The 72,089-nt window shown below is 42.1% G+C and overlaps 1 protein-coding gene across 5 annotated transcripts; it reads left to right on the forward strand.

Annotated features, from left to right (window-relative positions):
• Positions 1 to 370: 370 nt before the first annotated feature.
• Positions 371 to 36,811, forward strand: LOC143171988 (very long chain fatty acid elongase 7-like). Of its 5 annotated transcripts, none has more exons than XM_076361184.1 (8): positions 371 to 760; positions 21,938 to 22,031; positions 24,382 to 24,572; positions 26,986 to 27,066; positions 27,477 to 27,533; positions 29,298 to 29,403; positions 32,265 to 32,401; positions 33,687 to 36,811. In XM_076361184.1, exons 2-8 carry the CDS (start codon positions 21,968 to 21,970, stop codon positions 33,888 to 33,890), a joined length of 840 nt encoding a protein of 279 aa, XP_076217299.1. In that variant the 5' UTR covers positions 371 to 760; positions 21,938 to 21,967; the 3' UTR covers positions 33,891 to 36,811. The 5 variants fall into 5 exon arrangements, with proteins under 5 accessions (XP_076217299.1, XP_076217301.1, XP_076217297.1 ...); XM_076361186.1 differs by having other exon boundaries at positions 21,942 to 22,031; XM_076361182.1 differs by lacking the exon at positions 371 to 760 and adding an exon at positions 2,825 to 2,847.
• Positions 36,812 to 72,089: the final 35,278 nt, after the last annotated feature.

Consider the following 72,089-nt stretch of genomic DNA (forward strand, 5'->3'; position numbering starts at 1 on the left):
GTGTTCAGTTTTGGGCCCCTCACTACAAGAAGGCCGTCGAGGTGCTGGAGCGTATCCAGAGAAGGGCAACGAAGCTGGTGAAGGGTCTAGAGAGAACAAGTCTTATGAGGAGCGGCTGAGGGAACTGGGGTTGTTTAGCCTGGAGAAAAGGAGGCTGAGGGGAGACCTCATTGCGCTCTACAACTACCTGAAAGGAGGTTGTAGCGAGGTGGGTGTCGGTCTCTTCTCCCAAGTAACTAGCGATAGGACGAGAGGAAACGGCCTCAAGTTGCGCCAGGGGAGGTTTAGATTGGATATTAGGAACAATTTCTTCACCGAAAGGGTTGTCAAGCATTGGAACAGGCTGCCCAGGGAAGTGGTTGAGTCACCATCCCTGGAGGTATTTAAAAGAGGTGTAGATGTGGCGCTTAGGGACATGGCTTAGCTGGCTCCAAGACTGAACTGCTGCTGGCCAAAGCTGAGCCAATCAACAACGGTGGTAGCACCTCTGTGATAACATATTTATAAGGGGAAAAAAACCTGCTGTGCAACGGCAGCTGGGAGAGAGAGAAGAGTGAGAATATGTGAGAGAAACAACTCTGCAGACACCAAGGTCAGTGAAGAAGGAGGGGGAGGAGGTGCTCCAGGCGCTGGAGCAGAGATTCCCCTGCCGGCCATGGTGAAGACCATGGTGAAGCAGGCTGTCCCCCTGCAGCCTATGGAGGTCCACCGTGGAGCAGATATCCACCTGCAGCCCGTGGAGGACCCCACACCGGAGCAGGTAGATGTGACCTGAAGGAGGCTGTGACCCCATGGAGAGCCTGGTTGCTGCTAGCTCCCTCTTTCAAAATTTAAATGTCTCTGACTTCCTGTGTGTCTCTGCTTTCTTCGTGTTTGCAGGTCACAGCTGTCTCCTTCATGCTGCCTTTCCCCTGCTGCATATAACTGTATGTTAATCATTTACCTGCCGTGAGCAGGTCAACCATTATTTCTGTCCTCTCCCAACCCTCACAGACTTGCCTGATGATTTGAATTACCTTTGCTCCTGAAGCGCACAGAAGGCAAGGCCACTTACTCTCTTTATGAGGTTCCAAAGAGAGAAGTAGCAGCTGTTGTTGCTAACTAACACTGTTGGCATCGAATGTGTTAGAGCTGTTAGCTTGCATCTGGTAATTGTTGTTATTTCTTTCCATTAATGACAACAGCCTTGCATTTTGAAGTCTACAGGTGACCTACTTAGTTTTTATTGTTGTGCACCACAGTGTCCCATTTTGTCTCAGCCAAGGCAGCCCTATCAGGCATGGGAAAATAGATATTACAACACATGAGGAATATTAATTGCTTGCTGAGCCATATAGCCGCATTCCTCTGGACAAGTCAAGACTTATTAGTCTTAAGGCTCCCAAGGGCTCTGTCTGAGCAGGGATGTGCTGGTTCCTAAGGTCTGTTTGTAGTTTTTCTTGGCTGATGTCTTAAAAAAAATGGTTTTGAACCAAGAAATCAAAAGTTTCCTTTTGGCCAATCTCAGTGATCTTATTAAGATGCCCTCTCAAAAGCCCTGGGATTTCCTCACCTGTCATAATCCTAACAGTTCCAACAGGAACATGAAGCAAACCCAAAAGCTCAAGGTCCTCCTCCTAATCTCCAGCCTAATCAATTGCTCAGTGATGTGGAGTTTCTGCAGGATTTCTGTTACAAGCTATGTTTCTCCATCCCCATCCTGCCACCTGTTTTTCAAGTTCTCATAATATTTCCACACTCATAACAAGCTTTTGATGCTGGTTCTGCCTCTTGTGGTCTCAAACTTCTGGTTCTGAGCTGTCCTCCAACTCAGAGGCCCCTTCTGCACTTACACATTGACTGTGTATTAATTTCACAGTATCAGCCCACAGTCCCTTCATCTTGTGCTTTTCTGCACATCATAAAATGAGTTTGCCTCTTTTCTTCAATTTTGCCTTCATACCCTCTCCCTGCTACTTGTTTTTGCCTCTTCTTTTGACTCAAGCTATTATCTCTATGCTAATGATCTCAAAAGCTGTAATTTATAGCTTTCTGTGGACTAAAGTGACAAACTAAAAAGGAGCACCTATTTACACGCTAGGAATCCCCCATCACCTTTCATTGTGCCCCTTTGCTTCTCTAGATGGGAGTCATTGGGGAGCATTATCTTCATCCTAAATAGCTTCTAAGAGAGGAACATACATATGTACTGCAATCTTTTTGGGGTGAAAGTGTGCCCTGAAGTACTGAGCTAAAGCTCACCAGTTTTGCTTTATTTTTTTAAACAAGGAATTATTCCGTCTTCCTAGTGCTGCCTTGAGTGACCCTTAGTTGCCACCGATCCCTCAGCATCAAGAAGCCGCGCTGCAATTCGGACTTCTCCGTGCTCGCAGAAAGCGCTAGTGAGAGATCCAGGGGCGTCTGGAGAAACCCTGAACACTGCAGCAGTGGATATCGCAACAGGGAGAAAATCAGTTGTCTTTTTCCTATTCTTAGCCTCGACCCCCCGCCCGATCCCCCAGGGAGCCCGGCCGCGGGGGAAGGGCAGCCCCCGGGACCGCGGAGGGCGGCACGGCTTCCCGCCGCGGGCTGCTCGCCCGCCCCTGGGCGCAAATGTCAAACAGTGCCCGAAACCCCCCTCCGCCTCTCGGGAGGGGGCGGGAAAGGCAGCGACGGAGCTGGTGACTCAGTGCCGCCGGCGCGGCCCTGGGCGCGAGTGTGGGTGTGAGCGCGGCGGAGGGCGGTGCCGCGGCGGCGGGGGCCGGGCCGGGCCGCGCCACCCCCGTCTGCGCGCCGTCCCGCCGGCCGCCCCTCCGCGCAGTTGCTGCCCGGCGGCTGCGGGGACGGGTGGGGCTGTGCTGCTGCCGCGTGAGTGGTCCCGGCAAGAGCGAGAAACTTCGGGGTGCGGGAGGGCACCGGGTGCCCGCCGCCTTCCTCCCTGCCGCCCGCTAGCCTCTGCGGCCGCGTGGCGTGGCGTGGCGGCCGCGGGGTCCGGGGTGGTGTTGGGGAGGGGTGAGGCGGGTGCGTGTCCCTCCGGCCTCCGCCGTCTCTGCGCGGGGTCCCTCCCGCGCTTGTGCGCGCAGGGCTGGGCGGGCTGGGGATGGGGCTGGGCCCCGGGGTGCCTCCTGCCCACCTACCCCCCAAACTCCCTGGTTGTGCCCGCACCCCCCATGTTTCTCCCGCAAATTCCCGGCTGTGCCTCTTCTTTCCATCCTCAGGCTGCACCCGCATCCCTGGTCCCTGTCCCCGGCTGCACCCCGCTGTGCCTTCCCCCCAAATCCTCTGGCTGAGCCTTGCAGTTCCTGTCTCCCCAAACCCCTGGCTGCACCCACATCTGTCTCCCAAACCCCCGTCTGTGCCCCACTGTGCCATTTCCCCAAACTTTCTGGCTGCACCCTGTGGTCCCTGTCTCCCCAAAACCCCATCAGTGACTTGCTGTGCCTTCACCCCCAAACCCTCTGTCTGTGCCCCACAGTGCCTATTCCCCCAGACCCCCTGGCTGCATCTCACACCCTGCAGTGCCTGGCCCCCAAGTTCTCTGGCTGTGCTCCACACCCTGTGGTATCTATCCCCTTAAACCCTCTGGCTGTTCCCCACACCGCCTGTCCCTCTAAGCCCTCTGGCTATGCCCCACATGCACTGAGCTCATCTTCCTGTCTTGAAGAACCAGTCACACCAAGGGTGAGGCATGGGGATGGCCTCTGCCTTGCACAGGAGGCTGCATCAGGGATTTTATTCTTGAAAAATGCCTTTTTCCCTCATCCACACCCCAGAGAGAAGAGTGGTCCCAGATGTCAAGAGATGGAGGCCTCTTTCTCTGCAGGGGCGAAGGTTGGAGGCAGTCAGGGGAGAGGTGTGGCCCATGTGGTTAAGATGATGATATTAAAATGTAGGGCTGGAGGGATGATGTCTAGTCAGGGGTTGTCTAGCAAGTTGAAAGTGGGGCAGTTGTCTGGCTTGCTGCCTTCCTCCTCCTCCTTGGAGACAGGTCTCCTCTGCTGCTGCGCATGGTGGGTCCGTCCCCAAGGACTGGCAGCAGCGAGGCTGTGAGCTGAGGAAGCAGGTGTGTGCCAGCACATGTGGCTGATGAGGCTGCATTGGGCCAGTCTCTTGGACTTGCCCTTTGCAACCATGGATGTCGTGTGCATTGTTTGAGCGTTGTAAGTACATTGATACTTAATTTGTAAATATGTTGTAAGTATGTTGATACTTTGGTTGGGTTTTGGGCCTCGCTGCTGCTAGGATAGAATTGGATGATGCTTGAAAAGGTGTAGTGAGGCTGCAGACCAACTCTTACTGATTTCTTTGCTTGCTTGTGTAGGAAATCAAGATAAGTTAACTAAAGCTGTTCAGACAAACCAGAAACCTTATAGCTGTGTATGGATACCCTCTTCCTTACTCCATTGTAACTCAGTCCTTCCCAGACCCGCATGTAGGTCTGTACTGAACGTTGCTATGTGGGAGAAGTTTGAACAAGTTTTTCTGGTTGTTGGGAGCAGCCTGGGGACTGCACGCTGCCTGACTTACTCTGCTGCTCATCATCTGGGGTGCTGCCTGGGAAGCATTCGAGCTGCCTTGGGTAGAGGTAGCATCGTTGTGTATCGACATGGCATTAGGCAATGTGGATGTACCCTGAAAATGCTTCACTGAAGAATGGGTGCACTTGTACTTACATGTTTGCTTGAAGAAAAAGTACAAAGACCTAGGATATGAAAACCTAGCCAAATGTAGGCTTAAAGTCTTCCTAGGCAGCACCTTTGTTGCAAGTGCAGGGAATAATGCAGCTTTATGGTATTTCATTATAATGTGTCAATCAACTTTCTATTAAATAGTATTTATTTACTGGTAGAGTGAGGCAGGTTATGGTACAGGAAACAATATTCATGGAATGTGTTGGGAAAGATGCCATGGCATTAGTTAAGTAATACATGCCAAATAGGATTTGGCTAGTTATGAAAGTTTCTAGTGAAAGTTTCTAGCCCTACATTTTAATATCATCATCTTAACCACATGGGCCACACCTCTCCCCTGACTGCCTCCAACCTTTGCCCCTGCAGAGAAAGAGGCCTCCATCTCTTGACATCTGGGACCACTCTTCTCTCTGGGGTGTGGATGAGGGAAAAAGGCATTTTTCAAGAATAAAATCCCTGATGCAGCCTCCTGTGCAAGGCGGAGGCCATCCCCATGCCTCACCCTTGGTGTGACTGGTTCTTCAAGACAGTTATGAAAGTTTCTAGATTTGGCTAGTTATGAAACAAAGCCCTTCCTGGCTTTGTTTCGCTCTGCTGCAATAAACCGGGAAACCTTTTTTTTTTTTTCTTCCCCTACCTTGTACTTCTGCTCTTCCTCATGGATCTACTTCTACCCCGTACTTCTGGTTTAATGCTTATCTTATCTCTTCCTCGGGCCTGCCCAGTTGCTTAACATACAGATTTCTGGAGGTGTGGGCAGATGCGGAGCAAGGCAGAGGGGTGAGGAGAGACAGGCACGGGAGGCGTGTGTGTGGTGAGGGAAGGGGGAGGATGTTGCCTCTGTGCCGTGTTCAGGTGCAGGAAGTGGAAGGGAGCCAGGATCCCTTCCTGGATCTTTGTTAGCTGTTTGTTGAAATCATGTTTGTTTGTCATATTCTGGATCTAGTTTTGCAGACTTCAGGTGGCATCTCTCTCTCCCTGACGCCTCTCTGCACTGGCATTGCTGTCAGAGGCCACTGCCCCATAATTCTCCTGGTGAAGGCTGGTGCAAGCTCCCTGGTCTGCCCCAGCTGAAACGAGATAGTTTAGCTCCCAACTGTGGGTTAAACTAATCTGACTTGCTTTGTCTGAAGTGGATTAAGGACAATTTGTAAACTATGGATAGTAGAGCTATGGCACATAGGCAAGGATGAATAGATGGGGTGGTGTCCTCTTTAGTGGCACAGCATGATTTTTATAAAAATCATTTTATAGCCCAACTTTAATACTGATTTCAGACTAGTGGATGTCTGAAGCTTTAAGCTACTTCCCAAATCCTGGGTAGCTGAAAAGGAAGAAATACTCCATTACTCTGTCCCTCACAGCAGCTTTTCACTGTTCTGGTTTTCTTTCCTGAAGTCACAGCAGGTGACACACACACGCAGGTGCAGTTTTTCATTGGTTTCCCTGTTGCCCAAGTACATATTAAGTTTGAAAACTGACAGATTTGATTACATTTTTATCTATTGCAATTTATAGATGCTTCAAACAGCAGTTCTGGTAGGCCTTTCTGAGTATTTAGGAGGAAGCTGTTCTGTGCTTAGAAGCCACCCCTGAGGCAGAAAGGGATGGGAGCTAAGTACTGGGAAATTCAAACAGAGGCTATTCAAACATTAAGAATAATTGTTGCCATAAAAAAGACTTAAAGCATGTCACAAAAGCTTCACGGTTGTTTTAGGTTTAATTTTAGGAGCTTTCTGCTCACTTAAAATTACTTTAAATGTTATTTAAAAGTGGGGTAGTTATTCTGCATTGTTGTACAGTGCTAGCAAGCAGGTCCCGTGTGCTTGCCCAAGGGCCTTCCTCCAGTACCCAAGCTCAGTGCTGCATCTACGGAGGGCAAATGCAGCCTAAATGGTAAAAAGTAAACCTTTTACTACTTGAAAATATCAGATTATTAGAACAAAAACATAGCATTAACAAAATAAATAATTCATTTTGTAAGCCTGATTGTACTTTTTTTAACGTTGTTGTTTTTTTTAAGGCAAGAAAATGAAAGCCAGAGGGTCATGCAGTACTGTTTTATTTTCTGTAGCCTGTTGTCACATGTTCAATTTACAAGAAGTTTTGAAAAGTTGCAAGTGATGTAGCAGTTAAGAATTTTTCTATCCTTCTGATACTTAGTTGAAATCAAAAAAGTAATAGAAATTATTTCAGCTGAAATTAAATATGTAAGTTTACCCTGATGAGAGACAGCAGAGCAACTCAGATGTCTCTTTTCTTTACCTGTCTTTGGTTTCAGTGTTTAATGCTGACCATTGAACTGGAAATGTTGAATAGTGTGCATGTGGTTTGTTTGTTTGGAGGATTTTTTGGTTTTTTTGTTTGTTTTTTTTTTTACTAAAATCATGTAGTAAAATGCTTTCCATGTGTCTGTTGATGTATGTCTTGATTTTTTTTTTAATTATTTTTTTCTGCATGTATTTTGCTATTTATGTTCTGTCTGCTTATCATGGTCACACAAAATGTTTTAGCACTGAAGATGTTGACTAGAGAAAAGACCTATAAGTAGTTCATAAATTGAGTAATGTGAGAAGAATACACAGTTTAGAGCAGCACAGGTGTAAAAGTGTCTTGGTTGTTATCTTGGTACCAGATGAGAATCTGAGGAACTGAATTTCAGTAGCATTTTTAACTTTGAATCCTGAGCTACCACACAAATGTCTTAAAAACTACTTGTAAAGCCTATCCATCCCAAAGCAAACTCTGGGTTCCACCTGCAGAGTAGCACAGGTGTCACAAGGAGGACAAATTTAGGTGTCAACAAATAAACTCTATGAATCATCTTATTTGCCAGGAGCAATTGTATTCAGATTGCCCCTCTTAACTGTGTCAGGGCTGTGTTTCTCATCACAATAAAAGCAGTGAATGCTGACTCTTATCTCCACTCCCCCCGTGATATGGTTTAACCTCAGTCGGCAACTGAGCACCACAGAGCTGCTTGCTCACTTCCCCCCCCTGCCCGGGTGGGATGGGGGAGAGAATTGGAAGAGTAGAAGTGAGAAAACTCGTGGGTTGAGATTGATACCGAGTACAAAGGAATATTGAAGAGACATCTGGTTCTCTTCACTGGACATAATGTAGCCAAGCTTGACATATTCTCTGAATAGATAAGCCAAACATTCAGTAGGGGTTTACTCTGTGCAGTAGGGGTATACTCTCTGGATAGATAAGCTAAACATTCAGTAGGACAGAAGACCTTGAAACTTTGTAGATAAGAAAGTGATGCTGAAGACAGCTAGTTTGTGAAGGTAAAAGTGTGCAAACCGAGCCAAAGAACGAACTGTGCATGCGCAAGAACTGAGTTCAACTAGCAGTCATGGTGAGGAAGACTATCGACGACCACCAGAGGACCCTGAAAGACCACCAATGGACATAAGAGCGCATGTGTAAAGACTTTTACATATGTTAATGAACTAACATTAATATGTTAATCATGCCTCGGAAAACTAATGAATATGTATATTTTGACTGTACTTAACTCCTATAGTTAAGCAGCTCGGCGCGCACATTAGGTGGAGTGATCCCCTGTGCGTCCGGCGCCGCAATAAAGAATGCCTGCTTTCTAAAACTCCAAATTGAGTCTTAGAGAGTTTTTCATCTGCCGACTTACGGTAACAGTTTTGGCGACCCAGATGGGACACAGCTCTTGAGCCTCGACGGATCCTGGGATCGCGGAACCTCAGCCGGCACCGAGGGATTCTCGGAGAGGACTTCTCCCGATCCCCGGACCGAAGAGCCCCTGAGCGAAGACTACTGCTTTGTGAGTAATAAGGCATTCTTTCGGAAATTTGGTTACCTGCCCGTCAGACGCAGCGAAAGCTCCGCAGGGTTGGGTTTAGGACCCGGGTAGGGGCTAGTCCCCATTTGGTAGGGGTTAAATGTCCCCGTTTGGTAGGGGTTAAATGTCCCCGTTTGGTTTGGAAGGGGTTAAAGTCCCCGTTTGATTTAAAAGGGATTAGAATTCCTGCTAGCAACCGCGGTAACAAATATTGTAAGAACTTGTCTATTATTGCAAGTATTGTCTGTTTGTTATAGTTCATCTGTTTGTTATAGTGATTGGTTATTTGTGTTGTTGTATGAAAGACTTGTCTGTGTGTGTGATTCCCTGTGTATAAAATGGGTGCCGGACCATCCACGGGTGAGGGAATTTTAAAGAAATCACCTTTGGGTTGTATTTTAATACATTGGAAACAAATTGCAGGATCCCCTGGTGGGGTCACAAGAAGGGATGATCTAATTAAGTATTGTAATCAATGGTGGCCACTATATAAACTAGAAGATGGAGAAAAGTGGCCAAGGAATGGTACTTTGAATTATAATACCCTGTTACAACTAATGCTGTTTCTGAGGAGAGAAGGAAAATGGGATGAGATATTGTATGCTGATATGTTCTTTACATTGAGGCAGCATCCTGAGTGGCAAAAGAAGTGTGGAATTAATTTGGCCCCAACTGATCCTTTGGTATTGGCATTGGAAAAGGATGAACGAGAGAGAGAAAAAGGGAAAGTGTTAAAAAGGTGTTGTTCGGCATGTAGTATTGGACAGAGATGTTTGAAGTTGACTCAGAAAGAGCAGGAAGAGGATTTAGAGATGTTAGTGGCTCCGGGATTGAGGCAGAGATCCCAAAATCATGGATTTGAGCCCTTCAGGGTGGAGGGCGAATCGGACGATGAGTCTGAGAGAGGCGCTACAAGGGCCACGCCGGTGGCAAGGAGAACTCGTAACCGACAGGGAACCGTGTTGCAAGCTCCGTTAAGGCAAGCAGTAGGGAATGAGGGTCCGGTTGTAGTAAAAGTGCCTTTTTCGATCACAGATTTAAACAACTGGAAAATAGCTGCCGGCAATTATAGAGATGATTCCGATCGAGTGGCCAGTGCCTTTGAAATGATGATAAAAACTCAGGATCCAGATTGGAAAGATATTGAAGTTATCATGCAAGTATTGTTTGATAGTACAGAAAGGGAAATGATTCGTAAAACAGCTAGAACTCAGGTAGAAGCTCAAATAGCTGCGGGAACACTGCAGGGACAAATGGAGCATCATTTCCCTTCAGCTGATCCTGCATGGGATCCAAATGATAATGGAGAAAAATTATTACTGACTCAATATCAAAAATGGGTCCTATTTGGGATAAGGAATGCTATACCTAAAGCAATAAACTGGTCAAAATTATATGAAATTAAACAAGACAAGAAGGAGTCACCCACAGACTTCTTAAATAAGTTAAAAGAAGCAGCCCGAAAATATACAACACTAGATCCTGAATCAGAAGAGGGAAAGAGTCAATTGGCAACTTTATTTATTGGACAATCTGCAGACGACATTCGCAGGAAATTACAGAAACTACAAGGGGCAGATGCTAGAGATTTGGGAAAGCTTTTAGATCGGGCTTGGTTAATATATAGAAACAGAGACCAGCAAAAAGAAAAAGGGAATGCTAGGCTAATCGCAGCATTGGAAGGAGTTCGTGGTTCACAAGGAGGCCAAAGAAGAGACGGATTTGGGGGGGGTCGACATCGGGAAGGTCGCAGTAGGGGATACTCTAGACCCCCATTAGGAAAAACTCAATGTGCTTATTGTAGGAAGGAGGGACATTGGAAACAAGAATGTCCGTTGTTACAAAAAAATGGAAAGTCTGAAACCTCTATATTAAACATAGAAATGGAAGACTGAAGGAAACCGGAGGAATCTTCCCCAGCAGAGCCTCTGGTTAAAATTAAGCTGGGGGAAGATGAAACTGAAATAGAATGTTTAATCGATACAGGAGCTACTTATTCGGTTTTGAATACAAAGAAACATGAGTTAGGATATGATACTGTAAGAATTATTGGTGCGACAGGAAAGCCGGAGATGCGGCCCTTCTTTAAACCTCTAAAATTTAAAATTGGAAAACAATGGGTAACGCATCAGTTTTTGTATCTACCAGGTGCACCAAAACCTTTAATAGGCCGAGATCTACTAGAAAAACTAGAAGCTGAAATAAAGTTTAAGAATGGAGAAGTAGAAGTGTCAATACCTGAATCTAAATTTGTCCAAGCTTCAATATTATTATTGCAGGAAATTGAGCAAATGAAAAGGAAAATCCCGACTGAAGTTGAAGATGCAGTGATCCCTATTGTCTGGGCAGGAGAAATACCTGGAAAATCAAAGAGGGCTGAACCCGTAAGAATAGACCTTATACCAGGATCAACACCGGTAAGATTGAAACAGTATCCCTTAAAATTAGAAGCTAAACTTGGTTTGGTACCTATTATACAAAAGTTTTTGAAATATGGGTTATTAAGAGAATGTGAATCTAAGTATAATACTCCGATTTTACCTGTTAAGAAGGCCGATGGAAAATCTTACAGATTAGTCCAGGATTTGAGAGCAGTAAACCAAATTGTCCAAGATATATATCCAGTAGTGGCAAATCCATATACACTATTAACCGCACTCACCGAGGAACAGGGGTGGTTTACAGTTTTAGATTTAAAAGATGCCTTTTTCTGTGTCCCACTTGATTCCGGAAGCCAGGAATTGTTTGCCTTTGAATGGGAGAATCCTGAGACTGGAAGGAAAACCCAGTACACTTGGACTGTATTACCGCAAGGATTCAAAAATAGTCCGACAATCTTTGGAAATCAACTAGCAAAAGAATTAGAATTATGGAGACAAGAAAACAGAAATGGAGTAATGCTACAGTATGTCGACGATATACTAATAGCTGGGAACTCCCGAGAGGAATGCTTGGAATTGACAGTCAGTTTATTAAATTTCCTCGGACTTAGTGGTTACCGAGTGTCAAAAGGAAAGGCCCAAATTGCACAGGAAACTGTAATATATTTGGGCTTTGAAATTCTGAGGGGACAGAGACAATTAAGTAATGAAAGGAAAGAAGCTATTTGTCAGCTTCCAGAACCTCGAAATGTTCATGAGTTGAGAACCTTTTTAGGAATGGTGGGATGGTGTCGTTTATGGATTGCTAACTATGGACTGATGGTAAAACCCTTGTATGAATTATTGAAGTCATCAAAAGGTTCCCTGCAATGGTCAAATGAAGATCGAAATGCATACATTCAACTCAAAAGAGCTCTGATGAAGGCCCCAGCTTTGGGACTGCCTAATTTAGAAAAGCCATTTGAATTATTTACTCATGAAAGACAAGCAATAGCCCTTGGAGTTTTAACCCAGCGGTTGGGGGAATATAAAAGGGCTGTGGCCTACTTTTCTAAACAACTTGATCCGGTGAGCCAAGGATGGCCGAGTTGCCTAAGAGCAGTAGCTGTAACAGTGTTATTAATACAGGAGGCTCGAAAACTTACTATGGGACAAAAGATAACTGTTTATGTTCCACACATGGTGACCACAGTATTGGACCAGAAGGGTGGACATTGGTTGTCTCCTAGTAGAATGCTAAAATATTAAGTAGTACTAATAGAACTAGATGATGTGACCTTAAAGACTACTACTGTGATTAATCCTGCCATGTTTCTCTCAACTCGACAAGAAGGCGGCAAACCGGAACATGACTGTCTGCAGACCATTGAGGAAGTCTATTCAAGCAGACCCGATTTAAAGGATGTTCCCTTGCAGAATCCAGATTGGGAGCTATACACGGACGGCAGCAGCTTTATGAAAGAAGGAAAGCGGGTATCAGGATATGCAATCACCACCGTCGAAATGGTGGTGGAAGCACAAGCGCTGCCCACCAAGACGTCAGCTCAGAAGGCCGAACTGATAGCTCTCACCCGAGCTCTACAGTTAAGTGCAAATAAGTGTGTGAATATTTGGACAGATTCTAAATATGCTTTTGGAGTAGTACATGCACATGGAGCAATTTGGAAGGAAAGAGGATTGTTATCCTCACAAGGTACGGAGATAAAGCATAAAGAAGAGATCTTGAGCCTACTGGAGAGCATAAAGGCTCCGGCTGCTGTAGCTGTTATGCATTGTAAAGCTCATCAGTCGGGACAAACCGCTCAGGACCGAGGAAATAAGCTGGCTGATTTGGCCGCAAAGCGGGCTGCAGAAAAAGGCATAGAAGAAAATGTATTAGCAATAGTGCCAGGAAAAAGAATCTCCCTTCAAGAAAACCCTATTTACGATAAACAAGATAAAAGATTAATCGAAACTTTACAAGCAGAAAGGCGAGAAGACGGATGGACAGTTACACCTACAGGTTTAGTAGTAATACCGCATTCCCTTATGAATAGTTTAGTAAAGGAAGAACATAACACTGTGCACTGGGGGACTGAAAATTTGTTAAAACATTTACAGAAGTCGGTTATTAGCAGAAATATGGTGGAAATTATTAAATCAGTCACACAAAGATGTGAGTTATGTTGTAAAAACAACCCAAAAACACAGAATAAAATTCAATTTGGAAAAACTATGGAGGGACAGGCACCTGGGGAGTATTGGCAAATAGATTTTACTGAATTGCCAAGAAAAGGAGGGCTAAAGTATTTGTTAGTCCTTGTGGATACATATACAGGATGGCCTGAGGCCTTTCCATGTCGCACCAATAAAGCAAAAGAAGTAGTAAAAATATTATTAAAAGAAATAATCCCAAGATTTGGAGTACCTTTAGGGATGTCATCGGATAGGGGTCCACATTTTGTAGCCAAAGTAGTTACTGAAATAAGCAGACTGTTAGATATTAGTTGGGATTTACATACCCCTTATAGGCCTCAATCTAGTGGTAAAGTAGAAAGAATGAATTGTACCCTCAAGACTCAGTTAAGTAAGATATGTCAGGAAACCTCAATAAACTGGACACAGGCTTTGCCTTTAGCTTTGCTAAGAATTAGAGTCCAGCCACGAGGTAGGCAACACTTCAGCCCATACGAATTGATGTATGGACGACCGTACCAAATGCCTGGACTGCCAGGAGAGATGCGAATACAAGGGGAGAATGATGCAAGAAATTACTTGATTGCTCTTGGGAAAGTTTTACAAAAACTAAATAAATATGTAGTCTTGAATAAACCTCTAGGTCTTGATTCCCCAGCGCATCCATTCCAGCCCGGAGATTGGGTATACATTAAATCATGGACTTCTGAACCACTACAAGAAAAATGGAAAGGACCATTTCAAATCTTGTTAACTACACATACAGCAGTTAAACTAGAAGGAAAAGGACCGTGGATTCACTACTCTCGAATTAAGAAAGCTCCTGTAGAATGGAAAGTGGAATCAAGATCACCTCTTCGACTAGTAGTTAAGAGAATATCTGGGAGTAATAGAACTTAATTCAATCTATGGTAGCAGCAGTTATAAGAGAAGGGGAAGAGGGCACCTTACCCACCGAAATTCGAAAGGTAATTTGGGATAATGCAACTAAATTTGAGAAAGAATTCCAATCCTGGTGGTACTTAGTTAATTTCACTTTTGATCCCATCAACAATAAGGCCACAGCTTTTGTCTTAACAATTCACAATGCTTCAGTATACACCATATACCCAATCATTGCATTAGGATTAAATCACAATGGAACTATACTCTATCCATCAGAACATAGAGTATGAGCCCAACAGAATGGAAACAAATGGCAAACTGTTGATGTTAACGCATGTGTTGTACGGGAACAGCAAGGATTTATTTGTGAGAGTAACACCAATAAAGCCCAAGACATTTGTCTTGACACTGAACAAAGTGTTTGTCACTTTGAAATACATCCTGATGAGACACCTAACACTATACTCATATATATTGGAAAAGGATGTGTTTGTATGAGAACCCCTTGTGACTGTATATTTGTGGATAGCGTTACTGTAGATACAAGCAATCACTCAAATATTTGTGTCTGTAACTTTACTAACATTATAGGATGCGACTTTAATTATTCAGCTCCTGTTACATCTTATCAATTACTGCAATCTAATTATACATTGAGTGAAGATTTATTACCTACCCCCATCGGAATGGATCTCACATTGGTGAAGAAACTACTGCAACATAATGACCTGTGTCAATTACTAGAACGGGCCCAAGACAATGGACGCAAAACTCTAATCACCGTTCACCATGATACAGAAGAGATACACCATGTCTTGGAAAGAGTAAAGAAGGATGGAGAACACCACTGGTGGGAAACTCTTCTTGGATGGTCACCGACTGCAACGGGAGTGTTTAACCTTATGCTTCATCCAATTATAGTCTTACTAACTCTAACTGTAGTATGCCTGTTACTTGTAGTTATATTGTATACAAAGGTTTGGTACATGATGAAACGAATAACCCAACTTGACATATACTAACCCTGTCTACTATAGCTTTGTCAACTCTCTTAATGAGATGAGGATTGTAGCTTGCTAGCTACGAATCCTCAAAAGAAAAGGAGGGATTGATACCGAGTACAAAGGAATATTGAAGAGACATCTGGTTCTCTTCACTGGACATAATGTAGCCAAGCTTGACATATTCTCTGAATAGATAAGCCAAACATTCAGTAGGGGTTTACTCTGTGCAGTAGGGGTATACTCTCTGGATAGATAAGCTAAACATTCAGTAGGACAGAAGACCTTGAAACTTTGTAGATAAGAAAGTGATGCTGAAGACAGCTAGTTTGTGAAGGTAAAAGTGTGCAAACCGAGCCAAAGAACGAACTGTGCATGCGCAAGAACTGAGTTCAACTAGCAGTCATGGTGAGGAAGACTATCGACGACCACCAGAGGACCCTGAAAGACCACCAATGGACATAAGAGCGCATGTGTAAAGACTTTTACATATGTTAATGAACTAACATTAATATGTTAATCATGCCTCGGAAAACTAATGAATATGTATATTTTGACTGTACTTAACTCCTATAGTTAAGCAGCTCGGCGCGCACATTAGGTGGAGTGATCCCCTGTGCGTCCGGCGCCGCAATAAAGAATGCCTGCTTTCTAAAACTCCAAATTGAGTCTTAGAGAGTTTTTCATCTGCCGACTTACGGTAACAAGATAAAAACAGTTTAATAATTGAAATAGAATAAAACCCTAATGATAATAATAAAAGAATATACAAAGCAAGTGATGCACAATGCAATTGCTCACCACCCGCTGACCGATGCCCAGCCAGTCCCCAAGCAGCGGCTCCCCCAGCCAGCTTTCCCCCAGTTTATATACTGAGCACGACATCACATGGTATGGAATATCCCTTTGGCCAGTTTGGGTCAGCTGTCCTGGCTGTGCCCCCTCCCAGCTTCTTGTGCACCTCCAGCCTTCTCAGTCGGTAGAGCATGGGAAGCTGAAAAGTCCTTGACTTAGTGTAAGCACTACTTAACACACCGATGTTTTAGTTGTTGCTATCAACATTATTCTCATCCTAAATCCAAAACACAGCACTATACCAGCTACTAGGAAGGAAATTAACTCTATCCCTGCTGAAACCAGGACACCAACTTAGGCTGATGTAGTTTCACCAGCATTTCTTTTATCCTGAGTGCTTTTGCCCTTGTGTCACCTTTCTGTTATGCTGGTATAACCCTTGGTGAAGGTCAGTGCTGAAGTGCACTGAGGAATTGGTCTGGGTTAAAAATACCCTTTCCTTTTCTACGGGACTGTCTCCCACGCCTTGGATCTGTTTCCCAGTCTGTTTTATTATGCAGCCAAAAAACAGTTGTTCCAGCACAAGTCAAGGGTGATGTGGGAGCAGGTATGAGTAATGGGGGGAGAGGTTGATTAAAATGACATTGGTACCATTAAAAGCGCTCTTATAATTGCAAACTTACCCTGTAAACAGTCAGACTTGCTCTGCTCAAGCAGGCTATACTCAAGAGAAGCTGCTTGTAGCAGCTTTATGAATTCCTACATGCTGCCTGCGTATGTTTAATTTTATTGTGAATTCTTTGTAGTTTGGATTGTCTTTTATATTGATATGGTGCCTTGCACATTGGGCCCCGTGCCTGGAACCTCTATTCAAAGTCTCCCTCCCCCTCCCCCCCTAAGTTAGGATTTGTGTTTTAAAATGGACTGACTTCAAAGACAAAGTTTAAAATTTAATCGAGGTAACGACTAACTTATACATCTCTCAAAACTTGGAAATTTCTCCAAATACCTCTGTTGCGTAGAGTTGCCTTGCCTGCCTTCTGTCACTCACTTGGGCAGAACTGTCAACTAACAGGATGTATTGGGTTTGCGTGGCAAGGTTTTGGTAGCAGGGGGGGCGCTACAGGGGTGGCTTCTGTGAGAAGCTGCCAGAAGCTTCCCCCATGTCCGATAGAGCCAGTGCCAGCTGGCTCCAAGATGGACCCGCTGCTGGCCAAGGCTGAGCCAATCAGCGATGGTGGTAGTGCCTCTGTGATAACATATTTAAGAAGGGGAAAAAAACCTGCTGTGCAACAGCAGCCAGAAGAGAGGAGTGAGAATATGTGAGAGAAACAACTCTGCAGACACCAAGGTCAGTGAAGAAGGAGGGGGAGGAGGTGCTCCAGGCGCCGGAGCAGAGATTCCCCTGCAGCCCATGGTGAAGACCATGGTGAAGCAGGCTGTCCCCCTGCAGCCCATGGAGGCCCACAGTGGAGCAGATATCCACCTGCAGCCTGTGGAGGACCCCATGCTGCAGTAGGTGGATGCGCCCGAAGGAGGCTATGACCCCGTGGGGAGTCCATGCTGGAGCAGGCTCCTTGGCAGGACCTGTGATCCCGTGGGGGACCCACGCTGGAGCAGTCTGTTCCTGAAGGACTGCACCCTGTGGAAAGGACTCATGCTGGAGCAGTTCGTGAAGAACTGCAGCCCCGTGGGAAGGACCCATGTTGGAGAAGTTCGTGAAGGACTGTCTCCTGTGGGAGGGACCCCACGCTGGAGCAGGGGAAGAGCATGAGGAGGAAGGAGTGGCAGAGACAACACGTAATGAACTGACTGCAACCCCCATTCCCCGTCCCCCTGTGCTGCTCAGGGGGAGGAGGTAGAGAATTGGGGAGTGAAGTTGAGCCCAGGAAGAAGGGAGTGGTGAGGGGAAGGTGTTTTTAGATTTGGTTTTATTTTTCATTACCCTACTCTGACTTCTGATTGGCAAATTAAATTAATTTCCCCGAGTCGAGTCTATTTTGCCTGTGATGGTAATTGCTGAGTGATCTCCCTGTCCTTATCTCGACCCACGAGCCTTTTGACGTATTTTTCTCCCCCTGTCCATCTGAGGAGTGGGAGTGATAGAGCGGCTTTGGTGAGCACCTGGCATCCAGCCAGGGTCAACCCACCACACAGGAACAGTGTTTACAAGCAATATTAACAAAAAGAAAAGGCCACCTAATGCTAAGCAGGATGTAGCCAACCTGCCTGTGAGACGAATCTTTCCAAAAACAGGTTGTGTGGTTGAGAGAAGGCATAAAGGATGGGGAAGGTGATGGAAACTCCTCTCAGGGAAATCTGTAACAACAGGTGACGCCCAGCTACAGTTTAAAACTTTGTTGCAGAATATAGGCGAGTAATCAATCTAATGTAATAGGCAGTTTGTATGATTGCCATGTGGCATAAGGGAGTAATGTAGTTAAAAGAACTGCAATTATGTAAGCACACAGCCTTGGGAAATAGGAAGGGTAGAGCTGGTATTTTCCAGGTAAAGCTAGAGATACCATCTGTGAAATGTCCTGATTTAATTACCTTCTGAACTTCAAGAGCAGAATTAACAATAGTATACTAAGTGATTCTGAAACATTAAAGTTTCATAACTGTGCTTGAATATGTAAGCCAGTATTACTGCCATTTCTTAAGCTATCATTTTGAAATCAGACCTGCGTGGGTCAATGCTTTCTGCAGGCTCTCCCCATTTTGCTGTGGGCTCTGTGGGATGGAGGGTCCACCCATTGTTACCTGCCTGCCAGGCCCAGAGGGTGATGCTCCAGAACCTTTGCTTTTTGAATCTGCCTTGAGTGGAAATTATCCCATTGAATTTTGTACTGTATTGTCATATTCTCCTGTCTTTTGCTAAGAGGTCCCTGTAAAAGTAGCTTGTCTGTCTTTCTAATAATTAGCTTTGCTCTCTAATGCAGATTCTTAACGTGTTTTAAGTTCCCACTGAGTTTTAGAATTTGTTTTCTGGAGTGACAAAGCTTATGTTAGATTGTTTCATTTTGCTTGGGTTTATGTCAAGTTCTTTTGTTTGCTTGTTTTGTTTAGTAGCCATCAAAATAAAATGTTTGTTGTAAAATTACTATTTAAAAGCAAATCTTTATCTGTTTTAATATTTAAAAACTACGTAGGGGGAATAAATGAGCATCAAGAATGGCAAATATCTTTCATGTGGGTTAAGCAAAGGAATGTGAGAAACTTCTTGTTCTCATTTAAAAATAAGGAATGTTTGAGGCATACCAGTAATTCCCATTACAAGAATCACTAATAGTTTTGTGTACTAACAGAACTTGAGCACTTCCAACAACTTATTACCTACTACTTGTCATCGTGAGGCATTCTCATATGGTTTGTTGTGGTATTTGTGGCATTTTTGGCTGGTGTAAATGATCTTATCCACCCTTGCCTCTCCAGTAAAGGTAATGGTCTGACTAAAATTGGTTCTGCCAAGCCGTATGCTTTAACTCAGCTGCAGTTAGTGGGCTCTTTCAGCTGTCTGCTGAGCTGCAGGAGACCAGAGGCCAGCAAATGACTTTGATCTTTTGACACACCCCTTTCCATCATTTGCCTCACACCCCCTATTTTTATAATGATGAAGACACATTTGTTTAAAGGTGTCTTCAGAAATGATATTAGTACAGCTGGCTTGAACCTAGGTGCACAGTATTACTTCCATTGACATTTTTAAATAAAGGGGAAAAAAAAGAGAGAAAAATAGCGCTCATTTCTTTCTAAGAGTTGAGTACCTTGCATATGTTTTTGAGGTGATTTCAGTGCTTGTTTCCTGAATGCGTGTGCTTCAGAGGACTGCCTCTATGTTCTTTAGAACTTTTCAATCTGGGCAGACTGAACTTATATGACTGCGTTTTTTAAAGTTTATGTAAATTACTTCCAATATGTCATTTAAAATAGCCTAATTTTGAAAATTAATCTGCTAGTGTGACTTCCCTAATTTTGAGAGAGTTTGCTACAATCTAGACACTGTATTTTAAAAAGAAAAATCCCTACTGCTAGTGCATTTTAGTTGCATTTTTTTTAATTTTGTTACAAGCAGAAAGTGGAACACTGGAAATAAAAGTGCTGATGTGCTGATTCTGTAAGTACCTTAGTAGGTATGTAGACTAAATGTATATATTCCTGACTGAACTGTGGCTATACAAATGCTTAATGTGCAGATGAGTTTACAGCATGAAGAACTAAAGCTGTGTATTTAACAAATGGCTTTCTCTGCCCCCAAGTCTTTGTCCCTTCAGGCCAAATATTTCTAGTCTCACATTTAGAGGATAAGTTCTGTAGACTTCCAATCTTCCATAATGTTTGGCGGTTTTGATTATGGTCAAAGCGTTATCAGATTACTTCTTAACATGGTTGTACTGTGAAAAAGCAATCTTTCAAAAATGTTGTTTGTTTTTGGTTTTTTTTGCTGAAGCACAAGCTAGTAGTTATCTTGTGTGTGGGTATGTAGGGGTTTTTTACTCTTCTATTTAAAAAAAAAAAAAGGCGCCTCAGTCGTATTTTTTTCCCCAGTATGTATGAATTTGTGTGAAGTAAGTGTAACAGGATAAGACAAAATACCTTCCATGCTGCCATTAACCCTACTTGTAGGTAGTTAACAAACAAAAAAATTCTGAAAACCTAACATTAATGCAAACAATTGTTCATAGAAATGGATTTACAAAGGAAAACTAGGTAGCTAATTAAGTTAAGAAAATAAGTAGAATTGTAAAGCATATTGAAAGTAAAGTAGTAGTGTTGTATACAAAAGTTGATTTTGTGACATTGAGTTGGGAAACGCTGATGCTGGAGGATGATATTTCTGGAAGATGTGAACTTTAAAGAGACTTGCAGAGGGAATATTTTCTGAACAAGAAATTGATGGTAGTTTCAAATGTACAGACACATGGGACAGGAGTGCAAGCAAGAAAACAAGTGGGTAGCAAAATGAGAATTGGGAAGAGATAGATCAGATGAACTCTAATGAAGGCAGGCTTGTCTGTGTTGCATCTTGTGATGAAGGGTGGGTGTAGTGTACTTTGAGGTGCCTAAAAACTCCTGTGAAATGGTGGTGAACAGGAGGTACTTGTAGAAGTGGAGATAAGGGTGAAATTATTTTGCAGGAGTGTTAAGGTGAGAACAAATGAGAAGATGATAGTGGAGAGATCTGAGGAGTGAGCGGAGAGATGCATTACCATCAAGAGGGCAGAACTGGCTCTCCAAAGCTGCAGCTAGCTTAGTCTGGAAGAGGTGGAGAAGGGCAGCTAGAGGAAAGGAGCTGGTTATCGAGGTGTGCTGCAGCCTGGACTAACAAAGGTGAATACAGTGTGAAGATTGCACAGGGGTATGGAGAGAAATTGTATGGCAAAGTGAGACACTGAGTGGGAATAGGAGAGGCACCATTCAAATGTGTTGGGATTTTTAAAAAGTATTTTCTAGGAGGAATGAGGCAAGGGAAGGGCTGATAAGTACTTGATTTTGGAGCAAAAATCAGTATTCATATAAGTATACTTCTTTGTTTTACATATGTGGGTGGTGCTGCATGCAAACTGGATGTGCTGGATAATTTTTGTGAGTTAATGGTATTACTGGTGGTACTATGACACTTCATGATCTTGAAGTGGAAACAGTTGATTCATCAGAGTGATTTGCGTACTAATTATAACATAGCTAATTATTGTATTTAAAAGGAGTATGCAGACATATTGGCACCTTTCTTCCCTCCCACCTACCTTAGAAATACTTCTTAGTTAGAAAATTAAAGTTTTCAGTAGTAAATGTTGCAAAGCTGAACTTCTTCACATATCAGTGAGTTGGACTTTAAATGGAGATGACAATAAAAATGAATTTAAGCAGCTGCTCTTTATTTATATTTTCCCCTTAACTGTAACTGTTAACCACAGCATGGTTTCTTGAGATAATGCTTTATGGCATGGAAGCACCTCGGTTTGGTATGTAGAGATTACAAAACCATATTGTTGTGCATAATGGCTCAGCTATAAATTTAGCATCAAGCATAGTGCGATGTGGTCAACTAACGCTCCCTGATCTGTATTTCACATGTGGTGCTCTGTTAACCCTCTCCATATTTTTTTTTCATTTTGTTTCCTGAAAATCTTTTCCAAAGCACTTTATTGACCTTTGTTTTATTAATTACAAAACCCCATATTTCTGTTTTGTTTTGTTTTCCTGCAGGCAGCATCATAAAATCTTAATCAAGTGAAAATGGCCTTTAACAATCTGACATCAAAGGCTGTGCTACTGTATGATGAATGGATTAAAGATGCCGGTGAGTCATTTAAGTCTAAAATTTATTAACTTTCAATAATTTTGAATAGCAATGTGTACCTATTCTAGGTGTACTGTTTATCAACTTAAAGTAGCTTTGTCTTCCTGTAAATGTTTCTAAGACTTGTCAGGTTACTTATTGACGTTTTTAACTTTAAAGAACAGACTAGTTTCTGCATTTTAAAAAAAGGAAGAAACAAAACTCAGCTAATTTATGTGTATAACCCCAGACTAAATAAAAGGGCAGATGGTGATTCTTCTGTAAGAGTTTCTGGCTTGCCTGAATATATAGTTTACGGTTTTTTTCTGTGCTACTGAATGTAAAGCTTTAACTTTTTTTCCATTACTGAACAGTGGTATTTTATCAGTTAATTGAGCTAGGTGCATGGTGTTACTGTATTTTGCTTTTGCAAAGTAAAAGAAATAAAAACCCTGATGAGTTATAGTATCTTGAAATTAATCCTCAGAGTAATTCACTCTATCACAGTCCTTTTGAAAAGGAATGTTAGTCTCTTGTTGCAGCTGGTATGAGGATATTAAACATGCTTTGTTTTAACATTGTTGTTCTGTAGTTCTGCACACATGCTTACCAAAAAATGACAGAGAAGATCTCAAGTTTAGGGTTAAAACCGATCTGTCTTGGTGGCATCCCTGAGTGTTCCTCACCATGGTAGGCACATAGTGACAGGGATCAGCTGATTCCTGGGGAAAACTTGAGAAGCAGTTACGGTTTGATCAATAAAATTACTAATTTATCTTTTCCAGTATAGCTGAATACAATTTCTCTTGTTCTGTAGTACCACAACATGCGAGAAGGGAGTTTTATCAGTATGACTTGTGTGGGTAAAGTGGATTGGGATGGAGCTGGGTGATGGAGCATTTTCTCTGCAGTGTCCATGACTTCAGAATTTGAATCCCTCGTCTCTCTGCCTACCAGTGCTTGTATTTGGCATCTTGTAGCATACTGTTAGTGGCTGGACGTGGTTTCCTCAGGATCAAGCTGGGAAGACCAATGGGAAAGTTTTGGTAGTGTCAGTGCAAGGAGCGGATGCAGAAAAAGCAGTCAGTTGTGAAGAGCTGGTGATTCTCTTGCAATGCAACACATAGAGATTTCATTTTTTAGCTAATGCCTAGTGCTGTAGTTCACAATCCTTGTTGGTCTGTGGGCAGCAGCACTGGGCACGTTACAGGCTGTGTGCAGCATTATAATGTGCTTTCCTCCTCAATCTGTTTTAAAACTTCCAATGGCTGTAAATATCAGAGGGTCTCATGGGCAATGTGTTACTTGAACGCCATGGGTTGAAGATCACTGACTTAAGACAATTGGCCATGAATTAAACATTTAACAAAAACTCAAGTGGTGTAATTTCACCCACAAAATACAGCAGCAAACCATGAAAGCAGCAGTTTACTGAGTCAACAGTTAAATTTGAGGTAATTCGGAAACAAATCTTCTAAAAGTCAGTTTATAAAAATAATTTTTTAAAATTACACTAAGTTTGTGTTATTTCTCCTGCTTATGGAGAAACATTGAAGTCTTTGATAAGCTGGGACTCGGTGATGAACCACAGAAGGGTGCAGCGGAATCATGGTGAAGCTTAGAGGGAACGTCTGCCAGCCTCAGCTGCAGGGAGAGGGAGCGGGGCATGTGTAGGAGAAGGACTCTCTCTGCAATAGTTCTATCTGGGATAACTAGAGAGAAACGTGCAACAGCTTTGCCATTTGGAGGTTTTTAATATGAAAGTGTGTGTTTTATGGTGCTGTGAAAGTGGTGACGTGTCTGGACTGAATAGGCACAAGCCTCAAGAACTAAGCTTGAATACCAACTGATGGGACAGAATGTCTTCTGACTTCAAAATCCCCATACTTACTATGTCTAACACCGTACTGCTTCTAAAGCTCGAGGATCTTGAAAAGTGGGGCTACTCCCTGTCTGTGACTTGAACTTGTTCATGCTTTTCCAGAAGAATGAAGCCTCACTTGGAAATGCAGCCTCAGTGATCTGCTTGCGCGTTGCCTTCCTATGCTGCCCTCTGAGCCGTGTTCATGTGTGAAAATGCAGACTTTTCATGAGGGAGAGCTCTAGACCGAAAATCGAGTTGCTCATGATTCTGTGTCTCCTCTTCATTATGTGTGAAGAATTGATGCAGAAAGAAGCGTAGAATGCTACAGGTGCTAAATCTTGTTATTCAGTTGGTACACATTTGAGGTGAATGGACTCTGAAACTTGATCAGTGACAGCAAAACCTAAACCGTTAAGAATTAAGTACCTTTCTGTAGCTGTTTTAGGATTTAGTAAGTATTGGAAAGATCTGATTTTTTTTTTTTTTCTTTCCCCTCCCTTCCTCTAGATCCAAGACTGGAAGGCTGGCCACTCATGTCTTCACCTTTTCCAACAACCATTATCATTGGAACCTACATTTATTTTGTCACTTCCTTAGGACCCAAACTCATGGAAAATAAAAAACCTTTTGAACTCAGGCAGATAATGGTGCTTTATAATTTTAGTGTGGTAACCTTCTCTTTATATATGACTTATGAAGTAAGTTCTACTTTTATTTGTAACATATTTATATATTTTGTGTCTCTAACTATCTTCATACCAACTTTTAATAAATTTATTAATATAATTCCCACTCTGCAATTCTCAAAAAAACTATTATTCTGATTGTCGTAATTATATTCCTCCAAGCTGTATGCTAAACTAATTGAGCTGATACTTGGGGAAAAAAAAGGGAATAAGTCATACGTAGAAAGACAGATTGTAAAATATTTTATGTGCCATTATATATAATTTAAAAAAATTAAAAATCCTCATATGTACTTAATTTCCCTGGGTTGTAGCAGGTAAGGTAGACTACATGTTTTTCTTTGTTGTAATTATTTCTGTCCTACTACATGATACTCAACACTGTTTCAAACACTGTATATAGAGTATGTTTACTATAGAATAATCTTCAGTTAGATCTGCCTTTTAAATTACAGAAGTTAATAAGATCCAATTTGGGGATCTTCATCCTTAAAAAACCAAACCAAACCAAAAAAACAACAAACCAACAACAAAAAAACCCTCAAAAAACAAACCATGAAGATCTTTAGCATTGATTTTTATCTCCTCTCCTCCCCCCCCCCCCCCCCCCCCGTAAATGCTCTTTCTCTCAAAAGGAATGTTGAGATTTTGCTGTGGTTCATAGCTCAAGCAAATGTTAGACTTTAAGACTGGAAAGCCTGATGAGTTGTATAGGGTTATGGGTTGAATGACCTAAAAATCCTTAACCGTGAATGGCATAGACTACGTAGAAGCTTTAATTTAGAACCTTAAACCTGAAGATAGCTAATATCTGTTGTTTCAGGGTTTTTTGGTGGTGGTGATGTTTTGTGTTTGGGTTTGTTTTTTGTTTTTTTTTTAAAGTGTAGCTATTTAACAGTAGTATTATGTGAATGATAGCCTTATACATTTGCTTGGTGAAGCATCACTATGCTAGTAGTACTGACCCTCTTTGTGTTAAATCTGGCTATGTGGCTCTTCCAGGTTTGGCAAATGGGTAATGAAAAGTTGTCAGATTATCCTGCCAAATTGGCAGGATACCTTTCTGTTACCTCAGTTTGCATAAATTTCATCATGAGTTACAGTGAACTGCTTGACATTTCTTTTAACAGCACTCTAAAGGCAGTGCAGCAGCAGCTACTTCATGTCATGACTGTTGTGTGGAAAGCTATAAGTGGTGGGCAAGATGCATACGTTTGCTATTTAGACTTTGTTTTGAAAAATCACCAAACTTCCTCATGTGATTTGGTGATAAGTTTTGGTTATAACCCTCAAACTAAAAAAAATTAAATTTCTTTTAGTGTCTGATACTAACACAGTATTCAATTAATCTGCTATCAAGACTTCTATTTTACAATTTCATGAAAGAACGCATAGATAGAGCTTAACAGATTGAATCTCTGCTATTGTCTGGCTCTCAGCAAAAAGCTGATTCTTTCCCTCTTTGGATCTAAGCCATTTTGTGGGTGCTTTAGTATTGTGCTGTCTTGATGGTGTTTCAAATCTTGTTTCATTTAAGCAACTGATTCTTTTAGGAAGTTAAACATCTATTGCAGTCACAGACTAAAACCCTCCATCTGTTGAGAGCTGAACCTCCTATCATGCATGAGTGAATGATGATGATCAATCGATGAGAAGTACTTTTTAAACAGGTGTAAAATACAGTAGTCCTAGAGGCTGGCCAGCAAATGAGCCAAATGTAATATTAACAATGTTGCTCTTGTCTGGGTTCTAATATATTCCAAGAGAAAGGATTAAATGATACTTATTACATATAGTCCTTTGGTCCTGTACATGTGCTCTTGATTATAAAACCCTAGCTCCTCATCCCTGATATCAGTGAAAGACTAATTGAATCGTGCAGTTCAACTAAGCAAAATTTTAGAAACTATTATACTAAAAATATAGTGCGTATTGATTTGTTCCTCATCTTTAATGATACTAAGCCATATTTTTCTGTTGTGCTGGTTTTCTTTCAGTATTAAGATGTTGTGCTGGTTTCTTTTCAGTATTAAGATGTTTGTCTGTGATGACAATTTTAAAAAAATTTCAAAATGGTTGATTTGTTTTTGTGGTCTGATTTATACAGTAAGTTGCTTTTCTAACATTGGTTTTGAGATGCAGCTGTTTCTCCTCTTCGGTTACTAATGTTGAGATAATGGGTGTAGGAAGAAAGTTCTTGTCCATAGGTGTGGTCCTGGAATTAGAAATTCATTAATCTGCAACAGCAAAGGATTTTATGGTAGCTAGCCCACACAGAGGTAGATGACTGGCAAGGTTGCTGATTCAACAAGTTTTTAATACTGTTTTCCCCTCATGCTTAGTGATTGCAAAAGTAGTCTGAAATTAATGATTTTTTTTCAAAAGACAAAGTAAATCTTTGCCCTTTCCCTTTTCTTTGCTCCAGTTTCTTATGTCGGGTTGGGCCACAGGGTACTCATTCCGGTGCGATATCGTTGACTACTCGAGGTCACCTACAGCTCTAAGAGTGAGTTGCCAAATGCAAGGCCGAATTGTTATGCTACACTGACTTTATTTTTGGAAATGCTTTTTGAACAACCAAACGCACTGCTGTAGAGTGGAATGCAGTAAATGGAAATGCCCTCTTGCATAATGTAGAGCATGAGAGTTAACTGGAGGGGTTGATTGGGAAAAAGAAAGAGGCAACGTATTTGTTGGCTTGTTCATCTTGGTTTTAACATTCCTTCAGGATTAAAGAATGTTTTGTGTTTTTAAAGAAAAACCAAACAAACTATACATTTAAATATTTATGTCAACCTTGTGACACCACTTACTCATCCCAATACTTTCCTTTTATATAGTTACTTATTTTTCCTGCAGCTGTTTAGTTTTATTTGACTATTATGATTTGACAATTTCTGGTTTTTACTCTTGCAGATGGTACGAACTTGTTGGCTTTACTACTTTTCCAAGTTCATTGAATTATTAGACACTGTAAGTATTTGTAGCCTAATAAAAGAAGTAGTGATATTTCTTTTTCACAGTAGAAGAACTGGTGCTGTTGGGGGCTGAGGGCGTAAATTGTTCGGTATTTAGCCCTCCAGCCTTCAATTACTGGAATACCATCAAGGTGTTTACCCTTATTATCTCTTCTCATCTTATTGTCCCATTACACTGTCATTTCTTAATTATCAGGAAAATTGTTAATGAGAGAACACACCCTGAAAAAATTTAGGAAGCCCTGATAACTTGTCTGTTTAACAGCTGAATGCACTAACCTGTTGTGCTATGGCAATGCTTGTCTCAACACTGCAGATAAAAAATGGTGTTGATCATGTTGAATTTTTTTCCATGTCATCTTCAGATTTTATCTTCCACATTTGGAATATTTGCATCAGCAGCTCTGAATACAGCATAAATTGCCCTACTTACTTGCTCTAAATTCCTGTGCATGCCTTGGTGGTCATGACTATAGATGTGTTTGATATCAGGCCAACACTCTAAGCTGTTTCAAAGAAAGTCTGAGCAGCAATGCATTAAAGAAGAATGCAGACCTCACCGCCAGCAGCCATCTGCCTTCCCCTCTTCCCAAGACTGACATCTAGTATGGTTGGTTTAGCTATTCTCAAACCAGCTTCTGAGTGTTGGAATCAGCTGTGATTTCATTTGCCTTATTGTGTGTGGGGCACAATAGTGGTGATTCAGGAGCTGACTCATGAGCAGTTAGGATGTTCTACACCCTGCAAGCAGAGTTAGCCATCTAACTTTCATCTGCAAATACTCCTGATTCAACACTGGAAGATCTTACTGACTGGGCCAAATGGAATGGTAATGGAAGGGCCAGGAATGCTAAAACTGGAAAAGCCTGATCAGTTTAGTCCTCTCTTTACCTCTACTACCCACTGGTTAGATTGCTGCTTTTTAATTAGTCCTGGGCCTGAAAAAATTGGTTGGGTTTTTTTGTTTTGAGTTTGTTTTTTAATTTGTTTTGTTTGAATCCATCCAATTAGGTACCTGTTTCTCAGAAGCTTTTTGGGTTTATTGCAAAAGTAATTTCTTAGCTGTATTTGTCAGCTGTTTCCAAATGTTTTTCCTGGCACACCAGACTTTTTTTTCTTCTGTGTTCCTTTCCTTGCCGTCTGATACTACACTTCATATGACCTGACTTCTCCTTACACAGTTTTCTTGCTCTGTCTTCCCTTAACACTTCCCTCGATGTCTGTCCTTTAAAATGTGGCCTGTCAATATTCATTAAGAATACCTACATTTATTCTGTCCAATTTTGCCTTTTTCCAAGGGTAGCTAAGTCAGTGTTCATAATAGTGCTATTTCTCTAACTTAATATTTTCTCCTGTCTGTATCTGTTGCTAGTCCTTCGGTTAATTTTCTCAAATGGCTTTGCCTTAGTAGTTCAGGGGACTTAAAATCTGATGCTTCTAGATACTTCTCAATCCAAGCAAGTCCATCTTATGCTGTCTGTTGCACGCATAGGTGATGGCTCAACCTTGGACATTTGCTTTCAAAGCTTGCCATGGCTTTTGAGACTCCACAGGTGGATTTTACATACTGGTTTAATTTTTTTGAAAACTACTCTGCATATCCAGAGCCTCAGTTTCCCTTCTTCTCCCAAGACTGCAACTGTGAAGAATTTTTAAATGTGTAGTAGTAAGCAACCAGCACTGATGCATACAGTTTTCTGTAAGTATGTTTGGCTTGATTATCTCCTGTAACATTCTGTTCATTAAAAATCTGTTTCAGATATTTTTTGTGCTGCGTAAGAAAAACAACCAAGTTACATTCCTGCATGTCTTTCATCATTCCATCATGCCATGGACCTGGTGGTTCGGAGTCAAATTTGCTGCAGGTAGTGGAGAGACAGTTTAAGTTGTACATATCTGCTGGTAGTAAAAGTTAACTATGCTAGACAAAAATATTTAAAGAACAGAATTAAAAATCTTGCGAACATCAATGTTTTTAAATTTAGATGTCTGCGGTATTTCATGGAACATCTGAGATCACCATACATAATAATTATTTAAGTGGGTGGAGAGTACTAATTTTTCCTATTTGACAGCATTTTGTGCAATGTTGGTTTCTTGTAAGGGGAAGAAGGTGCAGAGGAGAGGTGTATGTAAGCAAAGAGCATTATTACATGAAAAAGAGATATGACTGCAAAATCAGAAGTACTAGGGGAGAAGTATGAGGCAGATACTCTGTTGAAACTACTTCGAAGGCATTTGTCCCCCTGAAACGTAAGAATTGAATTGGAGGGGAGGACTGTGTTCTCATTGTTCTTACCATCCTTTGTTTTGCCTGTTTAAGAAATTATTCAGGCTTTGTTGCAGTTATTTTTACTGGCCTTAGGTAGCATAATTGGGGCTTATTTACATCTAATACTTTGGCTTTCTCAAAACTACAGAGATATTTTCTGGACCTTATTTATTACAGAAATTTATTTGAATTGTAATGAATTGAAAGTCTTTGTCCACTTCTAGCTTACCTTCACTTTCTCCTTTCCTGCTCTGTGTGTCTATGTATGCATCTTTCTATGCTATAGTATTAGTGTGCAACACTATAGCTTGCCATAAGAATAGCCCGGTAAGCATGGAGTGGAGAAATGCACAGTCATTTAGCAGTACATCTCTAGGAGGGTGTGGGGTTTTTTAGGAGTTTCTACCAAGAAAGAGGGGGTTTTGTACATGTTCTTTCACTCGTGTCCTCTGGCATTTTTTTTTTTCTCCCAGAAAATCAGTGACAAATTGATGAAGAGAACTATTGCCTATTAAATCAGATCTGTTAGTGCCTGTTTTATGAATACAAAAATAAGCCCTGAAAGCAGTCCAGAAGATTTGTAGATGGGGTCTCTTGAACATGTTCTGTGTGCAGATTTTCCTAGTGTATAAAAGGATATACTTCTGCTGTATTTGTTGAGTTTCTGTTATTAGGAAGCTGGTGTCTTGATCATGTCTTAAATGTTGATGAGTAACTGGTATTTTAAGTTAATGATGAAATTGTGAATAGTTTCTCAGCATACAGTTCAGTATGTTTATAGATTTGCAAAGAATCCCAGCAACTAACAGTCCCTCCTCTTCAACCTTGAAAAGTTTCCATTTATAGGTGATTAACTTTCTGCCTTTTATCTGGACATTGGATCAGTATACCAGATACAGGCTTCTGATTTTGCATCAGATTCAAATTTCCCATGTGATAATTTGACAAATACTTTCAGCAAAGTGTGCAAGATCTGATTTTTCCTCTGCTCGTAATAGTCCCTCATACTCATGAAGAGCTGTGTTTATTCCTACAACTCTATTGCTTATCTTTATACTAATCTTTCCAAATATTGATCTGTTTGATAACTTAAATTTTTTTCTAAGAATTTGTCCTGCTGATGATTATCTTGTATTCAGTTTCATCACTGTTTATCCTTCCTTCTAAATAGTGGCATTAATCAAGTTTTCAACCTGTTTTTAAAAAACAACACATTTGTGAAAGGAGATGCTGATATTTTTCTCTGATCTGATATAAACAGGGAATTGTAAGATGGTGCTTATGTATGGTGTTGCTTTTTGGAGCATATTTTTATACTGTTGCTTAGGTTGGTTTTTTTTTTCTCTGCTTTAACTATTTATTTTTTCTTTTGAATGTTCACTGTGCAAGCCAAAAGAAAATATGTATGTTTGAACTGTAAGAACACTCAAATTACTTTCAAAAATACAAATAGCTAAGTTTCAAAGAAAGTTTGCAATCACAGCTGGAGGAGTTATGATCTATCAAGCTGGAAGACTAGTGTGAGCTACTAAAATCACAAAATAAGTTTTATTTTTAACTTGAATGATTCTTAATGGTAAATTGGCTTTTGGATACAAAAGTATTCTCATGAAGTGTCTGCTTTTCATGACATCTTGTTTTCTTCCTGATGCTTAATATTTTCATGTTCATATTTCTCTTAAAAATACTTTGCTGTATGCCACTTCTTGGATCATTTTTACCTATAATTTCTTGTGTTAATTAAAATTACTTTGAGCAGGATCGTCTAACTCCATAGTTGATCCAATGGAAAAGGAAATATTTCCTTACTCGCTTTGTGAAATGTTCGTATCTTACCAGTTTGTCATGAGTTTGCCCCAAAGGGGGGATTACTTACCTTTAAATTTCCTTTTCACTGTACGTATGCTTTTGAGATGGACTATGGATTTGTGAGACCCTTGCTTAGGTCATGATTCTGAAAACTTACTGCCTGAAACTGTGATTCTTTCCCTGGAAATCTGGAAATCTCTGTTGGGGAGAGAATTATTATTTATCCTCCAGAGCTTTGCACAGTTCATCATGATGTCTAGAAAAGAGGTGTAAAACAGGAAGAACGCTGTTTCCACTAAATTCTCTGCGCCTCCTTCATGTATATGTTTTAATAATTAAAGAATAATAATTAAAAAAAAAATCAATCCAAAGAACAAAAAATTCCACTAAAACCTTTTACAGGTAATTAGATCAGCTAGGTTTTATTGCTTTTTTGGAAATACTTAGATAAGCCTTTTCTGAGAAAGGAAACTGATGAGATACCTCAAAATTGATGTCAACCCAATTCAGGTTAAATACTTAATCAAAGTCTGTAGGTTTTGTGGTCTGGGTTTTTTCCCCCCAACTCAAACCAAACTACTAGGACCTGAGGTGGCTTTTTAAATACTTGATGCAATAATACTAGCATATTTTGTTTTTCTACAGGTGGTTTAGGAACATTTCATGCTTTGCTGAACTGTATTGTCCATGTTGTCATGTACACTTATTATGGAATCTGTTCTTTGGGACCAGCCTATCATAAATATTTGTGGTGGAAAAAATATATGACAACTATACAACTTGTGAGTAATTTTCTGTTTGACTTAAACACCTCTCAAAGCTGATTAAGGCTAACACAGACTTAATGTAATACACTTGTACTTTTAGTTATGTTCATGTATGTAGCTTACAGTTGGTACAAGTTTTACTCATGTTTTAATTGAGTAAAACAAAAGTTGTGAGCTCCACTCAGTTATTTACTTAAATCTGCTGACTTCAGTGTTCACTATAATCACAGATTTAGACATGTGAGCTTTTTAGTTATGCAGTACTTGGTAAATATATTTACAAAACTCGTTTCCTGTATAAAAATGATTAGAATATAAGTTTACACCAAGAAAACATAATTAATGTATAGAATATGCATGTAAATAGCAATGACCAAAGGGAAAAAGAAGCGTTTCTTAAGAATTTCATGTCCATTCTTTCATATAAATTGTGTTTAGAGAATTTACCTCTCCTTAATTCAGAGCATTAAAAAGTACTCTTGCAATAATTACATTACATGTTTTATCAGCATTAGATTGCTTTCAAATGGTTACCGCTCTGGGTGCTTTCTTCATGCCCGGCTTTTTTAATAGCTGAATTTTCAAAATTCAGCTTCTGGCTAAACAATTAGTTTGGCCTGAGCAAGGATGCTGATGGAGGAGGGAAAGGAGCAGGGAGAAGCAGCCATGGATGTAACTGCTTGCACCAGGTCTGGTGTTACTAGAATAGTTCATGTAACCACATGTAACTCTGATTTAGCTTGAATATCTATAACTTATTTAAAGTCTTTTTGTCTTGGCGGCACTACCTGTGGATTATTAACTTGGAGTTCATGTGGAAAATTATTGTGTTTTTTCTTTTTTTTAATCCTCCATGAAATTGTTTTTTGGGACCTTGCGGACCTTTGTGTCACATGCTAGTGGGTGGGAATTCATGTTCACCAATCCTTTAATGGTTGTCTTTTTGTTTTTCTGGCTAATTTTTCTAAAGGAGTCTCCCATTTGTCACTGGTCAAACACATCTGCTTTCTTCTTTCTTCTCTGAACTGGCTAGTGCAGACTCCTTTTCTCCTAGTATGGGTTTCTCAATGCTGCTTGTGATTCAGTTTGTCCCAGGACTTCTCTCTTTACTCTGTGAAAATGTTTTTCAGTGAAGTAACATTTTGGGAGAGGGGCTCTAAAGGTACATCTCTATAGTTTTAAAAAGCCCCCCGCTCTCAACTTTGTTTTTCTGTATGCAAACTATGCTGAATCTTTTTAAACTTCTGTAGTAAGTTTGTCATTTATCTAAAAAGTATTTTTCCTCATCTTTTTCCTCCAGGTCCAGTTTATTCTGATTACAGGACATATAGGACAAATCTACATCATGGATGATTGTCCGTACCAGTATCCAATTTTCATGTTTATCATTTGGCTATATGGCTCTATGTTTTTAGTCTTGTTTCTCCACTTCTGGTACCATGCTTACACGAAGGGACAACGACTACCAAAGATGGCAAGAAATGGGATTAGCAAAGATCAGTGAAACAAACTGTTGTCTATAAAAAAAAAAAAAGTGTATATGTCAAAGTGGAAACTTGCACTACTTGACAATCAAGATATTTAGGTGCACGCACTACACTCTGTATATTTTGCATGTCTTCTTCCAAAACAGAATTTGTATTTTTACCGTAAGTTATTTGGGAGTCAGAATTTGGGGGGTGGGGGGAGCAGCATGGATCTCTGATGTTGAAAAAATCCTACTTTTTTTTTTTAAACTTGTTCACGTCTATCCTATAAGAAATGAATGGATAGATGATCTCTATCTAGAAGATGCATGAAAATAAAGATACTCATTGGGAAAATTAAAATGTGTATGACAAGTACTGAGTACTTTGAATACTGAGGAAAAAAATTACCTTAAATGTTATAAGTTGTTGAGACCGTCAGCTGCATTTTATTAAAAGAACAAATCTTCAAAAAATACTGTTTATAGAATCTAAAGCTTATTATTAATATAGTTAATACATAAACATTGTTATATGTTTACAAACTATATTACTTTAAAGAAAGGAATGTATGTTAATCTGTCAAAGTATGACGTTTAATTTGAAGATCATAGATTTTTTTGGATATACCGTCTTTTACTAAGGTAACTTAATTGATTTCATGTAGGGAACTTCTACTCACTTGAACATTATCCTAAATGTTAGAAACCTACTAATTTGAGGATTATCCGAACTGTCTTGTAGTGTAATGATCAAAACATCCTACTGATTTGTTCACCAAAGTATACTTATTATTCAATGTGTCTAGGGATATATTTTGATATTGGTAGCCTAGGCTGTTTTGGGGGGGGGAATCTTGTGATTCAATAGCCAAAATCTTAGTCCTCAAATAACTTTTAAAGAAACATTTTTTAATTGAAGCCTAAATGTCACCCAGCATGATTGTACTGTGCTCTATTTTCTTCTATTTCCGTTATCTATTGAAATACATGCCTAGAAAGATTTTCTGTTGGTTTTTTTTCATTATTATTGTTATTGTTTGTTTTTAACAACTCAAGGTTAAAGTTTCTCCATTAATAGCACTGGTTACCTTGTCTCTGTTCTCCGGAACTAGGCAAAAAGATATGTGCCATTCTCTGAGCTAGTGAGAGTGGGGCAGGCAGTGGTGACAGGGCATGACTCCAGTCCATATAGAATCAACCGGTATGTTGTTTTCCATGGTTAGGCAGATTGTTAGGGTCACACATGTATGGAAATTAAAGGACCTAGCTATTTGTATGCAAGTTCCATTTGTACTGTATGAATTTATTAAGGAATTGGTGCATGCAACAGACCTGTAAATGAGGAGTTAGAGGTGTTTTAATTAATGTTACCTTTAAAAGTACTGTCTTCTATTATGATTGCCACTAACAGAAAAGAAGCTAGAGATTTTTGCTTTGTGCTTGATTTGATCTGTGGGATTTTCAAGTACCCAAAACTTTGGGGCAGTTTTAATTGTATCCCTGTTGTACAATTCCAAAAAAGTAAGTTTTGTTACCTGGATACTTTTATGGGAATACTGACATTTATGGTGTATTGTTAATGCTGAAAGAATTTAAACTTTATCTTGGATGTGAGTTGCAAATTATTTCTTATGAGATTACATACAAGTCGTCTTTATAAAACAAATTAAAAAAAAAATTATATTTTAGCTTTCCACTATTTAATCCCTGTAGCTATCAAGTCATGGCAGATTGAAATTAGATCCCAGAAAGTATTTGGATGGATTGAGATGTATATTGCAACCCCTAAATTTTAGACACTTGATCCTGGAATCCTCAGTGCTGAGTTTCAGCTCTGTGGCAATGCATGCGGAGAGGTACTTCAGCACAGAATCCAAGACAGCCAGGATGCTGATCAGGGGCCACACACAGTTTCAGTGGGAAATGCAATCACTGACTCTAAGTGTCAAATCCTGCCAGCCTCTGGCCTGTGTGTGTGCCCTTGGCTGCCAAAGTAGGGGAAGGGACCCAAGGATGGGGACCTATTGCTGTGTTTTTCAAACAGCTGGAAAGGATTTGCCTCTGATTTATTTTTAAAGCTTGAGTGGTGCCTATTTTTAATATAATAATTTATTAACTAAGTACTGATGAAGAAAGTGGGACAATTTGGTTCATTCAGGCCTCCTTGAGCCTGAGAGTTCGAACGTGTTTGGGAAATGCAGGCCTTTTGGGGAAAGGCTGTAATAGCTAGTCTGTAGTGTAAGATAGATGATGCTACTCTCTGCTGCTTCTGGAGGGAAGTAGGCATTACTCTGTAGTCTTGCAGATGACTCCTATGCTGGTGGAGGAAGTCCTAGTTCTGGTCTCTGACTCTGCAATTATCCACCCTCCCTCCAAGCAATAAAAAAATGCATAAATATGCAGGGATCAGGCCCAGCTGGGAGTTTTATAGAAAGTAGGAGATACCATGCCTCCAGCTACATTTTAAAAGAAATTGATCCTACAGCTGTGTGAGGGGCCAGACACTTGTTTGTTGTTTTAGGACCTAGATCAGCAACTGATTCCTCAAACTCACTTGGGCTTAATTAGGAGCTGAGAGTATACATGGTCAAAACAGAGCAGCTCTGCACATGTGCAAGTGCTGAACTGTAAGGAGCCAGAAAAAAACCTCCAAGTCCAGCAGTTGTACAGTAGCCAACTGCCTCCAGAGTCAGTTGTTTGAGATTAAGAGTTAATAAGCAGGAGCAGAAACTGGAGATGCTAATCATTCAGTGGGCTGTCAGCAAGTGCCATTTCAGATTCCTACTACGTAATTTCTTGCACACTGGTTTAGTTTTCTGTAAGCTATGAAGCATTTGGAGAAAGAAAATGCATTGTTTCAGTGAGTTGTATGGGTATATTCTAAGAGGTTGCATATAGCATAACTATCCTAATGATGCCTGTACAAAATGTTATTAAACCCATCCTGGTATACACAATCTTGATCTGGACAGTTACATTTCTTTCCTACCTAAAAATTGTGCATCTTACATGCTGAAGTGTAGCATACATTTGAGATATACTAGAAAAAGAGTGCAACAGTCAGCAAAATCATTAATGTTATAGTGAATGTTTACTGATAATGAGGGGGATTGGATTGAAATTTTATATTCCTTAGATTTGGTGGAAGAGAAACACTAGTATTACTAGTATTACTCTCCTAAGAAATTTAATCCTGAAAATTGGTTGGGATTTTTTGTTTGTTTGTTTTGTGGGATCTTTGTTGTTGTTGTTGTTGTTTTGGGGGTTTTTGTGAATTAATGAAAAGGCTGTATTCTCTTTAGCAAGGTGATAATTCACCAGACAATCTATATTGCATTGACATGGTTTGAGCGTTTTCCAAACTGAAACCTGGGCCCCTGTCCTGAACCACTTACTGATTGAGGAAGTACAAACAACAACACGTAGTTACTGTTCGTTTTAAAAATTAAAAGTAATGTATCTTCTGGGAAGCCAGAGCTGTCCCACTGAAGTGTATGATGAGAAGCAGGTGTTGGGCTGGATTGCCTCATAACTGCACTTTCCCACTCCCTCCAGCATTTATCTCAGGAGTCTTAGCGCTTACAGAGCGGTGTGCAGAGGGTTTTTTTTAAAATGTTTTTCTCTGGAGGATGCCATAAAGGAGACGTTTCCTCTCTCACCTGCCCAGGAGGAGTCAAGTTTCTCCTCTGGTAATCCTCCTGTGCCTAGTCCCACCTAGCTTTTGTTTTCTGCCCTCCTCCTGGCGCCCCCGGCCCTTTCGTCCCACGGCCAGCCCTCCCGACGAGGAGTGTGGGCACGTGTGGAAGCCTGTCAGCGGGACGGCCCGTGAGGCAGAAGCACTCGAACCTGGGGAAAGGCAAAGGGGGAGACGCCGGGGGCACGGCTGGGGGCACAGGGACTTTGACTCCCACCTCGCCGTGTAGCGGGCCGGGCTTCCACCCTTCGCCTGGCCTGCTGCGGAAGCGGGCTGCAGCGGACCCCGCCTGGAGTGCGCCAGAAGGATCCGTCATGTGCCACCTCCGCCCAATGGGCGAAGGCGGTGCCACGTGGGCCCGGATTCAAACTATCTAACTAGTGATAGAACGAGAGCAAATGGCCTCAAGTTGTGCCAGGGGAGGTTTAGATTGGACATGAGGAAAAATTTCTTTACGGAAAGAGTGGTTAAACATTGGAACAGGCTGCCCAGGGAAGTGGTTGAGTCACCAGCCTTGGAAGTATTTAAAAGACGTGTAGATGAGGTGCTTAGGGACATGGTTTAGTGGGCATGGTGGTGTTGGGTTGACGGTTGGACTCGATGATCTTATTAAGATTGGAAAAGACCTCTGATTCTATGATTCTATCGGTTGGCGTGGCGTGTACGGCTACCGGTTTCCGTGGAGACGGCAGGGCGCGTCCATGGAGCTGAGGCTACTGCGCTACGCAGCTAGTGAGTGCTCCTCTGGGCTGGGGTGCCCCATCCCTGCCTTTGTCCCTTGTATAGCCTTATGTCGTCCGGGTTGGGTCTCTGTGCCCTGCAGCGGCCTTCTAGAGTCTCCTGGGTACTGGCCGGCTGCCTTGAGGCAGTCTGACCGCCTGGGCCTGCCCTGCTGGCTGGGCCTCTGCAGCCTGAGGGCGGAGCGCCGCCAGCCCATCCGTGCCCTGGGCCTGTCTGGGGCAGCTGGTCCCCGGTTGGGACCTGGTGGGACGCTCCCCAACTGCCGTCCGGGTGTTAGTGCTACCCATGCTGAATCTGTGTGGGCAGCTAGACCCGTGCATGACTGGGGTGGCGGCAGAGTAGAGCTTTACTCCAGCTTTTTGTCGAGTTAAAAGCCAAGGGGAGGCTAAAGCTGTAGCTGTAGAGCTGTAAGTATGTTGTGGTTTAACCTCAGTCAGCAACTGAGCACCACACAGCCGCTTGCTTACTCCCCCCCTGCCCCCGGTGGGATGGGGGAGAGAATAAGAAGAGTAAATGTGAGAAAACTCATGGGTTGAGATAAGAACAGTTTAATAATTGAAATAGAATAATATCCTAATAATAATAATATAAAAAGCAAGTGATGCACAATGCAATTGATCACCACCCGCCGACCGATGCCCAGCCAGTCCCCGAGCAGCGGCCCCCCAGCCAGCTTTCCCCCAGTTTATGTACTGAGCATGACATCACATGGTATGGAATGTCCCTTTGGCCAGTTTGGGTCAGCTGTCCTGGCTGTGCCCCCTCCCAGCTTCTTGTGTGCCTCCAGCCTTCTCAGTCGGTAGAGCGTGGCAAGCTGAAAAGTCCTTGACTAGTGTAAGCACTACTTAGCAACAACTAAAACATCGGTGTGTAATCAACATTGTTCTCATCCTAAATCCAAAACACAGCCCTGTACCAGCTACTAGGAAGGAAATTAATTCTATCCCAGATGAAACCAGGACAGCATCCACCCCTTATTCCATACCATCTACGTCATGCCCAGGTCCCACACTTTCCAATACATTCCCATTAATCACCACCCCTTTTCCTGTCTTTTGATATATACACACACAGATAGCATTCCCTTAGTCTATGGGCTGTCCCTTTAAAAAGTTCGTTGTGTTCATTTAGTCCATGACTTCGGGCTCCATCTGTCATAATAATCTTCCAGGGCAGGAAAGATGGAGATGGTATGCGGTGTTGGATTGTTTCATGTTGAAGTCAGTTCTGGGTCCACCATCACTGCGCTTTGCTTGGTTTCATCAAAGTTCATTCTTCATTAATCTGGGTGATTCTTATTGTAATATCATTGGTAGGGCATATAATATTATGTAGCAATTAACATCATACAGTTCAAATCATTGGCTATTCTCACCCAGAATCAAATCCCCTTGAGGTACACATCGGACTTCCCCTTCCTCCCGCATCACCCACCAAGTGCGCCCAGGTCCTTGAGCAAAAACAATCCCACGGATGGGTTTGCCTTTGCCCGAGGCAGGAATAACCCAGACTGTCTTCCCCAACATATTTTTTATGTGCACTACAGGGACTTTATCCCCTTCTACAGTACGTAAAAGTTCTGACTGGGAAGGGCCAGCTCGATTGGCAGATCCCCTCGTGTTGACTAACCAGGTGGCCTTTGCTAAATGCGTATCCCAATGTTTGAATGTCCCGTCACCCATTGCTCTCAGTGTAGTCTTTAACAGTCCATTGTATCGCTTGATTCTCCCGGAGGCTGGTGCATGACAGGGGATGTGATATACCCACTCAATGCCGTGCTCTTTGGCCCAGGTGTCTATGAGGTTGTTTCGGAAATGAGTCCCGTTGTCTGACTCAATTCTTCCTGGGGTGCCATGTCGCCATAGGGCTTGCTTTTCAAGGCCCAGGATAATGTTCTGGGCAGTGGCATAGGGCACGGGATATGTTTCCAGCCATCCGGTGGTTGCTTCCACCATTGTAAGCACATGACGCTTGCCTTGGCGGGTTTGTGGGAGTGTGATATAATCAATCTGCCAGGCCTCCCCATATTTATATTTCAGCCATCGTCCTCCATAAGAAAGAGGCTTTAACCACTTGGCTTGCTTGATTGCAGCGCATGTTTCGCATTCATGGATAACCTGCGCAATAGTGTCCATGGTCAAGTGCACCCCTCGATCACGACCCCATCTGTATGTTGCATCTCTTCCTTGGTGACCTGAGGTGTCATGGGCCCACCGAGCTAGAAATAATTCACCCTTCTGTTGCCAGTCCAGATCCACCTGAGCCACTTCAACCTTAGCAGCCTGATCCACCTGCTGGCTGTTTTGATGTTCTTCAGTGGCCCGACTCCTGGGTATGTGAGCATCTACGTGACGGACTTTTACAACCAGGTTCTCCACCTGGGCAGCAATATCTTGCCACAATGTGGCTGCCGAGATGGGTTTGCCTCTGCGCTGCCAATTGCTCCGCTTCCATTGCTGCAACCACCCCCACAGGGCATTTGCCACCATCCCTGAGTCAGTATAGAGACAGAGCACTGGCCACTTTTCTCGGTCAGCAATGTCTAAAGCCAGCTGGATGGCCTTGACTTCTGCAAATTGGCTCGATTCACCTTCTCCTTCAGCAGTTTCTACAACTTGTCGCATGGGACTCCATAGAGCAGCCTTCCACCTCCGATGCTTTCCCACAAGACGACAGGACCCATCAGTGAACAGGGCATATTGCTTTTCATTTTCTGGTCGTTTATTATGCATTTGAGCCTCCTCAGCACGCGTTACCTCCTCCTCTGGTGATATTCCAAAATCTTTGCCTTCTGGCCAGTCCATGATCACTTCCAGGATTCCTGGGCGACTGGGGTTTCCTATTCGAGCCCGTTGTGTGATCAGTGCGACCCACTTCCTCCATGTAGCATCAGTTGCATGATGTGTACAGGGGACCCTCCCTCTGAACATCCAGGCCAGCACCGGCAGTCGGGGTGCCAGGAGGAGCTGTGCTTCAGTACCAATGTCTTCTGAAGCAGCTCGAACCCCTTCATATGCTGCCAGTATCTCTTTTTCAGTTGGAGTATAGCGGGCCTCGGATCCTCTGTATCCCCGACTCCAAAACCCTAGGGGTCGACCTCGAGTCTCCCTCCCCAGGTGCTTTCTGCCAGAGGTTCCAGGTAGGGCCGTTCTCCCCGGCTGCGGTGTAGAGCACATTTTTTACATCTTGTCCTGCCCAGACTGGCCCCAGGGCTACTGCATGAACTATCTGCTCTTTAATTTGTTCAAAGGCTTGTCGTTGCTCAGGGCCCCATTTGAAATCGTTCTTCTTTCGGGTCACTTGATAGAGAGGGTTTACGATCAGACTGTAATTTGGAATATGCATTCTCCAAAAACCCACGATGCCTAAGAAAGCTTGTGTTTCCTTTTTGCTAGTTGGTGGAGACATGGCTGTTATTTTGTTGATCACATCCATTGGGATCTGACGACGTCCATCTTGCCATTTTATTCCTAAAAACTGGATCTCCTGTGCAGGTCCCTTGACCTTACTTTGTTTTATGGCAAAACCGGCCTTCAGCAGGATTTGGACTATTTCCTTCCCTTTTTCAAAAACTTCTTCTGCTGTGTTGCCCCATATGACGATGTCATCAATGTATTGCAGGTGTTCTGGAGCACCACCCTGTTCCAGTGCAGTCTGGATCAGTCCATGGCAAATGGTGGGGCTGTGTTTCCACCCCTGGGGCAGTCGGTTCCAGGTGTACTGGACGCCCCTCCAAGTGAAAGCAAACTGTGGCCTGCACTCTGCTGCCAAAGGGATGGAGAAAAACGCATTAGTTTTGAACAAGATAATTCATGCAGTAGCCCTGGGGCAGTCCGGGCAGCGCAAGATGTAAAAAATGTGCTCTACACCGCAGCCGGGGAGAACGGCCCTACCTGGTGCCTCTGACAGAAAGCACCTGGGGAGGGAGACTCGAGGTCGACCCCTAGGGTTTTGGAGTCGGGGATACAGAGGATCCGAAGCCCGCTATACTCCAACTGAAAGAGAGATACTGGCAGCATATGAAGGGGTTCGAGCTGCTTCGGAAGTCATTGGTGCTGAAGCACAGCTTCTCCTGGCACCCTGACTGCCGGTGCTAGGCTGGATGTTCAGAGGGAGGGTCCCCTGTACATATCATGCAACTGATGCTACATGGAGGAAGTGGGTCGCACTGATCACACAATGGGCTCGAATAGGAAACCCCAGTCGCCCAGGAATCCTGGAAGTGATCATGGATTGGCCAGAAGGCAAAGATTTTGGAATATGACCAGAGGAGGAGGTGACACGTGCTGAAGAGGCCCCACACTGTATAATAAACGACCAGAAAATGAGAAGCAATATGCCCTGTTCACTGATGGGTCCTGTCGTCTTGTGGGAAAGCATCGGAGGTGGAAGGCTGCTCTATGGAGTCCCATGCGACAAGTTGTAGAAACTGCTGAAGGAGAAGGTGAATCGAGTCAGTTTGTAGAGGTGAAAGCCATCCAGCTGGCTTTAGACATTGCTGACCGAGAAAAGTGGCCAGTGCTCTATCTCTATACTGACTCAGGGATGGTGGCAAATGCCCTGTGGGGGTGGTTGCAGCAATGGAAGCGGAGCAATTGGCAGCGCAGAGGCAAACCCATCTCGGCAGCCACATTGTGGCAAGATATTGCTGCCCAGGTGGAGAACCTGGTTGTAAAAGTCCGTCACGTAGATGCTCACATACCCAAGAGTTGGGCCACTGAAGAACATCAAAACAACCAGCAGGTGGATCAGGCTGCTAAGGTTGAAGTGGCTCAGGTGGATCTGGACTGGCAACAGAAGGGTCAATTATTTCTAGCTCGGTGGGCCCATGACACCTCAGGTCACCAAGGAAGAGATGCAACATACAGATGGGCTCGTGATCGAGGGGTGGACTTGACCATGGACACTATTGCGCAGGTTATCCATGAATGCAAAACATGCGCTGCAAGCAAGCAAGCCAAGTGGTTAAAGCCTCTTTCGTATGGAGGACGATGGTTGAAATATAAATATGGGGAGGCCTGGCAGATCGATTATATCACACTCCCACAAACCCGCCAAGACAAGGGTCACGTGCTTCCAATGGTGGAAGCAACCACCGGATGGCTGGAAACATATCCCGTGCCCCATGCCACTGCCCGGAACACTATCCTGGGCCTTGAAAAGCAAGTCCTATGGCGACATGGCACCCCAGGAAGAATTGAGTCAGACACAGGACTCATTTCCGAAACAACCTCATAGACACCTGGGCCAAAGAGCATGGCATTGAGTGGGTATATCACATCCCCTATCATGCACCAGCCTCAGGGAGAATCGAGCCATACAATGGACTGTTAAAGACTACACTGAGAGCAATGGGTGGCGGGGCATTCAAACATTGGGATACGCGTTTAGCAAAGGCCACCTGGTTAGTCAACACGAGGGGATCTGCCAATCGAGCTGGCCCTGCCCAGTCAGAACTTTTACGTACTGTAGAAGGGGATAAAGTCCCTGTAGTGCACATAAAAAATATGTTGGGGAAGACAGTCTGGGTTATTCCTGCCTCGGGCAAAGGCAAACCCATCCGTGGGATTGTTTTTGCTCAAGGACCTGGGCGCACTTGGTGGGTGATGCGGGAGGAAGGGGAAGTCCGATGTGTACCTCAAGGGGATTTGATTCTGGGTGAGAATAGCCAATGATTTGAACTGTATGATGTTAATTGCTACATAATATTATATGCCCTACCAATGATATTACAATAAGAATCACCCAGATTAATGAAGAATGAACTTTGATGAAACCAAGCAAAGCGCAGTGATGGTGGACCCAGAACTGACTTCAACATGAAACAATCCAACACCGCATACCATCTCCATCTTTCCTGCCCTGGAAGATTATTATGACAGATGGAGCCCGAAGTCATGGACTAAATGAACACAACGAACTTTTTAAAGGGACAGCCCATAGACTAAGGGAATGCTATCTGTGTGTGTATATATCAAAAGACAGGAAAAGGGGTGGTGATTAATGGGAATGTATTGGAAAGTGTGGGACCTGGGCATGACGTAGATGGTATGGAATAAGGGGTGGATGCTGTCCTGGTTTCATCTGGGATAGAATTAATTTCCTTCCTAGTAGCTGGTACAGGGCTGTGTTTTGGATTTAGGATGAGAACAATGTTGATTACACACCGATGTTTTAGTTGTTGCTAAGTAGTGCTTACACTAGTCAAGGACTTTTCAGCTTGCCACGCTCTACCGACTGAGAAGGCTGGAGGCACAGAAGAAGCTGGGAGGGGGCACAGCCAGGACAGCTGACCCAAACTGGCCAAAGGGACATTCCATACCATGTGATGTCATGCTCAGTACATAAACTGGTGGAAAGCTGGCCGGGGGGGCCGCTGCTCGGGGACTGGCTGGGCATCGGTCGGCGGGTGGTGAGCAATTGCATTGTGCATCACTTGCTTTGTATATTCTTTTATTATTATTATTAGGATATTATTCTATTTCAATTATTAAACTGTTCTTATCTCAACCCATGAGTTTTCTCACTTTTACTTTTCTGATTCTCTCCCCCATCCCACTGGGCGGGGGGAGAGTGAGCAAGCGGCTGTGTGGTGCTCAGTTGCTGGCTGAGGTTAAACCGCGACAACCAGAAAGCTGAGTACATCTCCATGGCTCCTGGCAGGCTTGCAAGCTGCATTGAAAAGTATATTTCTTCACCATTATCACCCGTGTTACCACATCAAATTAAATTTAGCATATTATAGAGTGCTGCAGTCTTACCTACATTTGGCTTCAGAAACACGAGAAAAAATACTAGGCTGATTTTTTTTGATGATAAACTTTATCTACACTTTTGCTACATCAGTGGAGCAAGACAGGCACTTTCTGAAAAACAATTAATTTCATCTCAAAATGCAGCAATAAAAAGGGATTCAATTGGGATTTAGCCTTTATGTGGCTGAAGTTGCATATAATGATTCCCATCTTAAATAAGAATAATGAGCCTTCCAAGCTTTCTCAACCACTCCACCTCTGAATTTAAATTTCATTTTCTTCATCATTCATAGGAATCTGAAAAATTATTGACAAAATCTGTTGAAAAGTATAAAGAAGTTTGCAATATTTGGTAGTGAATTTGCCCTGAATTGCAAGCTTGACTTCCAACTGAATTTAAAGGTAGAAAAAAAAATAAAAATCTTTTTTTATGCCAATATTACAAAACTGATGTTACATCTAAGATTGTTTTATTCCAACCTGGATTTAAATGTCTAAACAAAGGTGTTTTCTTAATGGAAGCCATGTAACAATAGTGTTTCAATGTTGCAGTGTTTTTCAAAATAAAATTGAAATTTGAATTTGATTAAATAAAACTTTCTAGATGGGAAAAGAAAATTTCTTCAGAAGTTATAAAACAAGTCTATTCTTGTCTTTACTTACACATTTGGCACTGAAATAGTATACAAGCTTCTTTTTTCTTTGATTCTATTTCCCAACACGATAAGAACCAAAACCTACCAGAAAATTTATTTATGATTTTAGATACCCGTGAAATGAGCAAACAGGTTGTCTAGAATAAATCATTAGTTATTTTATATCAGTTAATATTTTGCAGATATTTTGAGTATATTCAGACACAATACCAATCAAATATGCAGAATAGTTTGGGAAATCAGGCAGTAAAACAGGATGCCCAGCACAAACCTTGACTCCCTTCTTTTTCTTTCCTAACTGTAAGAAAATGAGCACTATCATGGTAAGCAAAAACATTACTATTCCACACTCAGATAATCTGCACATCATCACAGAGTAGTAGATGAACTTGGCTACAGAAAAACAACACCCGTTGTTATTGAAAAGGAAGTTATGAGAGGAAGTCAACAAAGGAAAATTTGAGCCTATTTGACACTAAGCAAGAAAAAAATCCTCTTAGTAGTCTGTCCTGTAACGAGACTAGCTTGAGTTAAAGAAACTCAGATAGCTGTTTCCCAGATGAGCCTAAACAAAGAAAGACTTCACAGCTGAGCCTGTAGCTTCAAAAAGTCAAAACTGATTTGTCTATTCCACTCCATATTCCTAGTTTGTTAAAAAAATTAGAGCCTTTATAAAATTTATAGTGTGCACAAGTTACACATCATAGAGTGTCCTGTTCTCCAAATCTGAGCTGTCTGAATATGTAGCATCCCTTGCTCAAGTGCATATGGTGCAACTTTTCTGTGCAGATTTGCACAATTACTGTCGCATTTTCTCAAGTTACGTAAGCCTCTCCTCACCCCAATCTGGGAAAAAAGAAAGTAAAATTTACCATAATTCGTTGTTTTCCAATAGCCACGTTGTACATCTGCCTCATAATCCACTATCCTCAGTTTGAAAGGACAGAAATGGGCTGCTGTTTGTTTCTGTTCAATCTAGATGTGTAGAAATTCATGAGTAACACATACTGGGTAAAAGCATTTAGAACTTTTGAAGACTTACGACAAGCTTTGTAGACAGCATCCCAGAAGAACCAGTGCTGTGTATTTCCATTCACCTGAATTACTTGTTTGAGGTAAGTTTATGGATGAGGTAAGTTTATACACCCTTTATGGATGCAGATGTCTAAAGTCTGAAGAGGTTACTAGCTGAGGCTTACATACCCATGCGACACCTTGAGAAGCAGGCTTCTCTGTCAGAACCAGACCAGGCACTTCTGCACTGTGTTCTCAAAAGGAGGTGTGGTAGGGAGCACAGTGCAAACATCCCAGTGATTTTCCACTTAGATAGTCTAAGTTCTAGTTTCAGCACATCTGGACCCAAGCTGATTCAATTCAGAGCACCTGTCTCTGCACCTACTTTTGTTTCTCTTTGTTTAAGGATGGTGTAGTCGGCAGGATGGCAAGTAGCATCACCAATTCTTTACGGAGACGTGGAATAAATCCGAGTCCCAACTTCTCAGAAGAACAGGCTCATGATAATTGGCATGATTGGGAAGCTGTGGAAGAACAGCTAAAGGTGGCCAGGGGGCATATAAAGGATGGAAAAGGGAAAGGAATTATTTGCAAAATGCTAGGTACCTGTTTAGAAGCCACTTATCAGGATAGGAAGAATAATAATAAAAGGGAGCAGGACCTAAAAGAAGAAATAGAAGGCAGAAAGGCAGCTGAATTAATACTGTCTTTGAAAATTGAGCAGCTGCAGAAACAGTTACAACAGTTACAAGAAGAAAAGGAGAAAAAACAAAAGTTGGAAGAAAAAGTCGAGATGATGCTTATGCGGGCTCCCCATCCCCCTGACATTGTACAGATTAGGAAATTAATAGTATCCCCTGAAGAATGGGATGGAAACATCCAGGGTGACCCCAACGATAGCGAACCAGGGGCCCAATTTGAGCTCTCCCTGAATTGCAGCTGGACTGCATGCCAGGTGACTCTCCCCTTGAGCAGGAATGCCTCTCAAGGTTAGAGATTCCTTACCTGAGACTAAGAGATCCTTCCTTACCCAAGGTGGAGAGATCCCTTACTCGTGACAGATCCTCGGTAAGTGACCGATAGCATGCTGAATTAATACTATGAAACATTACCAATCCATGTAGCTACTCAATATTATTATAAACATTGTATGGATAATTCCATTAGACATAAACCGTTGACCAAGTCTGAGACTAAGATTGGACCCAGCCGCATCTAGGCTCCAAAAAGGAGTTTAGAAAGCAAGGGGGTCCACTCTGAACCTCGTGACTCAACAGGAGGGTCCTCCTTACTCTTTGCGTCTCTGGTCTCTGTGTGAATCATTCTAACTCGATTCTAACTCAATTTTCCTTTGTATGTTTCTTCCATGCAGTAATTAATAAGGTGAACCTTGCCATCAAACTTAGTGAACCTTGTCAAACCACTGTTAAACTTTGTTAAGTTCCATCGAACTTATTGAACTCTGTCAAGTTATTATTTTACCTCAATAAAACATATTGCTGCTTCTCTCTTTTGAGTGAGGTGCATTTCACTCATCCATGACAAAGGAAGGCTTATTAAATTGAAGAGTTGCTCACAAATCTGGGGTTTCTATATAACAACTAAAGTGCTGGGCAAAAGCCATTGTGCTAAGGACAAAACATGCTTTTGAATGAGAGACAGCAGAGTCAAGTACTCAAGAGCTAGGAAGCGCCATAAAATAATAGTTACTCATGCAACATTAATTCACAATATCTTTTCTTTTGCATATCCATTAGGTTAGGGCCTAATTACATAAGCACATACTATTAAGTCCACAGGATGCCCAAAGCATTCAACACTATTTTCATTTCAATAGAGTGAGTGGACAGGAACAAGAACAACATACGCTGTTGCCGATTAACATTAAATAGGGTTCTTTGTCTTAATATCTTGGCTTTCCTATTCTCCAACAAATAATAAACATTAAGTGCCCTCAATAACATATTCAAAAAGAATGTGTTACAGCATTCTGGTCACAGCACACTAATAAAGGCTTCCATTTCAGGAAAGGCTTCCATTTACCTAAGTTCTTATTTTCTCTCTCTAATTGGAGAACATTTTTATAAGATAATGCTCTCTGTCTGGCAGGTTTTGGGTGGTTTGTAATCATCTTTTGCAAAAGATAAAGAAAAACATAGTAGCTGCTGTTGCTCCAAGCTGATCTTGCCTCCTTGAAGGCAAATTAAAAAAAAAAAAAAAAGAAAAAGAGAAGAGGGTTTTAAAAGAAAAGCAAGCATTAAAAAGCACAGTCTCTATTCCTGAAGCTGATTTTGACTTGCAGCCTTGCTGCTGATGAGAGACACAGAATATGTTTTTATTAGCTACTCCCAAACCTCAGAATATTGTTCGCACCACAGTGTGGTTTTAATGTCTGAAAACAACTTCAGAGTATAAAAAAATATAGTAATAATAAAGGAGTAAAGCATGTTCGATTGTAGAAGACTCAGCTGCAGCTTTGACAATGCTGTTATTGCATATTCAGTTCTACTGTCTAACTGGATAAAACTACTTTGGAGCTAACTCAAGTTACACAGAAGACTGTGTTCAAGCAGAGCAGAGCAGAGCAATTATATCAAACACTGTTGAGTTTGCCAATTGAAACTGAACTTATAAACCAGGTAGTCAGGCAATTGAAGACAGGACTGCCACTATTCTTGATGAGGATTATAATCTGAATCATCAACTTTATATGCAATTAGAGTATTACCCTTATTAGCATCAAGGAAACCACCACTGATCATTCTAGCATTGTGATACAATGTAGGAATAGCGTTTTACATTGTGAACAAATCATTTGTGCTTCTGAGCTGGTGTAGGGGAGGAATCAATCCTTTCCCTCCTCTCTTTCCCCAATTTTCATTTTTTTAAGTATCACAAAGGAAAAAAATGCTCTTTTATGGAAAGGTAAGAACACTTTTTATTCTTGTAGTCTATTAGAAAGAAGTGACAAAATACCTGCCTATTCTTCCCACCTCCCTCCCCACTGTTTCTTCCCCTGCCCCAGTCGTCAATGTTATACAGACACACTACTTCAAGACGTCATTGTGAACCTGAAGCATGTAGCATTCAAACAACAGTTCCACGTGTTCCCTCTTGATGTTGTTTCACTGAACTACACGATCAACTCTGGAAATACAATACTTTATTATCTAATCAAATCAGTAAGTAGGTATTTTAGTATACCAATGAGGCTAACATTTGAGAGGTAACAATTTTACAAAACAATAAACAATCCTATTACATAAAGAGAAGTTACACTGAGGTATTTAAGAAGCCACACATCTAGCTACAACACAGTAATATCACACCAACTCTAATTAGCAGGAATATATTTTATAAAACAAAATTCCAAAGGCTTTTATAAAAAGAACTTTGTCTCTTCTTTTCTTTGAGCATGTTTTGAAAAACGTCACAAGGCTGACCTCTGCTGGGTCATAAATTACCAAGCATCTAGAGTGATATACAAAACATTAAATAGTTATCAAGGAGGGGAAAGAGAAGGAATTTTTCATAGAAACCCAAAATATTTTGCATAGATTCCAACATCAAAAGGACATATTATTCTTCACACAGTCTCTTGCAACAAGAAAGTGAATATACTGCAAGTCATTATAACAAACAAGAAACTAACAATCCCAGTACTCATTCTCTCACCACTATTTGAATACAAAATTAGCTACAGGACTCGGAACTACTGCTTTTCATGAGATTAAATTTAAAAGCTAGCACTGCACATAAGCTTTGAAATCACATAGCAAATCTTAGTCATGCACGAGGCCAGATCCTCACATGAATAAGCACAGGTTAAACAAGGAAACAAAAGAAAGATTTGCAAACATGTAAATGTATTACATTATGCCTTTTATTCACCTTTGGAGTCTGTCTAGAAGTGCCAAGGTCAGTCCTTCCTCTCTTCAGCAGGCAAGCTCAGGAAACATTGCAAGAAGCTTCTCTCAAGTCACTGCTAAAGTTTCAGAGACCATTGCAGTGATTTCAAACCATGATTATAGAGAAAGTGTAAAAAATTCACAAGAATTAGCTATAGACAGCTTTAAATTAGTGCTAAGACAAGAGATGCTTTAGTTTGCTTTGAATGTTCAACAGTTGTTTTTCCCAGATATGAATTTGAACAGTTCAGCACCACATAATCCCAGGTTAAAAAAAAAAACAAGACTAAGACATACATTTTAAAATACCTACTTAGATCATAAAGCAGCAGCAACTGTATTACTACAATTCATGCCACCAGATCACATTTCTATGAATCTTATCCTCTCTCATTCCCAGGCAAAGCAACTGCAGCACACCAAGAGACATACCTCATCCTCCCTGACCAGAGTGCTGGGCAGAGCAGAGCTGATTTTCATTATCCCCAGAAGCAGTTGTGCCCTGGCAACCCAAAAGGTGACCCCTCTTATATTCACTGGGGTTTGGCTGAAAAACAAAAGTAACAAATGCTGTTTTCTTTAGTTGCCTCAAAAATCAAGAGAGGAATGACAAATCAGCTCTTTCACATCACCTCACTGAGTGAAGCTAATGAATTTGAACTCACATGTGAAAATCCATAGCATGAAAAGACTGAGGAGCCCTGAGATTTTGTCCTGTCTCCCACATATCACAAGTCATTATGCTTCCCCTCTGCTCACCCTGCCCTGAGCTCAATGACTTGGATTTCAGTAAATATCCACCAGGAAGATCTTCTTCTTAATTTCCCCAAGTCAAGTCCATTTTGCTCGTGATGGTAATTGCTGAGTGATCTCCCTGTCCTTATCTCGACCCACGAGCCTTTCATCGTATTTTTTCTCCCTGGCCCAGTTGAGTAGGGGGAATGATAGAGTGGCTTGGTGGACACCTGGCGTCCAACCAAGGTTAGCCCGCCACAAACTTCAAAAAAAGCTTGTTTCCTGGATTATATGAGAGTTGAGAATTTTCATTTACTATGCCTAAATGTCATGGCTTCCTATAGGACATGTCTTTTTAATTTACTGCTATAGTTTGTAATGAGGTCCCTAACAAAAGATCTGCATAACATTCAGAGGATTTTAAGAGATGATTTCATCATTATGAAGAGAGAAATTTTAGTAATGGAAGCTTCATTGTCTACTAGATGAAACATAGCAGATTAAAGCAACTAGAAACTGAATTCAGACAAATCTGGATTAGAAATTAGGAACCATTTATTTATTATACTAGTAGAAAAATCTTAACTATTAAAACTGCTTACAAAGGAGTTGTAGTGGATTTTCAGTCAGAATCTTAAAATCAGTATGGAATAGTACTTGAAAAGTCTATAAAGTTTTACTCTTCCTTCCTGAAACTCATCTTACTCTTTCCTATTCAGGAGACAGTCAACCATTCTCCTTAATTAAAACAAGAATTGTTTCACTTTGGTTAGGTTTTGCCTTCTATACTGAACTGGCTAGGATCCTTACTCTAATGAAACATAAGTCTTTCCTCCCTCCTATTGCATGGCTCATTAGTATGATTCAATATCAAATGTCTCTCACACTGGATCTTTATAGATTCTGCAGCAACCAATACATTGATAAATATACTTGATAAAAGCATTTAGATGTTTGTCTATAAAGTTTGTAGATAACAATTTTCATAGAATAATTTTTTATTTATAAAATGGAATAAATAAGTAGCTCTTTAGACCACCTACGATATTAATCATTCTGATGTTATTGATCTCCCAAACTCTCTCTCCAACGCATACTCTCACACTGGCTTAGCAGGGCAAGACAAGTTTGAGCTGTTAAGTCCTTCTGAGGGAAAAGACATGGTAGGTTCAAAAAAGCAGTACCGTCTCCAGCTCATTGTTAGCCTGGGACAATGAAGGACTCCTTTGTGCTGATGTTTGCTGGCATTAAGGTGGGATGCAGGAAACTCAGTAACCGGAAAGCTATGGTTCAGCTATTGACAAAAGCTACTTTGTAAGGTGTTTTTTTGAGTTTTGTTTCGGTGGTTTTTTTTTCTTTAATAGCTCTTTGAACTCCATCATATGTATTATGAAAACAAGAATTATGCAAGAATGTGTCTAGAACCAGATCCATACTTATTAAAAAGTGCTTGTTAGAGTCAAATAAACACATTTTAAAGGATAGTTGGCTAAAATACACTCTAACATTTTTGTTGTCAAGCGACTTGAACAATGCTTTTTTTTTTTTTAAAAAGAGGAAAAGAATTAGTGCTGTTCCATTGCGACACCTAAAAAGGTTACAGTATTAATCTCATGTAAATACCCAGAAGCATATTAAACACTCTTGCATATTTTTTTTTTAAGAGAACAGGTAATGCCAAAGAAAAAAGCTTCTGCTCTGTACCAGAAATGAAAAATATTTTCAAAGGGACTCCCAATCTGATTCATTACATTGTGGTATATCTGTAAAGGCAATCTCTTCCTTACCTGGATAATCAATTAACTTTGTCCTGATTTCGGCTGGGATAGAGTTAATTTCCTTCCTAGCAGCTGGTATAGTGCTGTGTTTTGGATTTAGGATGAGAATAATGTTGATAACACACCGATGTTTTAGTTGTTGCTAAGTAGTGCTTACACTAAGTCAAGGATTTTTCAGCTTGCCACGCTCTACCGACTGAGAAGGCTGGAGGCACACAAGAAGCTGGGAGGGGGCACAGCCAGGACAGCTGACCCAAACTGGCCAAAGGGATATTCCATACCATGTGACGTCATGCTCAGTATATAAACTGGGGGGGGAGTTGGCTGGGGGGCGGCGACTGCTGCTCGGGAACTGGCTGGGCATCGGTCGGCGGGTGGTGAGCAATTGCATTGTGCATCACTTATTTTGTATATTCTTTTTTCATTATTACTATTATTATTATTTTCCCTTCCTTTTCTGTCCTATTAAACTGTCTTTATCTCAACCCACGAATTTTACTTTTTTTTTTTTCCCCGATTCTCTCCCCCATCCCACTGGGGGTGGGGAGGGAGTGAGCGAATGGCTGTGTGGTGTTCAGCTGCCTGCCGGGTTAAATCACAACAAACTTGAAGGGCCATCTTCTTGAATATGAGAAGTGGAAAGTCATACAAATTTTTGCTTTGGACATAGGATAACTTTATTGATATTTATACATCTTTAAGTACTTACATAAATTACAATATGTAATAGCAAATCTCAAAACAACTTTTTGTCAGTTTGTTGCCTTTTAATTTCAGTGCATGTCCACTGGTTCTGGTTTTTTTGAGGCAAATATGTCTTCTGTTTTCCAAAGAGAGCTCATGTCATGATTTCTCTTAATCACTTTTTATATGTGTGTTTCTCAGCACCTCTGAATGCTGTGGTAGTCCTTTTCCATTTATGCTGTATCTTCTTGGATACCGAGTGACCAGAATTGAAGAGATGAGTAGATAAAGTGGTATTATAACATTTTCAGTTCTTACTCTGTTCTTTTCTAAAAGCAATTTAACATTCTTTCTGACATTTGGCAGCTTACACATTTTGTGCCAATTATTTCATTAAGTTGTCACAATGTTAGCTTTTTAGGATACACAGATGTGACCGCGAGCTGTTTTTGGTTCATGACTGGCTGAGCCTATAGAATGCAGTTGGCACAGTAACACACTGCTCTCCATTGGGATGAGATGATTTGCTAACTTTCCTTGCAGGGAGAATATGCTGGGATGTCCTTGTGGTTGCTTGGCAAGTCCTTATCTGTGGCTTGTAATATACTGCAAGGGCAATGTGGGCCCCAGTGAACTGTGAACCATTTTGAACTCTAATATGAAATTCATCAGATAACTTGAATCCTTTTCACAATCTATCACAAAACTTAATCTGGCTTGCAGCGTTTGAGCAGTATTTATCAGAGTTTGCTCTGCAAACATAGCTTTCTTAGAAACACAGAACAGTGAATTAAATTTCTTTTTTGGGAAACTATATTTCAAAACTGGTATTTGGGTTTTTTAAATATATGGCTTTGTTCCTGTTAGCTCAGGGGGTGGAACTGGTTGCCTAAGACTATCCATTTGTCACTTCTTGGCTATTCAAACAAATCTGCGTGAACATGTGAATCTGTTGAAAAATAAAAATCTAGATCATGCAGTTTTTCTGTGTGATACTGGACTTGTATAATTTGACCCTTCTCTTATACTTTTCCACTCCATCCCTCCCCACTGCCCCCTCATCCCCAGGATCTAGAAACTGTTTGTTAGTGACATATAACTAAAATGACTGAAAGACTACAGACTACTACTATATGCAACTTGATGTGTCTAGTCAACCTAAATAATTGTCTGGCTATTTACTAGTATTGTTCTGTTTCTATACTAATATTTGCAGCTTAATGGAAAGAAAACTGAAGAAATAATTAGCAGATGACAGAACTCTAAGGCATTTTTCAGGAGTGATTTGAAACGGTTTGATTTTTAGAACAAAAAATATGAATGCTTGAAGACAGGAAGGATACATTGTCTAGGCTTTTGAACATGTGTTCCAAATTTCAGTAGCTTTAATTGTGGCAAATAGTGGATTAAAAAGTATTATAAATTCCACACTTAATTTAAATGTTCAGTTTGAGTACTCAGGTTAGTAAGGACTCTTTTTATCTAGCCCCACAGATACTGTGGGTACTGTAGCTGAAGTGCTTGAGGCACTGAATAAGGGTAGCTGAGTGGCATCCTGCATGCTGTATCCATTTATTTTTGTATTGAGTCTGGCTGGGATGGAGTTAACTTTCCCCATAGCAGCCCTCATAGTGCTGTGCTTTGTATTGGTAGCCAGAAAGGTGTTGTTAACACACCAGTGTTTTGGCTACTGCTGAGCAGTGCTCCCACAGCATCAAGGCTGCCTCTCCAACCGCTGCCCACACCCCGCCCCCCGCAAAGGCCAGTAGGCTGGGGGTGGGCAAGAGCTTGGGAGGGGACATAGCCAGGACAGCTGACCCAAACTGACCAAAGGGATATTCCATACCATATGATGTCTGCTCAGCAATCAAAGCTAAGAGAAAGGAGGAAGAGAGGGGGCATTCGTTATTAAGGCGCTTGTCTTCCAGAGCAATCGCTACGCGTACTGAGGCCCTACTTCCCAGGAAGTGGCTGGACATGGCCTGCTGATGGGAAGTCGAGAATAAATCTTTTTGGTTTCCTTTGCTTCCGTGCACGGCCTTTGCTTTTTCTTTATTAGACTGCCTTTATCTTGACCCACGAGTTCTTTCCCATCTTATTTTCTCCCCCCCCATCCTGCTGAGGAGGGGGAGTGATAGAGCGGCTTGGTGGGCACTTGGTGGCCAGCCAAGGTTAACCCACCACAATTTTTAAGACTATAGTAATACTCTTGTGTTTGCTCTTGCTACTCTACAAAACAGGCCACAGAAAGGTGGTTGAGCATTTCAGTGATTACTGAAATTGATGTTTTAGTAGTATATGATAATTAACATTCATAAAATAGTATGAACATTTCTCCTCATATTAAGACCATAGAAATTACAGTATCCTATATTATTTCTGTGTCTGTAGCACAATGTTTCCTCTGTTAGGAGGAAAGGTAAGGAACCAGTCTTTTGGTAACAAGACCATATGGCTGCTGCTCAGCTTATGTGCATAATCTTCACGATATGTTACTCTGTTGCTTTATATAGTTCTCCAGAAACTTTAGGTCACCTGAAAGACCACTTTAAGCCTTTGGCTTGTTTGCAGCTTTACACAGGATCTGATTTTAGTCTATTGCTCCCCCCCCATTCACTGACTAAATATCTGTATGTGAATGACAGCTGCAGGACTCTCCTGAACTGCTTTTAAATCGTGGGTGCTTGATTTGACTCTGAAATATATTTTCAGCCTGGAGGTCAGGTCATTTTAGTTTGCCAATACAATATTTATTGGCTCCATCTTTCCCAATTCTTTAGATATGTAGTGGGCTGAGAGGAAAACCTCCGTATAAAAAAATTTAGAAAAAAAAAAATCCAAGATTTTATTGGTATTGTGATAACATATGAAAATAAAGATTTCTTCCTCTTCTCCAGCTGTAACAATACTGCAAGGAAACATGACATTGTTAAATTAAAATGTATACTTTGTCTTCTAGAACGTTTGATTTTTGCTTCAGAGGTCTGGCATAGCATAATGAGCAACAATTTCACAGGAATTTGTCTCAAGCACTTATCGCATGAAGCTAAAAGATGTGCATAAGGAAATGGTAACAATTTCAAATGTATCATAATTTTTTTGAGGAAGGAAAACTATTTATATATATTTACGTAGGAGGGAGAACTTGAAATGGAGAGATGCCACCTTAAACAGGTCAGCCAGATATATGTTCTTAAAGACCGAAGAATTATTTTAAGTGGCAGTTGATTTTTAAAAACCAGCTTAGTTTTTTTAATGAATGTGTGTGAATTTATGGTATTTTCTTAAATTGAGTTGAATGCCTTGTGTTAGTTAATTGTGTGAAATTGAAAGGGTTTTCATCATGTGTCTCAACTTGTTTACTCTTTAAATCCCAATAACAGAGTCTGAACTAGTAATTCTTTCATTCATTCCACCCTATAAAGGTCAAACTCATGTCTGCTCTTTTGCTGTCTGCTGCCAAATAGCTTATCATGCATTTGGATGTGAAATGGGATTAAACGTTTAGCACCAGACTTAGACAATGGTCTCCCTTACTGCTAAACCTTCAGATTTCATTAAGGGCTTGATTACACAGATGCCCTGAAGAATAATTTCTCCCACTCAACCTGTGCTCAAATGCAAAGGTCAAGTTCTCATTGTATGTGACAATAAAACAAAACTAGTCATTATTCTGTCTCCCAAATGGGATGAACAGATTTCAGTTCCAACAATGACGTAAGTAAATCTCAGAGAATATAACACTTTTCCAGGAGTTCAGCAAGTGCACTGTCTCTAAAAATGAATAACACTGGATCCAGGAACTTAATAACCTTTGATGAATTTAATTACCTTTAAAAGCAAAGCTGTTCACGTGGATGGTTGAAAAATGGATAGTACAAGGAAGACAGCTATTAAGCTTGTCGCCTTGCCTGCCAAAGCAACTTATGCTAACAGAAAAAAAAAGTACTGAAAATTAATAACTACTAAAAGATCAGATTCAGCAACAATATTAACAACATGATGTAGCTTTTAAATGACTTAAATGCAAGATTAAAAAAGGAAATAAATAGAATTACTGAAAGTGGCCTTCAGATGGAATGAAAAGTCCTTGTGTCCATGATACATATTTCTGGTCTTCTAGTATACATTGAAAATTCTCAGGCATACAGTGCAGTAAGAGGCTTTCCCATTATTTCATTACTATAGAAGTTTGAAGCTGTCCCCCTCTGAGATGAGGGGGAAGAGAAGGAGGAGAATGGACAATGCTAGGAACCTCTTCCAGTTCCGCACAGTGAGCCTAAGTATGAGAGGTGACAGTTGTTTGACAGGTAGGACACTCGCTGTCAGTATAGGATATATAGCAATTTACTATCAAAAGAACATTCTTATGCCAATGTAGAAGTTGGCGGTGTAGCCGTATACAGAATATTGGAAGGGCTTCCACATGAGAAATGAATAAATAGACCAGGAATCTTCAGCCTGAAGAAAAGATGATAGAGGGGTAAAATTGATGTCTACGATATAATGAGAGATAGAAGAATAGGGAAGAATTATTTATTGCATTTTCAAATACAAAAACTTGGAATCATCAAATGAACCTAGGGGGAGGTATCATATTTGGAACTAAAGGATGTGGTTTTTATAGGCTCTGTAGTTAAGCTGTGGACTTCTTTCTAGCAGGTTTCTACGAATGCTGAAGGTTTATATGGGTTCAGAAAGTGGCTGGAGAAATTAATGGAAGAAAAGAATTAGATGGGAGTTGTTATAAACCAAAATGCCAACTTTGGCTCAGTGCATTGCTGATCCACAGCTTGCTGAAGTTTGCAAGTGCATTCTGGAGAGGCATTTATTACGTGTTCGCTCTGTCATTGGCACCCTCTGCTTGCCAATGTGAGAGAGGATCCCAGACTCTATGAACGTTATATGACATGTGTGGCCATTCTTGCCATGTGGTTGTCCATTGCTAGTGATGTTTCAGTGCAGCACAATTATGTTTATGAATTTATTAGAACTTATTTATGAAGACAGAAAGATATGGTCTCTCTTTGGAATAGAGGTAAGAGGACATAGGATGTTGTTGTGGTTTAACCTCAGTCAGCAACCGAGTACCACACAGCCGCTTGCTCACTCCTCCCCCCCTGCCCGTCCCAGTGGGATGGTGGACAGTATTGGAAGAGTAGAAGTGAGAAAAACTCGGGGGTTGAGATAAAAACAGTTTAATAACTGAAATAAAATCATAATAACAATAATAATGTAGTAATAATAATAAAAATAAACAAAGCAAGTGATGCACAGTACAATTGCTCACCACCCGCTGACTGATGCCCAGCCAGTCCCCGAGTAGTGTCCCCCCCGGCCAGCTTTCCCAGTTTATGTACTGAGCATGACATCACATGGTATGGAATGTCCCTTTGGCCAGTTTGGCTGTGCCCCCCTCCTAGCTTCTTGTGCACCTGTAGCCTTCTCAGTCCGTAGAGTATGGGAAACCGACAAGTCCTTGACTAGTGTAAGCATTACCTAGCAACAACTAAAACATCGGTGCGTTATCAACATTATTCTCATCCGAAATCCAAACCACAGCACTGTACCAGCTACTAGGAAGGAAATTAACTCTATCCCTGCCAAAACCAGGACAATATCCACCCCTTATTCTATACCATCTACGTCATGCTCAAGTCTCATATTTTCCAGTACATTTTCATTAATCACCACCCCTTTTCCTGGGTTTCTTTTAATATACATATACACACACACAGAGATATCATTCCCTTCGTCTATGGGCCATCCCTCTAAAATGTTCGGTGAGTTCATTTAGTCCATGACTTCAGGCTCCATCTGTCATAATAATCTTCCAGGGCAGGAAAAATGGAGATGGTATGTGGTGTTGGATTGTTTCATGTTGAAGTCAGTTCTGGTTCCATCATCACTGTGCTTTGCTTGGTTTCATCAAAGTTATTCTTCATTAGTCTGGGTGATTCTTATTGTAATATCATTGGTATGGCATATAATATTATGTACCACTTAACATCACATAATTCAGATCATTGGCTATTCTCACCCAAAATCAAATCCCCTCGAGGTACACATCGGACTTCCCCATCCTTCTGCATCACCCACCAAGTGCACCCAGGTCCTTGAGCAAAAGCAATCCCACGGATGGGTTTGCCTCTGCCCAAAGCAGGAATAACCCAAACTGTCTTACCCAACATATTTTTCATGTGCACTACAGGGACTTTAATCCCATCTACAGTACATAAAAGTTCTGACAGGGCAGGGCCTGCTCGATTGGCAGATCCCCTCGTGTTGACTAACCAGGTGGCCTTTGCTAAATGCGTATCCCAATGTTTGAATGTCCCGCCACCCATTGCTCTCAGTGTAGTCTTTAACAGTCCATTGTATCGCTTGATTCTCCCGGAGGCTGGTGCATGATAGGGGATGTGATATACCCACTCGATGCCATGCTCTTTGGCCCAGGTGTCTATGAGGTTGTTTCGGAAATGAGTCCCGTTGTCTGACTCAATTCTTTCTGGGGTGCCATGTCGCCATAGGACTTGCTTTTCAAGGCCCAGGATAGTGTTCCGGGCAGTGGCATGGGGCACGGGATATGTTTCCAGCCATCCGGTGGTTGCTTCCACCATTGTAAGCACGTGGCGCTTGCCTTGGCGGGTTTGTGGGAGTGTGATATATACAGTCTGCCAGGCCTCCCCATATTGATATTTCAGCCATCGTCCTCCATACGAAAGAGGCTTTAACCGCTTGGCTTGCTTGATTGCAGCGCATGTTTTGCATTCATGGATAACCTGCGCAATAGTGTCCATGGTCAAGTCCACCCCTCGATCACGAGCCCATCTGTATGTTGCATCTCTTCCTTGGTGACCTGAGGTGTCATGGGCCCACCGAGCTAGAAATAATTCACCCTTCTGTTGCCAGTCCAGATCCACCTGAGCCACTTCAATCTTAGCAGCCTGATCCACCTGCTGGCTGTTTTGATGTTCTTCAGTGGACCGACTCTTGGGTACGTGAGCATCTACGTGATGGACTTTTACAACCAGGTTCTCCACCTGGGCAGCAATATCTTGCCACAATGCGGCAACCCAGATGGGTTTGCCTCTGCGCTGCCAGTTGCTCTGCTTCCATTGCTGCAACCACCCCCACAGGGCATTTGCCACCATCCCTGAGTCAGTATAGAGACAGAGCACTGGCCACTTTTCTCGGTCAGCAATGTCTAAAGCCAGCTGGATGGCCTTGACTTCTGCAAATTGGCTCGATTCACCTTCTCCTTCAGCAGTTTCTACAACTTGTCGCATGGGACTCCATAGAGCAGCCTTCTACCTCCGATGCTTTCCCACAAGATGACAGGACCCATCAGTGAACAGGGCATATTGCTTCTCATTTTCTGGTCGTTCATTCTACATTGGGGCCTCCTCAGCACACGTCACCTCCTCCTCTGGCGATATTCCAAAAATCTTTGCCCTCTGGCCAGTCCATGATCACTTCCAGGATTCCTGGGCGACTGGGGTTTCCTATTCGAGCCCGTTGTGTGATCAGTGCGACCCACTTCCTCCATGTAGCATCAGTTGCATGATGTGTACAGGGGACCCTCCCTCTGAACATCCAGCCTAGCACCGGCAGTCGGGGTGCCAGGAGGAGCTGTGCTTCAGTGACGATCACTTCCAAAGCAGCTCGAACCCCTTCATATGCTGCCAATATCTCTGTTTCAGTTGGAGTATAGCGGGCCTCAGATCCTCTGTATCCCCGACTCCAAAACCCTAGGGGTCGACCTCGAGTCTCCCCTGGTGCTTTCTGCCAGAGGCCCCAGGTAGGGCCATTCTCCCCGGCTGCGGTGTAGAGCACATTTTTTACATCTTGTCCTGCCCGGACTGGCCCCAGGGCTCCTGCATGACCTATCTCCTCTTTAATTTGTTCAAAAGCTTGTCGTTGCTCAGGGCCCCATTTGAAATCGTTCTTCTTCCAGGTCACTTGATAGAGAGGGTTTACGATCAGACTGTAATTTGGAATATGCGTTCTCCAAAAACCCACGACGCCTAAGAAAGCTTGTGTTTCCTTTTTGCTAGTTGGTGGAGACATGGCTGTTATTTTGTTGATCACATCCATTGGGATCTGACGACGTCCATCTTGCCATTTTGTTCCTAAAAACTGGATCTCCTGTGCAGGTCCCTTGACCTTACTTTGTTTTATGGCAAAACCGGCCTTCAGCAGGATTTGGACTATTTCCTTCCCTTTCTCAAAAACTTCTCCTGCTGTGTTGCCCCACACGATGATGTCATCCATGTATTGCAGGTGTTCCGGAGCCTCACCCTGTTCCAGTGCAGTCTGGATCAGTCCATGGCAAATGGTGGGGCTGTGTTTCCACCCCTGGGGCAGTCGGTTCCAGGTGTACTGGACGCCCCTCCAAGTGAAAGCAAACTGTGGCCTGCGCTCCGCTGCCAAAGGGATTGAGAAAAACGCATTAGCAATATCAATTGTGGCATACCACTTGGCTGCCTTTGACTCCAGTTCGTACTGAAGTTCTAGCATGTCCGGCACAGCAGCACTCAGCAGTGGCATGACTTCATTTAGGCCACGATAGTCTACTGTTAGTCTCCACTCTCCATTAGACTTCCGCACTGGCCATATGGGACTGTTAAAGGGTGAGCGAGTCTTGCTGATCACTCCTTGGCTCTCCAGTCAACGAATCAGCTCATGGATGGGAATCAGGGAGTCTCGGTTGGTGCGATATTGCCGCTGGTGCACCGTGGTGGTAGCGATTGGCACCTGTTGGTCTTTGACCCTCAGCAACCCCACAACAGAGGGGTCCTCCGAGAGACCAGGCAAGGTGGACAGCTGTTTAATTTCTTCCGTCTCCAAGGCAGCTATACCAAAAGCCCACCGGTACCCTTTTGGGTCCTTGAAATACCCTCTCCTGAGGTAGTCTATGCCAAGGATGCACGGAGCCTCTGGGCCAGTCACAATGGGGTGCTTTTGCCACTCATTCCCAGTTAGGCTCACTTCGGCTTCCAATACAGTTAGCTGTTGGGATCCCCCCGTCACCCCAGAAATACAGATGGGTTCTGCCCCCTTATAGCTTGATGGCATTAGGGTACACTGTGCACCGGTGTCCACTAGAGCCTTATACTCCTGTGGGTCTGATGTGCCAGGCCACCGAATCCACACAGTCCAGTAAACCCGGTTGTCCCTTTCCTCCCCCTGGCTGGAGGCAGGGCCCCTCTAGTCCTCATCACAGTATTCGTTTCTGATTTCCTGTTAAAACGAGTCAGAAGTTTCTTCATTAAGATCAGGAGTAAGATCAGCCCTTCTACTCTCTCTGGGGAACTGCCCGCTGGAAACTGGAGCAGCAATTTTCCTCGAAGAACCCCCTTTCTGTGATTGTTTTCCCTTTGTACCCGTGCCCCTAGGGCTGAGGTAGGTTTCCCATCCCACTTCCTCATGTCCTCTCCGTGGTCACACAGGTAAAACCATAGGGTGCCCCGTGGTGTGTACCCTTTATATTCTCTCTCTTGAGCAGCAGAACACTTACTCCTAATAGCCGAGATATTGGTCCGGACAGGTGGGGAGTAGGACCTATCCTCTCTGAGTTGCTGGATCTCCCAGGAGAGTTTCTCCACAGCTGAGATGAGGGAGGAAGAGAGACTTTCTTCGTATTGCCGGAGTTGACCAGCCAATGCATCCACTGTTTGTTCCTCTCCATCTTTCCAGGTCATCACTGCCAATGAATTGGCGTATGACGATGATGCGCTCCTTACAAACTTCCGCCACATGGGTCGTGTGCACTTGACTTCATCTGGATCTTTGGATAGCTGTTCATTGCTCAGGTCACCATAAATCACCTCCAGCACAGCTAATTCCCTCAGGAACTGGATACCCTTCTCCATGGTGATCCACTTGCCTGGGCGACATATGACATCTTCCTTGAAGGGATACCTTTCCTTCACGCTTGACAAGAGTCGCCTCCAGAGGCTGAGGACTTGTGTCCCTTTTCCAATCGCTGTGTTAATGCCCCCTTCCCTAGAACGGGATTCCAGCTGCTTGGCTTCTTTACCCTCTAATTCCAGGCTACTGGCTCCATTATCCCAGCATCGGAGCAGCCAGGTGACAATATGCTCACCTGGACGGCGGCTGAAATCTTTTCGTATCTCTCGCAGCTCACTCAGGGATAGAGATCGGGTGGTTACTGCCTCTTTCATTAATTCTTCCTCTTCTTCCTCCCCGAGCAGTTGCTGGCCCTCCTCCTCCTGTTCTCGTGATGGCCCTTCTCCAGGGTAGTCTGCCTCGTCCACTTCTTCCTCCGGCTCCCTTTTAGAAGATGCTTCTTCCTCCCTTACTAAACGGGCCAACTTCCACTTCCAAGATTTCTTCCTGTGTACAGGGGCGACTGATACCGGCACAGGTTGGCTTTTTGGTTCAGCCACAGGGCGTGTCGCCGGGGTCTGAGTGGCCGCAGGGCATGTCCCTGGCGTCTGAGTGGCCACAGGGCGTGTCGTTTTACTGTCAGATCCAGAGACCTTCTCTTCCCTTTGAGGGTACTGAATGGTGTTGAACAGGGCTCGGTAGGCATGGGCCAGGCCCCAGCACGTTGCAATGATCTGTGTCTCTCTGGAGTTGCCAGGGTGACAGCATACTTTGTCCAAATGTTCTACTAACTCTTCAGGATTCTGCACTTGCTCAGGGGTGAAGTTCCAAAACACTGGGGGTGCCCATTGACCTAGGTACTTGCCCATCTTATCCCACACACCCTGCCACTCATAACTATTCAGCCTTGGGGCAGATCTCTGGATGATATTCTGAAATTGCTTACCAACTTTAGACAAAACCGAAACAATATTCCCAAGAAGTACCAATAAAAGTATCTTAACTGCCCAAGGCTGTTCAAGATATTGAAAAGTTACTGTAATGAAGGAGGAAACATCACAGAAGAAGGTAGTGACACTGCCATTCTGTATTTCCTCCGTAAAAAAACTCTCAGAAAAGTTACTGTAATTGCTAGTTGTCTCCACGAAGTGGTATCCATAGTACAGTAATGGCTTCATTGCAAAATTCAGATACCAAATTAAGACCAAGGTCAATGTTTTAAAAATAAACTTCCCAAGCGGAATATCACCAATCACTGCCGACCACAGCAAACTGCAAAAACCAACACCAATCTTTAACATGTACAGCAAAAAACCGAGCACGATGCAGATTAGACAAATCAATATCGAGAACAGAGGAACCAACATTGTGACCCACAACTGTTCCTTAATTCCTTAATACGCTCTAGTTAATCTGTTATTATCTCAATCCCTTCGTGCCCCATATTGGTCGCCAAAAAGGACTGTTGTGGTTTAACCTCAGCCGGCAACTGAGCACCACACAGCCGCTCGCTCACTCCTCCCCCCCCTCCCCCGGTGGGATGGGGGACAGAATTGGAAGAGCACAAGTGAGAAAAACTCGTGGGTTGAGATAAAAACAGTTTAATAATTGAAATAAAATAACTATAACAATAGTAATGTAATAATACTACTAATAATACACAAAGCAAGTGATGCACAGTACAATTGCTCACCAACCGCCGACCGATGCCCAGCCAGTCCCCGAGCAGTGGCCCCCCCGGCCAGCTTTCCCCAGTTTATGTACTGAGCCTGACGTCACATGGTATGGAATGTCCCTTTGGCCAGTTTGGCTGTGCCCCCTCCCAGCTTCTTGTGCACCTCCAGCCTTCTCAGTTGGTAGAGCATAGGAAGCTGAAAAGTCCTTGGCTAGTGTAAGCATTACCTAGCAACAACTAAAACATCGGTGTGTTATCAACATTGTTCTCATCCTAAATCCAAAACACAGCACTGTACCAGCTACTAGGAAGGAAATTAACTCTATCCCTGCCGAAACCAGGACAGATGTTTAAGTGTCCACTCCAAACTTTTCATATTTTGTATAGAGTGGAAAACCTCTGACCAGAAAAGGCTGTGGATGATCGGGGTCTAGACAGTGGATAGACTGTGACTTTAGAGAAGGGTGAATTGGGCAGAAATGTGACTTAAACCATGACTGAGCTTCCAGGCTACTGCTTGCTATGAGCAGAGCAACAGAGAAGAGAGGGTGAAAGGAAGAGCCAGCATGGTTTTCCCCGTCACAGGCTTATACAGTTTGATTGTGGTCTAGAGATGACACTGATAGTTCTTAAAAGACTATTTCATGTTCTTAAGGCTATTTCAGTTGGCATTTTGCAACCAAAAATATGACCAGCTCTGCTTATAACTTGGTTGCTTAATATTTCCCACCAGAAAGAAAACTCTTCCTCTTAAATCTCTTGTGCCTTTGTTCACAACAGTTGTTTGAGAAAAACATACCAGGACTGAAAGAACTCTTTTGTTTAGGGCTTTTTTTTCTCTACCCAGTGAAATCCTATCCAGGTCTAGCTGAGCTGTCACAAGTATTAAATTGCCAGAATTTTTTCTGAGAAGAAAGAAAAAGGTAATGTGCTAAAATAACTTCACGTATGAACTCAGCTGGGCTCATACTACTGCTGCCAGAGTGACAGCTGCTGCTTCACTAAGAACAACTGAGACTGCCGGGAGGGTGAGAGGGAAGATTGGGGCAGGAGTCCAGACCCGCACAGATCCATCGCTACCATTGAACTTGCAGGGCTCCCAAAAAAAGGTAAAGTGTAGGCTCTGGGTTTTTTTCTCTTCCCCTTTGATGTTGTAACTTTAATTTCTTCCTAACAGCCTTGTTCTTCTCCCTTCCCTCTCCTAGTGACTCGGTAGGGGTCTCACAAAGTGCTTTGGGTTTTTCTGCTGTTAATATCACTCTGCATGGATCTCTTGACTCACAGCACCTCTGGGAATTGCACTAGGCAGGAAACGTGCTGGTTTAATCTTCCCCACTCTGTTTTGTACCTTGTTCTATTTATAGGAGACCAAGATCCAAGAAATAGTTTGAATATTTCTACTTTTCCCAACTGGGAGCAATGAAAGAAAAGCCTGAGGTTCCCAATCTAGGGTGGGGAGAGAGATACTAGGAGAGTTCATTCTTCAATATTCATTCTCATTCCTTGAGAGCCAGTGCTTGGCCCCAGTGATCCATCCATGCAAGCAGGCTACCAAGTTCCTGGGCTTGTCAGTAATGTCTTTAAATGATAACTGTATGCTTCAGTGCTTAGTGTGCTGTGTGGGCTGACAACTATCAGCTCCTCCCAACCATCACTTAAGGTTTACAGTGGCAGATATAATGCATACCATTTTTCTCAATATAAACCTATGAAGCTACATGCATATCACCTTTTTCCCCCTCCAGAAAAGCCTCCCCTGCAAATTCTGTGCGAAATATTACACTGTTTCTGAAATCTAGTATTCAGCAGTTGGAAATGACAGGTTTTATAGCTAGTTTCTAACACAGTTACTATCTATTCTCAAAGGACTCGAAACTTTCTTACTGCTGGGACTGAATGCATCGATTTTGTGTGCAACTGTAGAGCTGGCATTTTTAAACTTTCTAGTGCTTAGGTTCTCAATGCAAACAAGTTCTTCTAATACAATCAGATTTTTCTGGAAACAAGGAAGTGGAAGCTTTGTAGGGCTTCCCCAGCTGGATACTTAACAGGTTTATCGACAGGGTTGCAAACACATTGGGTCTGCTAGCTGCTGAACTTCAGTTGGCTCCTTTCTCAGCTTATCATCTGACATGTGCCTGAGCATAAGGTTTATCATTCTTTTAAAGACATGCTGTCTTAGGCTCTCGGAGACAGTTTCATCCTTCCTGACCAGATATCAGTAGTTACTGTGGAGAAAAGGAGCCCCTTCTTATGAAAATTGTTTCTCTAAATCATGGAATTTCTTTTCCATCTCTTCATCTGAATTTCTTACCTCTGTGGGAGAGAGAATATACGCAAGTGAAAGCATTTTTTTTTATATATGTTTGTCTCCTGTGATCCTCTCCCTTGGATCAAGCTTCCTGTGTATCTGTGAGAGTCTATAAATTCTTCTATATCTCTCTAGTTACTGAGACTCCTAATGATGTCCCAATATCTTGTGCTGTTTCTGGAATAATTCTATTACTCTCCTCCCTTCATGGACCCGCCAGTGTAGGTGGACTGATTTCCCTTGGCTTCAGCCTCTCCTTAGTCTAAATGTGACTCTGCTTTCTAGAGGACCAGTGAGATTTAACAATCTTCCATCATTTCTGGTCTGGGATATAGGTAATACAACTTTGATAGTGTAAAGTTGATTCTACATATGCAGGATGCTCAGTCATACAGTAGCAGTTTAAATAACCTCACTGTCTCATAGGTAGTTTATAAGCTGTAACTCGCTGCAGTAAATAGGGATGGAGATGGGTATCTTGTGGCTTAAATCCTGGAGTGAGACTTGAAAGACTGGATTCCACTCCAGAGTCAGTGATCATGGGGAAAGTTGCTTAATATTGTGTCTCCCTTGGCATGTGTTAAACTGAGAGGAATTCTACACTCCCATATTTTTTAATGTGCTGTATAGAGTGTGGGTTTTTCCTTTCTTTGTATGTGAAATGAGTTCTAGATCTTAGTCAAACCCTCTAGGCTTTATTAAAAGGCAAAGGATGCTAATAATAAAGCCTATAATTTTTTTTCCTCTCTTTTTTTTTTCTTCTTTTTTTTTTCTTTTTTTTTGTTTTGGTGATGGTGGGCATGTCTTCCACTAAGCATCCCCTATAGCTCACTTTCAAATTTGGGATACTGGGCTGTCGTGGTTTAATCTCAGTCGGCAACTAAGCACCACGCAGCCGCTCGCTCACTCCCCCCAACCCCCGGTGGGATGGGGGAGAGAATTGGAAGAGCACAAATGAGAAAAACTCGTGGGTTGAGATAAAAACAGTTTAATAATTGAAATAAAATAATAACAACAACAACAATAATAATGTAGTAATAATAATAATAATAATAATGCACAAAGCAAGTGATGCACAGTGTAATTGCTCACCAACCGCCGACCGATGCCTAGCCAGTCCCCGAGCAGCGGCCCCCCCTGGCCAGTTTTCCCCAGTTTATGTACTGAGCATGACATCACATGGTATGGAATGTCCCTTTGGCCAGTTTGGCTGTGCCCCCTCCCAGCTTCTTGTGCACCTCCAGCCTTCTCAGTCGGTAGAGCATGGGAAACTAAAAAGTCCTTGGCTAGTGTAAGCATTACCTAGCAACAACTAAAACATCGGTGTGTTATCAACTTTGTTCTCATCCTAAATCCAAAACACAGCACTGTACCAGCTACTAAGAAGGAAATTAACTCTATCCCTGCCGAAACCAGGACACGTTCCTAAATGAATATATGTATATAGGATTTTTTTTTTTTTCCAAAAAAATCTGTTATGCATATACTCTGTTTCTTCAGCTTGGTTTTGTAGCCACATAATGTAACCTTAACTAGAGGTTGTTCTTGTTTACTGTAAGCAGGAGTTTCACATTCTTTTACATATTGCTTTGCTAAATCATTATATAGTTACATGTTGGATGAGGTCCTTCTGCTTCTGACACAGGAAGTGTATTCATGGATCATATGTTCTGTTCCTTGCATATTTTCCATGTTTCTTTGTGCATTGTTCAAAAGATTTCCTTCATAAAAGTATCATATAGAGTACAATTATCTTTTACGATCTGGTATTTGTTGGCATTGCTGCTATATAAAATAAGATCAGCATCTGGAGACATGAACAACTTGTTTATTAAACTATTGTATGTTTATTTATACCTCAAGTCATTCAACACACAGTGCTTGTTTCCTAATATTATCAGAGAAACCTTATTCTTCATGTAGCATTCACTAGCAGATTATACCTGCTGATTAATCAGATGAGTAAACAGTCAGAATTTCTCTTGTAACCTGCCTGCAGATCTCTACTTTCATTGTTCATACTTGCTATTTTCAATGCTGTCCTAGTGTGTTGAATTTCCCTGCTGTTTCTAGAACTGGGTGTAATAGTAATATGCCCTTCCTTCCATATATTTTGCGTGTGTACATTGCAAGGGGTGATTTTGTAGTTGCTGTTTATATAGCTAGTCCATACAGAGAAATTAATAACAATCACCTGTGTATGAACTTCATGGATTGCAAGTAATCCTAGTAAAGCTAAGCACAAATACTTTCTGCAGGATCAAGTAAATCTGCAGATGTTTCAGCTCATATATATCTGGTCATCTACAAGACACTCCTGGAACTGCAAGAATAAAGGAATGTGAAACCTAAGGGATGAGCAGCACAATCCACAATGGGGATGAAAGTGTGTTGAGAAAATTAAAATATATTGGAACGTAACTTAATCTTGCATTCTTCTTTTGGACAACCTAATTGCCACTGACATGAGTAGCCCTTTTTTCACAGGTCCCAACTTAGCTATGGAGAGATGAGGAAGGAAGTGGCCCCTATTTAAAAGGATGCAATGCTGAAATAGCTCATGATTACTACATGTAGTGATAGACTGGAGACCTGGGGAGGAGACTCCTTAGGTAAGCAAAAAGACCTGATTCATGAGATTAAAGGCTTCCATTTCTCTAATTCAAGTAATGATGCCCAGCAGGACAAGGTGGTCCAGATGGTCATCTGCAGCTACTGTCTTCTGGGAAAATATCTAAAGCTGCAAAATATCTGTAGAAGCTGTTGAATATGGGTGTCATGACTGCAGACACTGGAGCCGGTTTTATAAAATACATTTTGCCAAGGAGATTTTGGAAATGATTAAGGCATGGATTACAAGAGGAAGAAGAAAAGGAAGAAATGTGAAGAATAATCATATATAAAAAAGATTTATGTGATGGGTTGACCTTGGCTGGACGCCAGGTGTCTACCAAGTCACTCTATCACTCCCCCTCCTCAGATGGACAGGGGGAGAAAAATATGACAAAAGGCTTGTTGGTCGACATAAGGACAGGGAGACATAACTCAGCAATTACCGTCACAGGCAAAACAGACTCAACTCGGGGAAATTAATTTAATTTATTATCAATCAAATCAGAGTAGGGTAATGATAAAATAAAACCAAATCTTAAAACACCTTCCCCCCAGCCCTCCCTTCTTCCCAGGCTCAACTTCACTCCTGATTTCTCTACCTCCTCCCCCTGAGCGGCACAGGGGGACAGGGAATGGGGGTTGCGGTCAGTTCATCACACGTTGTCTCTGCCGCTCCTTCCTCCTCACTCTCTTCCCCTGCTACAGCGTGAGGTCCGTCCCATGGGAGACAGTCCTCCACAAACTGCTCCAGCATGGGTCCTTTCCACAGGGTGCAGTCCTTCAGGAACAGACTGCTCCAGCGTGGGTCCCCCACAGGGTCACAAGTCCTGCCAGCAAACCTGCTCCAGTGTGGGCTCTCTCTCTCTCCACAGGGTCACAGGTCCTGCCAGGAGCCTGCTCCAGCACAGCTCTCCATGGGGTCACAGTCCCCTTCAGGCGCATCCACCTTCTCCAGTGTGGGGACCTCCATGGGCTGCAGGTGGATATCTGCTCCACCATTAACCTCCATGGGCTGCAGGGGGACAGCCTGCCTCACCATGGTCTTCACCATGGCTGGCAGGGGAATCTCTGCTCTGGTGCCTGGAGCACCTCCTCCCCCTCCTTCTTCTCTGACCTTGGTGTCTGCAGAGTTGTTTCTCTCACATATTCTCACTCTTCTCTCTCTTCCGGTTGCTGTTGCGCAGCATTTTTTCCCCCTTCTTAAATATGTTATCACAGAGATGCTACCACCGTCGTTGATTGGCTCAGCTTTGGCCAGCAGTGGGTCTGTCTTGAAGCCGGCTGGCATTGGCTCTATCGGACACAGGGAAGCTTCTGGCATCTTCTCACAGAAGCCACCCCTGTAGCTCCCCCACTACCAAAACCTTGCCATGCAAACCCAATACAATTTAAAGATAAAGCAACCAAACCTACATGATTTCCATCCTTGTAAAATTCATGCTAACTCACCCCAAAGTATCTATGTTTTTATTCAATAATACTAGGATTTCTATATAAAAAGCCTGACAGCTCTTTTCAAAAACTGTAACTTTTTCTTATATTAAAGTATGTCTCTTACTTCTTTTGTAAGTAAATAGAAATTTATCAACATGGAGAATTCCGTGGGCACGTGTACAGGAAGATAGTTATGTAAGGTCGAAATTTCTGATCTTGTCAGAGTCCTATGTATTTTTCACTACCTGAAACTTTAAATTTTATTTTATAAAAATATAGATATATTTATTTTATAAATATAAATTTTTATAAAATAAACCAGAATTGAGAATAAAATGTTTTCTGTTAGTCTGAAGCACTTCAGAAAAGTTATTTAGCAGAAAAC

The sequence above is a fragment of the Aptenodytes patagonicus genome, chromosome W (genome assembly GCF_965638725.1).
Source record: "Aptenodytes patagonicus chromosome W, bAptPat1.pri.cur, whole genome shotgun sequence".
Classification (NCBI taxonomy): Eukaryota; Metazoa; Chordata; class Aves; order Sphenisciformes; family Spheniscidae; genus Aptenodytes; species Aptenodytes patagonicus.

Bases quoted from the DNA above. Each gene is read 5' to 3' on its own strand.
- LOC143171988 (XM_076361184.1), top strand. From the start codon at position 21,968: ATGGCCTTTAACAATCTGACATCAAAGGCTGTGCTACTGTATGATGAA. The intron at 22,032-24,381 runs GTGAGTCATTTA...CCCTTCCTCTAG, and splicing joins TGAATGGATTAAAGATGCCG to ATCCAAGACTGGAAGGCTGG. The intron at 24,573-26,985 runs GTAAGTTCTACT...TCTTTGCTCCAG, and splicing joins CTTTATATATGACTTATGAA to TTTCTTATGTCGGGTTGGGC.